Source organism: Lactuca sativa, chromosome 7 (assembly GCF_002870075.4).
Source record: "Lactuca sativa cultivar Salinas chromosome 7, Lsat_Salinas_v11, whole genome shotgun sequence".
NCBI classification, from domain to species: Eukaryota; Viridiplantae; Streptophyta; class Magnoliopsida; order Asterales; family Asteraceae; genus Lactuca; species Lactuca sativa.
Window position 1 is genome coordinate 36,415,919 of NC_056629.2, and position 72,089 is coordinate 36,488,007.

Genomic DNA, 72,089 nt, shown 5'->3' on the forward strand with positions numbered 1-72,089 from the left:
TGATTGGTTGCGCTCTTATAGAGTTTTAGTCATGCACCCATGCTAAATTTGACCGGTTCGGTTATATTTTGTGGTGGACCTCTATCTTATAAATTTAATTGTTTAAGGATCGACCATTACAAAAAGAAAACTTAACAAGGTTTAGTTTATATATCATTAAGCAAGATTAAGGATGAAAAACGTAAATATCAATCCAATCAAGAAAACGTTGTCTTGCAATCTTGCATGCCATGTTAAAATTGGGTCCCAAAGGCCTTAAAAAATTGATTTTTTAATGATGCCATGTTATTGTTATTAATAATAATAAGACCAAGTGGATTACATTTTACATGCATATTGCATAAAAGTCTTGGTCAAACATACACCAATAAATACCGTACAATCTTTTTCCATTTCAAACCTACAAATCTAACGACTCCCTTTAGATACCAGTTGAACTAAACGGACCTTGAAGAATAACAATTCTCGAATATATTCGATATTTATATAATATCTTTTAAGTTAATTATTGAATTAGATATTAAACATATTACTATATACTATATTAGTAATATACACTTGGTGTCATCTCTTCAGAAATAAATACTAATTGACTTCAAAAGTGGTTGTTAGTTAAATGTTGCTTTAAACATACGCTCTTAATTTTTTTAGAAATTTTAAACATATTGAATTATTGATTGGGTTTTACTATAATTCTATCTAGTTTAAAAGTATTATATTAGTTTAATATGTTGATTAATAAAGATCGTTTGCTTGAAACTAACCCGATATCTTCAAATTTGAAAAATATTATAAATTTTATGAATGTTAATTACTTGCTACCAACTATTTTTGTAAAATACGTTTTTGGTATCATTCATTGGTTATGGGATCGGCTTAAAACTTAATCTAGACTATTTAATTATTACCTAACATAAACAATATTTTATAATTACTTTCAAACGTACGAAACATTATTCCTAGAAAACAAACTAAAAATACCTGTCAATCAAACATAAGATAAGATAATTATTATAAATATTAACAAAATGACAAATAAAAGATGACAAACAAAACATATTATATACTTATTTGGTGTAACAATATATACCCAATTTTCTTATTTTCTCCCCCTTTTTCCATCTAGTCAAGAAACACCCACACGTATCATGTATCTATCACCATTTAGTAGCTTTCATGTATGATGCTGTTCAAAAGATATTAAAAAAAGAATTTCATGTATGACTATTTGATATAGACTAGCACAACTTGCCATACACAATTGACTTATTTACTCATTTTCTCGATGGATCTTCAAAATTTGCAGCCGATTGCTCTCAAATAGTTTCACACCCATTCATCTCTATCTTCTCATCTCCCTCACCAAACTCTTCACCTCTGCAACAATGGCGGAAAGAATACTTGGATTCATGCTGTTCTTAACTCTCAACTTTCTCATCTCCCTTCGATGTTCTGAATCCACTGTGCCTCCACAAGAAGGTAAGCTAATTTTTCTCGAATATTATATCAAAAACCCCGTTTTTCTAATCTCACGTACATGGGTTTCCAAAATCTTGATTTATTTCGCCTTCAAATTTTATATTATTGTTTCTTCAAGAATCTTGATTTGCATGCCAAGAAGCAGTTAAGAAGATGGGAGTTGAAAATTTTCTTGGATTTGGGATAATTTCGACCTTTTCTACAAATCCAAATCAAATCAAAAAAGTTATCTTTTGTTGCATCTTTTTAAGAGTTCATACGGATCTTTATAAGCCAAATAGTACATCTTTTCATGATTGAAGGTTTGTTGTTATTCGGTATGATCTAGAGAGTAAAGTACTGAATCCAATGATTATTAAACTAAATCATTCAAATCCCACTTATGAGTAATTTGTCTTTTGTGTTTTTACTAATATATACCTCCAAAATCTTTCTTGTACACTTTGGGTTATAAAAGATATGATTTATTTATTTATATATTTATTTTTTCTTCTAATATGATTCAGTGGTAACTGTCTCAAACATTCTTGCTGACATGAATGCAACAAGTTGGAGATTTAATGGTGAAAGTTGCAATCTTGAAATGATTTTTCAAGTCCCAAGATTATCAAGTGAAGCTAATGCAAGCATTGGATGTGATTGCAACATTGGAAACGATACAGATTGTCATGTCGTAAGGATGTATAAACTACAAAGTCCCTTCTTTTTTTTTCCTATTCACTTTTTATAAAAAAAAATATATATCATTATTTGGTTATAATCTTTAGTATAAAATCATAAATTTAATATTTTTTTCATGTATGTAGCACACACAAGTGGTATAGTCTTGACGGGATACTTTCGCCTGAAATGGCAAAACTTCCTTACCTTCGATCATTGTAAGTCTTCTTTTAGACCTTGTGAAATCTCTTTTTTACCCTTTAGTTAGTTAAGTTGGATTTTAACAAAATTGAAAGTATTTTAATTTATTCGTTCTATATGCATTATGCAGTGATGTTGCTTACAATTACTTACAAGGCACAATACCACCTGAGTGGGGTGTAACACGGTTGCAAGACATGTAAAATCTCTTTTTTACCCTTTAGTTTCAAATATAATCTTTTGTTTATGAGAACTAGAAATTGAGAAATCTTTATGTGTATCCTTCCATTTGCAAGTTCGATTCTTGGAAACCGTATCTCCGGGGCAATCCCACCGGAACTAGGCAATATCACGACTCTCACAAGGCTGTATGTGAAATTCCTTTTTTACCCTTTAACTTTTGTTTTCGGGGCAATTCTGACATTTTACTATAAGGGTCGAATTCTTTTTGCTTTTCTGGTTTTATCTACTCATATAGTTCAAATTCTTTTCAGGGACTTTGAAGCAAACTATCTTTCAGGAACAATTCCACCCGAATTAGGGAAATTATATAATTTGAAACATTTGTAAGGCTTGCTGTATAATTTATTTATTTTATTTTTAAAGAAAAAATTATATATTTACACCAAATTATTAATTTTCAGGATGTTGTCCTCGAACCGGTTTACAGGGAGGCTGCCGCCGGCACTTGGTCAACTAGGAAACCTAACAAATTTGTAAAATGTTTGACTTTGTTTGGTTTTGCAATTATTTTTCTGGACAAAATTGAAATTTTTATTTATATTTTCTATTATTTTTTGTATAATACAGTAGGATAAACGAATGCAACTTCAGTGGGCCCATACCTGATTTTATACAGAATTGGAAACAGCTTAACAGATTGTAAGATGTTCTTTTTTGTAATTTGTTACTAGTCGTACGTCTAATTTTATTATACACCTTCAAATAGTTTTAAAAATATTAAAATTAATTTTACTCTATTTTAAATCTGTGTGAAAACAATGCTACAACAACTTGAACAACTTGTTTATTGTCCTTATTATCGGTTGTCTTTTTGTGCTTAAATTTATATTACAAAGTCATAAATAAATATTCTAATATTCGGATGTTTTTGAAGAGAGATGGTGGCGAGTGGACTCACTGGACCGATTCCTTCAAACATAAATCTTCTCGAGAGCCTAACCGATCTGTGAGTTGACTCACCGGACTCACTTGTTATTTCGTGAATTTGTTTATTTTTATTTTTATTTTTTAGTTATTAGCTCATGGTGACTCTTATTTTGCAGGAGACTTGGTGACATAACTGGGCCCTCTCAGCAATTTCCTCCCCTTAGAAATGCGACAGCATTAATAAGATTGTATGCATGCAGATAGTTCTCAAATTTTGTACTAAATCGTGTATATATAATATATTCTAAAATTTTGTTTATAAATTTAGGATCTTGAGAAATTGCAACCTTTCTGGAGAATTACCGGATTATATTTGGCAAGTGAGAGAACTCGAATTGTTGTAAGTATATGCTAAATGGGCTTCGATTCTTTTGATTCTCCATGTTATGTATAAATACTTTTTAATGACTTATTTTCGTTAATGACTTTGATATATAGGGATGTAAGTTTTAACAATTTAGTAGGGAGAATATCTAACCGCGTCCTTGGGAGGAGCCTACGATACGTGTAAGTCATAAATATACCGTCACAGTAGCAGTAGCAGTAGCAGTCACAGTAATTGTCGCATGCAGTAGCAGTAGCAGTAACAGTCACAGTAATATTCAAGAACTTAACCAAGTATCTTGATGCCATCTTGAACAGGTTTTTAACCCGTAACATGCTAAGCGGAGACATACCGGATGAGTTGTTGGTAAACGGGGCTGCTATGTAAGTTTATTTCGTGAATATTTATGTTAAAAGTTTGTCTTGCATTCTTATCTATTAATTAAGAAATTATAACCTTTTATTTGACTAATGTACATGGTTCAGTGATCTTTCCTACAACAATTTTACATGGCAACAACCTAATCAACCTTCATGCGAACAAAACACGTAAAGACTTCTCATTCTGGCTTTCTCAAATATACAAGTCCATCTTTTGCTTGTTTTATGTATAATTTTATATGTTTATTTATTTTTTATATAAAGAGTTCTTCCTTTGTTGTTATATTAGGAATACATACGTAAACTTGTTTAGAAGCTCTTCAACCGGAAACCCAATGTAAGAATAAGATAGTGTCCGGCTTTTCGTTGGTTTTAATATCATTTATATATCTTTTCCATATGCATTGATGTTTATACGATTTTTTCAACAGACAAGATGTGCTTCCATGCAAGGAGGATACCACATGTCGTAGATGTAAGTTTTAACGAAACACCCATATATAGCTTACCTGATTAAGTCAATTCCCATTGAGTATGACTTTATATCATATTAATATGTGGATTCTCATATTGTTTTATGGCAGATGCGTGTTCGGTGCATGTTAATTGTGGTGGGAATGATGTGATGGTTACAGAAAGTAACGGACAATCGGTTCTTTACAAAGGAGATGCTGACGTGGATGGTGGTGCAGCAAAATTATATGAAAGTGACAAGAATTGGGGATTTAGTAGTACTGGAGACTTCATGGATGACAATATTTATCAGAACACGCGATACGTAGAATCTTTGCAAGGAAACACGAGCTTACCACAATTGTACACAACCGCACGTCTATCACCAATCACGCTTACTTACTTCAGCTATTGTTTGGAAAACGGGGAGTATTTGGTTAATTTGCACTTTGCAGAGATCGTGTTCATTAACGATACTACGTTTAGAAGTCTTGGTCGCCGGATATTTGATATTTATATCCAGGTAATACAATTTGTTATCTGCTATCTGTCTATCTGTTATCGCTATCTCTATCTCTCTCTAACTATCTTTTATCTGTTATCTGTTAGCGCTATTTGTTATCGCTATCTCTATCTCTCTCTAACTATCTTTTATCTGTTAGCGCTATTTGTTACTGGCTATCTGTTACCTGCTAATTAAGTTGTATGTGATATAGGGACAATTAGTTAAAAGGAATTTCAATATACAAGAAGCGGCTGGTGGGTTTGGGAGGCCGGTGGTTGTACCCTTCAATGCTAGTGTGACAAATAACATTTTAGAGATACGGTTTTATTGGGCGGGTAAAGGAACGACCCGTTTTCCAAGAAGAGGAGTCTATGGACCTCTTGTATCGGCTATTGATGTTGACCCATGTAAGCTATCCAAATACATAATTCATGATTCATCACAAAATTCTCGTCATTTGGTTATTGAATGGTTTGCATTTGTTTTTTTAATGTTGTGTAGACTTTAAAACTTGTTCGGAAGGTGGAAAAAAGAAAAACAAAGCTGCGGTTTTTATCGGTGTCGGGGTTGCGGTTCCATGTCTTGTATTGTTGTTGGTTTTGATCATTTTGTGGAGGAGAAAAAGTTTCAAAGGGCGAAATAGAGCGAATGACAAAGGTATGGATTTGTCTTTAATCTTTGATCAATTTGATTAAATATTTGATAATGAATCTGTTTAAATAACTTTTTTCTTGAACAGATTTTGAAGGAATGTCGATGAAAACAATTTCGTTTTCGTATAAACAACTTAAATCAGCTACTAACAACTTTAGCCCTTCTAACAAAATCGGGGAAGGAGGCTTTGGGCCAGTCTACAAGGTTATAATCGTAAAACAACATGTTAATTTGTGTGATTATGGTTTTTGTGTTTGTTGACATAACATTTTCTATGATGATTTCAGGGTACGTTGGGTGATGGCACTGTGATTGCAGTGAAGCAGCTTTCAGCTCAATCAAGGCAAGGAAACCGTGAGTTCTTGAATGAGATTGGTGTGATTTCATGCTTACAACATCCGAATCTTGTTAAACTCCATGGATGTTGCATTGAAGAAGATCAATTGTTGCTTGTTTATGAGTATATGGAAAATAATAGTCTTGCAAACGCTTTGTTTGGTGAGTGTCTTCTTCAGGATTCTTGTTAAATGATAGCAAAATTTCCATATTTTGTATCGATAATTTGTTTGTTATTAATACAGAGTCGAAAAAAAGTCTTTTGATGCTGGATTGGGCAACGAGGTTCAAGATATGTATTGGGATTGCTAAAGGTTTAGCTTTTCTTCATGAGGAATCAAGGATCAAAATTGTGCATCGGGACATCAAAGCCACAAACGTTTTGCTTGATAAAGATCTGAACCCTAAAATATCAGATTTTGGATTGGCAAGGTTAAATGAGGAGGAGAAGACTCACGTTAGCACCAGAGTTGCAGGAACAATGTAATCCTTCAAATCCTTGCAAAATAGTCTGACAAATTTGGTTATTTAAACAGTTATTTAATGAGATCTTGATCATTATTTGCAGAGGATACATGGCACCTGAGTATGCACTTTGGGGTTACTTGAGCGATAAAGCAGATGTTTATAGCTTTGGAGTCCTGGCGTTGGAGATTGTCAGTGGAAAGAAGAACAACAGTTACGTTCCAATAAACGATTGCATTTGTCTTCTAGATTGGGTATGTTTCGGATTTTGATAGTCAGATCCAAAACTAAATTGAGTTTACTGAAATTTATCTGTAGATCTGATTACTCTTTGAATTGATTATGCAGGCTTGTCGATTGGAAACGAGTAAACAATACGAAGAACTTTTTGACGAGAGATTAGAGTCGAGAATCAACAAAGAAGAAGCGGAAACCGTGGTGAAAGTAGCGCTTCTGTGCACAAACGGTTCTGCGTCGGTGAGGCCGACGATGACGGAGGTTGTAAGCATGCTCGACGGGAAAACTTGTGTGCCGGAGATAATTCCGGAATCGAATGAATACTCCGAAGATTTGAGATTCAAAGCGATGAGAGACTTTCGACGTGAGATGAAAGGTCAAAACAGTTACAGCGGCGGTCAAACTCAGACCACGATTCCGACAGGTACGAATTATTCTTTGACGTCTTCTGATGATCAGTTTGAGATCCAATCCGTCGATACCAGATCCTACTGAAGAAGATTGAGGTTCGAATTTTTCGTTTTTGGTTGAACACAGATTTTTTAGCAATTAGGGTTTAGATTGTTGGCGCAATACAAAAAAAACGATCGATTTGAATTTGTGTGTTGTTTCTTGTCTTACGAGTAGCAAATGGTTTGAAAACATGTCATTGATGATCCGGGGAGAATGGATCACGGCGTCACAGGGGCGGCCGGCGGAGACTCTTGTTCCCTCCGGCTTCACATTTTTTTTTTGTATATTTTATATAATTTGTATAAATCTTAACGAAATAGGCAGTTGTATACTTGTATAATCTTATACAAAAAAATAATGTTTTTTAGTTTCTCCGAGTAACTTATGAGTGTTAAACTATGAATCATCGAATCAATAGAGTAAAAGAATAATGATTTCAAAAGATAGTATAGTTTAGATTCTATATATATTAAGTTAATTATGTTTATTTTTGTATGTATTTAGTGCTTTTATATATATATATATATATATATATATATATATATATATATATATATATATATATATATATATATATATATATATATATATATATATATATATATATATATATGGAAATGTTATTTGGAAAACAAAAAAACCCTTAAAATCATAAAAATACATAAAAAAACCTAGAGATCACAAAAAAAATTTTGACATTTTTTATGAAAAAATCGCAGGTTTTTAAAGAAAATCGCTGAAAAAAATTTTGAAAAAAAAAATTATAAAAAAAAATGATTTTTTATTTTTTTTCAATGAATTTTTATAAAAAGCTGCGATTTTTTATAAAAAAAATTCAAAAAAAAGTTTTGTGATCTCTAAAATATTGTCAAAACAATTTTTCATTTTTAAAACATACACATACTCATAAAATATTGTCAAAACATATTATATCAATTGTTATCATCACAAAACATCTCTCTAGAATCTCAAACATAAACTTCATAAGTGTGTACGAATCATGCCGGCGCATTCCCGCGCTCATCACTAGTACCTGAAACACATAACACACAACTGTAAGCATAAATGCTTAGTGAGTTCTCTAAAATACCACATACAACATATACGCCACTCGAGGCTATAATATGACCTTTCGGTTGATGTGTCTCAGCAGGACCCTCCAGTCCCGTTGATTCGTTGGGCCCTCCGACCCGGTCTAAATCGTTGGACCCTCTGGTCCGGTCTGTATCATTGGATCTTCTGGTCCGGTCTACACAATCATATAGCATACAAATATCACATAGCACATAGATTCACATAATCTTATACATAACACTTAAGACCCTCCGGTCCACATAAATACCACATTAGGTAACGTATAGTGAGAAGACTCACCTCGTATAGCTCGGTAACTCGCAATCTCGGAAATCTCGGACTCCGTGGGATAAGGCCTAGCCTCCGCCTAATCATATGAAATAAGTACTCGATATCAACACATTTCCCAAGGCTAGACCATCCCTTCTCTTAATACTCTTATGAGGGTAAAAAACCATTTTACCCTTCACATGGCTCAAATACCCTAAAGTTGACCAAACCCTAAAAGTCAACAAAAGTCAACCCTTCGGGTTACGCTGCGCGTACCAAACATGTACGCTGGGCGTAACCGATAACATCAGAGGATCGGGGTGCGCCACCCCCTACGCTGCGCGTACTAGAATTACTCCCGGCGTAATACCCAGTTTCAGTCCTTCAGCTCTTGGGGTCTTAAACAGTTACGACCCACGTCCAACTTTTAGATTTGACCATATCTAACCCTCCAAAACCATAAAGTCAATGACTTTAAGCCCTTGCATGGCTGAATAAGTCACTAGCACCCAAAACATCTCATTCTCTAACCCTTGAAGGCATAGAACTCAAGCATGACCTCATATCATCGACCAAAATGGGGACTTTATGGATCTAGACCACAAATACTACAGAAAAGGGACAGATCTTGGACCATGGAGCACCTTACACTCATAAAGTCTCCACCTTTGGGGTTTTTAACCCTAGAAATGGCACATGCAACCACAACCAAAAAGAAGAGGAAAGTTTTGAACTTTATACCTCTAAATGCAGCTCCTTTCTCTGTAGATCTCAGATCCAAGCTTACACTTCAAGCTTTTAGTATCCACAAGCTCCTTTCTTCCTTCTTCAATAACACACCAAGGCATTATTAGCTCCAAGAACACACACACTCACTAAGGATGATGGAAGGCTCTCTCTTAGGGTTTTACTCACTGATATGGAGGCTGAGGAATGAGCCTTAGCATCCTTTAAATAGTGCACAAGTCTTAATAGGGTTTTGCATCTGGGCCGGGACCGCCCAGCGTACCTAGTGACTCCGCGTCCAAAATAAGCGCATGAGTACGCGCAGCGTACCCCTCTGGTACGCCCAGCGTACTCACTTGCAAGGTTTCCTCCACTCAAGGACCAATCATGATCAATTGACAAAGAATAAGGGCGAAATAAATGCACTTGAATCTCGGGGTGTTACACACGGTCTCACAAAATTACAATGATTTCAAATGAACCTGAACCTATATATATATATATATATATATATATATATATATATATATATATATATATTCACTTGTGTTTTTTTACATTGTATATACATGACTATTAAAAATAATATTCATATACAAGTAAAAAACATAAATGACTAAATATGTATAAAAAAACATTGATAATTAAATGTAAGCAAAATTAAACATAAGTGACTAAATATGTATTCAACCTAAATTATAGTACATTTTTAAGTCGTTATCTGTAGATTAAAAGATTATTTCTTACTAGAATGTAGGTAAAATGGATGACGAATTATGATTTATTCATATTCTGCAAATGTTAGAACTTTTAAAAATATTCTACGAAATGTAAAATGTTCGGTGTCAATACATTTTTCCAATAAATTCCTTATTAATGTATAATTGTCGGTCGTATTACTGAATCCTCGACAATTGTAATGACTCAAAATTCTAAATAAAAAATTTATTTTTAAACCGGAAAAATCAATCATTCATTCATTCAATACTCAAATCAAGTTCCTAATAGCTCCATAATGGATAAAGTTTCCAACTTTATCAATTAGGATAATCAAAACAACCAATATCTAGTTTTTAAGCCTTAAATGGACCGAAAATGCATCTTTCTCAACTTAATTCATTAAGTCTAAGTCTCGAACCTTCAAATCTGAGTAAATATGATGTTTAAGTGGATAAAGTTTCCAACTTTATCCATAATAATGTCACAAACTTTCAAGATCTAAACTTTATGCACTAAAATGACCAAAAAGTGACAAATTTGACAAACAGCTAGATCTATGAAACCAATGAGCAAGTATGAAGCTTTTACCTTCAATGGTCCAAATATGAGGCAAACTTGTTGGATCTATACTTGAACCCTTCTTTGATACACTTTGCCACCACATTGTTCTTCAAGATTTCTTCTTCTAATGGAGAAATAAGCTCATAAATGATGTCAGGGCTCAAAATAAGAGATATGAGGCTATGGTTTCAAGTTAGAGGCTCAAGAGAGTGGAGATTAATGATAAGAAGGACCTCAAGGGGTTAGACACCTTAAATAAGGCTCAAAACCCAGAAGTTAGGGTTTTTACATTGCAGAACTACGTCATGCATAATCTTAGGGATGTTATGCATACTCCATAAATAACGTGCCCCATCTTCAACATGTATGCCATGCGTACACCCTTGTGTACTACCAAACTCCCTTTGTATAACTTCAAACAATCATAACTTCTTCGTTTAACTCCGTTTTTTTATGATCTTTATATCCACGGAAAGGTATCGACGATCCTCACAACTCTATCTAGTTAAATGAGTAAAAACATCTCAAACTAAAATCTTTAATTTATGCAAGAAGTCCAAAACATTACCTTTTCCATTTTTCCCCTCAGCTTCCATCGAACAATCTCAAGTTTAAATCACTTATCCAACATCATACACATCCAATAGAGTCTAAACTCCCTTCCATTGAAGCCCAATGCCTCCATTTGATCCATTAATTATCCATAATCCTAAAATAAGAACTTCTTGAACTAGGATGTTACAATTCTCCCCCACTTAAACTGAATTTCGTCATTGAAATCTGTCATGGTTGGAATTTCTGAAAACAATGTCTTCTATCCCATGAGCTCCCACTAACCACTTTGAAATCAAGGCATCCATACAGAAAACTTGAGAGATCACTCGGAACCCATAGCTGTCGACAACAACCCAATAACTTGAAAGTACTCGACTGCAACAACTATCTTTCGCTCCCTAACTATAAAACCTAACTTCCAGATAAACCACTCAGACTGAAAAACTTCTCAAAAACTGGAGCTACAACTAATTCCATCAGTAATCCTGAAATAAGAACTTCTCCATTCCATTGAAGCCCCAGACCCCATTTGATCCATTAATTATCCTTAATCTTAAAATAAGAACTTCTCAAAACAGGATATTACATGAATAATGTTTCGTATCAATATGACAAAGATGTCAAAGGTGTAATATATGTATTAAGAGATTTTGTAATATATGATCTAAAGTACATATAAAATTATCAATTATGAAAAAAATATTAACATAAGTAAATGTTAAATATTATTATGGAAATTATGAATTTTTTCACATTTAATTATGTTAATATTTCTTATAATTAATGCATTTCAGCTAATATTTATCATTAATTAAAGACAAAATTGCAAAAATGGTCCATGTTGTTTGTCAATTTCTTTGGGTAAGGTCCAAAAAAAGAGTTTATTGGCAAAAAGGTCCGTATTTGTTGGTTTTGTTGTGGTTTTGGTCCCTACTTCGTTTAAGTTTAACAGCTTGACTATTAAGTTTTGACAAATGACGGATTTACCCCCAATGACCATTTCTGCAGTTTTATCTTTTTACCTGTAACATCCAGAAATCAGGTATACCTCATTGGCCCTTCTTCTTTCCCTAAGTTGTTAGTTTTAGCCCTTGTGTAGTTTGTGTGATGATCGAGTACGTTGGGCGTAATATAGGGTACGATGCACGTACTCGTGAGCGTATTCATGACGCGAAGGTTGCCTAGTACGCGAGGCGTACCAAGGTGTACGCGGGGCGTACCAGGCCCAGAATGAAACCCTAATTCTAAGTGAGCCACCTATTTAAAGAACGTTATGGCCTCATTGTTGGCCACCATTTCCAGAGACTTGCCCATCCAAAACCCTAATCCTCGTTCTTGAAGCTTGAGAGTGCCCTTGAGAGCTTGTTGGTGTGTTCTTGAGCCATAAGAGTATAAAGAAAGCTTTGGAGAAGAAGGAGTAAGAGCCCAAGCACTTGGATTTGAGCTTAACAGTGTGAGAAGCTTCATTTGGAGGTATAAAGCTTCAAAATTTCTTCCTTTTTCTGTTGTGTGTTCTTATATGGGATGTTTTAGGGTTTTTATCCCAAAAGTTAATGGCTTTGTGAGTTGATGAGCTCTAAGAACCTAGATTTGTCCCTTGCTAGTGTATTTCGTGTTATAAAGTCATAAAAATCCAATCTTGGTCATTAAGAGCTAGCCATGCATGGGTTATGGGCTTGAGAAAGAAAATGGGTGAAGGTTTTGAGTGCTTAAGGCCAAACCAGCAATGCTAAGGCGTAAAGTCTTCGACTTTATGGATTAGGAGGTTGTAGGGGGTCCAGATCTGCATTTTGAGCCAAGTTCTTAACTGATATATACCATAAGGAGGAAATAGTGAAACTGGGACGTACGGTGAGCGTAAATCCCCGTACGCGGGGTGTAGGGTTCAATCAGCCCGATATCAGCGTAGTGGACGAGTACGCCCAACGTAGGAATCTGCTACGTGTAGCGTACTCGCAGACGTTGACTTTTGTTGACTTTTAGGGTTCGGTCAACAAATGGACTTTTGGATTCAAGTAGGGGTAAAATGGTCTTTTACCCTTTTTGTGAGAGCCTAGGGGGTGGTCTAGCTTAATGAGTGTTGTTATTCAATAAAAATTTATGTTTATGTGTATTAGACGGAGGCTAGACCGGAGATTAGAGTCCGAGATTATTCTGAGATAGTTCGAGGTGAGTCTTCTCACTATACCTTACCTTGAGTGGTAATTATATGTGACCGGAATGTCGTATGTGCTTATACGTGATATGTAATATATGTTTTATTTGACATGTTATGTTATGAGTTGCCTGGTTCGGACTGGAAGGTCGACAGGGCTTGGACCGGAAGGTCAACAGAGTTGGGTCGGAAGGTCAATAGTGTTGGGCCGAAAGGTTAACATAGTAGGACCGGAAGGCCATCAGGGTAGGGCTGGAAGGTCTACCAGAGTTGTGGAGCCGGAAGGTCCACTGAGACACATTGGACGGAAGGCATCATAGAGCTATAGCCTCAAGTGGCTAATTTATATGCATGTGGTATTTTGGGGAACTCACTAAGCATTTGTGTTTACCGTGTTATGTGTTATGTGTTATGTGTTTCAGGTACCTCAAAGGATCGCGGGAAGGCACCGTCGTGATTGTACACACACTTTTGATTTTGAGTTGTATTTGTGGATCCTGGAATTGAACAATTGTTATGAAAACTTGTTGATTGATTTTTGGAGATGTAACGTTGAGACATATGTTTTATGAATATTAAAAATGAAAAATTTTATTTGAAAAATCATGTCGTTACAAGTTGGTACCAGAGCCTTGGTTTGAGGGATTCGAATGCACCTTCGGGCATATCTGGACTCAAATTGAGGATTTGAGAAAAGTTTTCAAAAATAAACAATTTTTCTAAAAAGAGAAGAGGATTTCCAGAAAAGAGCAGTGTGTACAATCAACCAGCGGTCAAACGGTGATTTCCCAAAATACCCTTACGTTATGTGTTATGTTATTATGAGATGTGTTATGCATGGTAGAATAGGCTAGGTAATTCATATCTTAGGACTAGAGTGGCCTGATATGTGATGCCTTAGCCTAGGAGTTTCTGCTGTTGTGAGTTGCTTTGAGTGCATGTAGGTAGCAGAGAGTAGCATGTGAGAAGTCTGCTAGAGAGTAGGTTGTATTCAAGGTGGTATAGAGTACTTGCAAGTTGGGATCCTAGGAGGAGGACTTGGTGTGGATACGGATATGGTGTGGAAGGTAGTATTGGGCCCGTACTACTGAAAGCATCGGATCGGTAAGCATTCCAAGTAAGAATCCTTAGGGTGCTAAGGAACAAGTAGGAACGGTTGATCGAGTGTGAGTAATATTGGTCGAGTCTCTGATTATTTTATGTCGTATTTCAGAGGCATCATGGTGGGTACGCGCCACACTCCAGTGAGCAGCAGTGTTAGCGATGATGAGATTCGCAGGATGATTCATGATGAGGTGGTTACAGCCATTCGATCTGAGATACCGTAGATGATTGGGTCTATCAAGACCACGCTAATTGAGACATTTGACAAGTGATACGCTACTCTTACCGATGTTGTTGTTGCTGCGGCCACCGTAGCCGTTGCTGGTGCTAGGCCACAGGGGGGTGACTCGTTGTTGTACCGGGAGTTCAGCAACACGAAGCCACCAGAGTTTGATGGAATTCAGGATCCGATAGCAGCGATGAGATGGATTTCTGACATTGAGGGATGCTTCTATACATGTTCTTGTCCAGAGCATCTGAGGGTACGGTTCGCGCTGAACCAGCTTCGCTTGGGAGCGAAGGATTGGTGGAAATTTGTGACAGTCGATTTCTCTGCTACAGAGCTTACCGCGATGACTTTGGAGAGGTTCACCGCTATGTTTCGAGACGAGTACGTTCCCCCGGTGGAGAGGGAACGGTTGGCCCATGAGTTCTTGTCCCTCAAGCAGGGGATTGAGTCTATGACTGTGATCACGTGGATGTTTCATGAGAGGGCGTTGTTTTGCCCTGAGCACGTGTCTACTGAGCAGGCACGTATGAGCCGACATCTGAACATACTGAGGAGAGACATTCATGAGTTCATGACGAACTCGCCGTATTGAACATTTTTCGAGCTCCAGGAAAATGCTCGGAAGAGGGAGATCGAGCTAGAGACTTAGGCCAGAAAGGAGGCGGAGTCTCAGAGGAGGGATAGGCGGCCGACACAGTCTCAGCCAGCGGCCAAGCGGGCAAAGCCCGCTGATTCGAGACCGGGAGGCAAGAAGGGTCACACTTATGGAAAGTGCGGCACGAGTCACGAGGGAGTCTGTCGATCAGGTGTTTGCTACAAGTGTGGCAAGGAGGGGTACATAGCCAAGGATTTCCCCAAGGGGTTCACAGTCTGTTTTCACTATAACCAGACCGGCCATCGGAAGGCCAAATGCTCGCAGCTGTTGTGTAACAGCCCGGATTTCCAGGTATTTTATTGTTTTGTATTTTTGGTGTTTTGAGAGGGGACTCGGCGAGTTGGAGCTCAGACTCGCCGAGTAAGGTCGCGATTCTGGACGCGGGATTCGTCTGGACTCGGCGAGTCCACGCTGTTTAATGAAACCCTAATTTCTCGGGTTTGGGACCTATTTAAAGGGCCTTATGGCCGTCATTTGCACCCAACAATCCATAGAGAGAAACCCTAGAGTGCTTTAGCGATTTGAGAGAGAAAGGAAGCATTTCTTGACATTTGTGTGTTGTTTAGCAAAGAAGAGGGAGGCTCTAGCCAAGAGGAGGCAAAGGGGACTGCTATTCGGTGGATTTGAAGCTTAGCCCTTCAATCTAAAGGTATGATTTCGGCTCATCTCCTGTTTTGTGAAGTATATTTGATTTTAGGGTTTCTTGTGATCTTGTTGAGTTGATTGGACGGCCAAATAGCCCCTTGTTAGTGATGAGACTTCGGATCTGGATCCATAGAGGTCCAGAGAGCCTCATTCATCAAGCTTTATATAGATCAATGGAGGTTATGACCTTGAGTAGTGAGATTTGTTGATGATTCTTCATATATGGTCATATAGAGGTTGTTTATGCACAAAGTTTGGAGCTTTACGTGGTGAATCATTCTAGGAAGGCCAGATCTATGAATTGTTGGAATAGATCTGACCTTAGAAGCAAGTTTGAGTGATTGCATGGCATGGACTCGCCGAGTCCGATGAGCAGACTCGGCGAGTAGCTTGAAGATTGCCTTGGACCGACCAGTGAGTGGTCCAGTCGAGTCATGGATTGACCCAGTGAGTCAGGGCGAGTTAGAGAGGGTTGTCAAGTGGTCTGAGTCGAGCTGGGACTCGCCGAGTCGTTCTTGAGACTCGGCGAGTTGAGTCGGGGTGGCCCTGCGATTCTTCCAGGTGGAACTCGTCGAGTCAGGAGGAGTACTCGACGTGTGAGAAGGGAATCCTAGAGAGTTGGTGAAAACGTCTAGACTCGCCGAGTTGCCCTCGTGCACTCGCCGAGTCCGGTCAAAGTTGACCGTTGACCAGAGTTGACCTGTGTTGACTTCTTGGGGATAGTCAACCTTAGAGATAAAAAGTGTTAATTAGAGACATATGATGTTATAGGAGGATTATAGCTCGGAGGATCGGGCACGAGGGATTCAGGATTTGTGAGTCATCGAGATCCGCGAGGTGAGTCTTCTCACTATACTTTACCTTGAGTAGGTAATCAGAGTTATGTGTTAGTGTATGTATGTTATGTGTATGTTATGTGTTGTACTGCATTATTCTATGTGATTTATGCTGTGCATGATTATAGAGTTGGAACCGGAAGGTTTCTAGAGTTAGAACCTGAGGGTTCACAGAGTTGGGTGCACGGACCCATAGAGTGATAGCCTCGAGTGGCTAATATGTGTTTATGTGGTATTTTGGGGAACTCACTAAGCTTCGTGCTTACAGTGTTAGTGTTGTTGTTTCAGGTACTAGCGATGACCGTGGGAAGGCGCCGGCTTGATCTGTACACACGCAGGGGACTTTGATATATTTACATTGATCTTGGGATTTTGTGTAATGTGAATTGAGATTTAAATCTGATGTTTTACTGAAAAATTAATGAGAAATGTTTTTATAAATTGTGAAAAAAAATTATTTTAAAATTTTCGGTGTTACAAGTTGGTATCAGAGCCTTGGTTTGAGGGATTCGAGTACACCTTCGGGCGTATTTGAACTCAAACTGAGGATTTAAAATGTATTTTCAAAAAAAAAAAAGTAAAAGATTTTTGAAAAACGCAGAGCAAGAGATGTGTGTACGATCAGTCAGCGCCCGGACGGTGATTTCCCAAAATACATTTATATATTATGTGATATTGATATGATGTATCCGCATGCTAGAGTAGGCTAGGTATTGCTATTAGGACTAGGGTGGCTTGATTTGTGATGCCTTAGCCTAGGGAGATGTGAGCTGCTATGAGATGCTTGAGAGTGAGTAGGTAGCAGCGAGGGGCTTATGAGAGATCTATTAGAGAGTGGTCTATGCATGATAGAGTACTTGAGACCTGGGATCCAAAGAGAAGGACTTGGAGTGTATTCCGGTGCAGTGCGGACAGTAGTATTGGGCCCGTACTACTGGAAGCACCGGGGCGGTGTGCAGCCCAAGTCAGAATCTTTGGAATGCCAAGAATCGAGGAGGAAAGAGTTGACGAGTGTGAGCATACTCGTGTGGATTCTAATTTATCGTATGTTGTATTTCAGAGGTAGATCATGGTGAGGACACGTTTGATGCCCGAGAGCAGTGGTACCAGTGAGGAGGAGATCCGCCGGATCATTCAGGAGGAGGTGGCTGAGGCCATCAGGGCAGAGATACCGGAGATGTTTGGGTCTATAAAGACCACATTGATTGAGACGTTTGATGAGCGTTATGCCGCTCTTTCTGAGGCTGCTGCTGCAGCGGCTACCGCAGCGATTGCTGCTGCAAGGCCGCAGGGTGGGGATGCGTTGCTGTTCCGTGAGTTCAGCAACACAAAACCACCAGAGTTTGATGGTACTCAGGATCCGGTGGCAGCTATGAGGTGGATATTTGATATTGAGGGGTGTTTCTTCACTTGATCGTCTCCTGAGCATCTGAAGGTCCGGTTCGCGCTGAACCAGCTTCGCTTGGGAGCGAAGGACTGGTGGAAGTTCGTGACGGCGCATTATACGCCTGCTGAGCTTTCTGCGGTGACCTGGGAGAGGTTCACCACCATGTTTCGGGATGAGTACGTTCCCCAGGTGGAGAGGGAGCGTTTAGCACAGGAGTTTCTGACCCTCAAGCAGGGTACTGAGTCTGTTACAGCGATCACGAGGATGTTCCACGAGAGGGCGATGTTCTGCCCTGAGCACGTGTCCACTAAGCAGGCACGTATGAGCCGCTACTTGAGCATCTTGAGGCGGGATATTCGGGAGTTCGCTGCGAACTCCTCGTACCGGACATTTGCCGAGCTTCAGGCAAATGCCCGGAAGAGGGAGATTGAGCTTGAGACTCAGGCCAGGGAGGAGGCGGAGTCTCAGGGGAGGGATCGGCGACCGGCACTATCGCAGCCGGCCGCCAAGCGGGCCAAGCCTGCTGATCCCAGACCAGGGAGCCAGAAGGGCCGCACTTGCGGAAAGTGCGGCGAGGGTCATGACGGAGTTTGCCGAGCGGGGTCTTGCTACAAATGTGGCAAGGAGGGGCACATGGCCAAGGACTGCCCCAAAGGGTTTGTAGTGTGCTTTCACTGCAACCAGACCGAACACCGGAAGGCCGAGTGTCTGCAGTTGCGCGGAGCATCTCAGGGGTCTGCTCCTGCCGCCATCAGAGCTACAGAGAGTCGGCCTGTGAAGACCGAGGTGCCGAGAGCTCGAGGGAGAGCCTTCCAGTTGACTGCGGAGGAGGTCCGCGCTGCGCCCGATGTTGTGGCTGGTATGTTTCCTTTCGTGTATTTATTTTTGATATATGATGTTATGCTTATATTATGTTATGCGTAGGTACCTTTCTTGTGAACTCAGTACCTGCTTTAGTGTTATTTGACTCGGGTGCGAGTCGGTCTTTTGTATCTTTGGCCTTTGGTCAGCATATCAGTGTTAGTCGTGAGGCATTGAGTCGGCCTCTGAGAGTTTACATAGCCGACGATAGAGTAATTTGTGCCACAGAGGTTTTCCGGGGATGTGTGTTAGAGATTTTCGGGGTTGAGTTTCCGATTGATCTGATTCCTATTGCGATGGGTGATGTTTGTGTCATTGTGGGCATGGACTGGTTGAGCCGATTCGGCGCGGTTATCGACTGTGAGCGTCAGCTGGTGACTATACGAGACCCTAGTGGGGGAGTTCTTTCGGTGTACGGCGAGGGTACACGTTCGGGATCAGCCTTTTGTTCGGCCGCTAGGGCGAGGCAATGTCTACAGCAGGGCTGTAAGGGTTTTGTGGCGTATGTGATGGATACGCGAGCGACTTCCGAGAGACCGAGTTCAGGTGGGGAGGTACCGGTGGTGCGTGAGTTTCCAGATGTCTTTCCTGAGGAGCTGCCGGGAGTACCTCCTGTGAGGCAAGTGGAGTTTGGTATTGATTTGGTTCCGGGGGCTGCGCCTATAGCTAAGGTGCCTTACCGTCTTGCACCTCCAGAGATGCAAGAGTTATCCTCGCAGCTTCAGGAGTTGCTGGGGAAGGGATTCATTCGGCCGAGCAGCTCGCCGTGGGGGAGCACCTATTCTGTTCGTCAAGAAGAAGGATGGTTCACACCGGATGTGTATTGATTACCGGGAGTTGAACAAGCTGACGGTCAAGAACCGTTACCCGTTGCCGAGGATCGACGATTTATTTGATCAGTTGCAGGGAGCCTCTTGGTTTTCCAAGATCGACTTGAGGTCGGGATATCATCAGGTGAGAGTGCGGGATGAGGACGTCCAGAAGACAGCATTCAGGACGCGATATGGGCATTATGAGTTTGTGGTGATGCCTTTTGGGCTCACCAATGCCCCGGCGGTGTTCATGGATCTCATGAACAGGGTATGCAAGCCGATGTTGGATCGGTCGGTGATTGTATTTATCGATGATATTCTGGTGTATTCGAGATCTAGAGAGCAGCATGAGGAGCATTTGAGGGAGGTCCTTGGGGTATTGAGATCGGAGAAGCTTTATGCAAAGTTCTCCAAGTGTGATTTCTGGTTACGGGAGGTCCAGTTTCTAGGACATCTCGTTAACCAGGAAGGGATTCTGGTCGATCCGGCCAAGGTTGAGGCGGTGATGAGCTGGGAGGTGCCAAAGTCACCCTCTGAGATCAGGAGCTTCCTTGGACTAGCAGGGTATTATCGGAGATTTATCAAGGATTTCTCCAAGATCGCAGTGCCGCTCACCAGATTGACCCGGAAGGGTGTTGCATTCTCATGGGGTCCCGAGCAGCAGACCTCCTTTGAGACACTTCGCCAGAGGTTGTGCGAAGCCCCGATATTAGCTCTCCCGGAAGGGATGGAGGATTTTGTGGTATATTGTGATGCATCGATTTTGGGGTTAGGTGCGGTGTTGATGCAGAGGGGTTATGTGATAGCATATGCATCGAGGCAGCTGAAGCCTCATGAGACGAGATATCCCACGCATGATCTAGAGTTGGGGGCAGTAGTGTTCGCCCTCAAGATTTGGCGCCACTACTTATATGGGGTTCGATGTACGATATACACGGACCATAAGAGCTTGAAGTACTTGATGGATCAGCCCAATCTAAATATGCGTCAGAGGAGGTGGTTAGATGTGGTCAAGGATTATGATTGTGAGATCCTGTACCACCCGGGCAAGGCCAACGTAGTGGCCGATGCGTTGAGCCGCAGGACGGAGAGCACTCCATTGCGAGATGTATGTTTGAGATTGACCATGATAGCTCCGGTATTGGATGCCATTCGTGGGGCACAGGCCGAGGCTGTGCAGCCGGAGATGCAGAAGAGGGAACGGGTCGTTGTTTTGGTTTCAGAATTCGTTACGGATGGGCGAGGGCTTATGACTTTTCAGGGTCGGATTTGGGTACCGTTTGTGGGTGGTACGTGCACTTCTTTGATGGAGGAGGCTCATCGGTCGAAATTTTCGATCCATCCGAGGGCCACGAAGATGTATTTGGATTTGAGGAAAGAGTATTGGTGGCCCTGTATGAAGAGAGACGTCGCATGGTTCGTTGAGAGGTGCTTGACCTGCCGTAGGGTTAAGGCCGAGCACCAGAGGCCGCATGGCAAGTTACAGCCATTGGAGGTTCCCGAATGGAAGTGAGAACAGATCACTATGGATTTCATCACCAAATTGCCGAGGACGGCCAGAGGAGTTGATGCAATTTGGGTGATTGTGGATAGGTTGACGAAGAGCGCTCACTTTCTTGCCATCAGTGAGAGTTCTTCAGCGGAGAAGTTGGCGGAGTTATATGTGAGAGAAGTGGTATCTCGGCATGGGGTGCCGATCTCGATTGTTTCAGACCGTGATGTGCGCTTCACTTCCAGATTCTGGAAGAAATTTCATGAGGAGTTGGGTACTAGATTGCATTTTAGTACCGCATATCATCCCCAGACAGACGGTCAGAGTGAGCGGACGATTCAGACGCTTGAGGACATGCTTCGAGCATGTGTGTTGGATTTCGGGGATAGCTGGGATGCGTATTTACCCTTGGCAGAGTTTTCCTACAACAACAGCCATCATTCGAGCATTGGTATGCCACCCTTTGAGCTGTTGTATGGTAGGAGGTGTCGGACCCCCATTTGCTGGGGAGAGGTTGGGCAGAGAGTGATGGGCAATACAGAGATCGTGCTTCAGACGACAGAGCAGATTCAGCAGGTCAGACAGAGGTTATTGACCGCCCAGAGCCGACAGAAGAGTTACGCAGACAGACGCCGATCCGAGCTTGAGTTTCAGGTCGGCGACTTCGTTCTCCTGAAGGTCTCTCCTTGGAAAGGAGTGATTCGATTCAGGAAGAGGGGCAAGTTGGGGCCCCGGTATATTGGGCCATTTCGCGTGATTGCAAGGGTAGGCCGGGTAGCCTATCGTTTGGAATTGCCAGCAGAGTTGGGGCAAATCCACGACACTTTTCATGTGTCGCAATTGAGGAAATGTATTACCGATGAGTCGGCAGTAGTTCCATTAGAGGATATTCAGGTGGATGCGAGCCTGAATTATGCCGAGAGACCAGTAGCCATCACAGATCGGAAGATCAAGGTACTGAGGAACAAGGAGGTACCTCTGGTGTTGGTTCAGTGGCAACACCGGAAGGGATCAGAGATGACCTGGGAGCCGGAGCGCGAGATGCGGGAATAGCATCCGGAGCTATTTTCAGAACGAGACTTCGAGGGCGAAGTCTAGTTCTAGTGGGGGAGAGTTGTAACAGCCCAGATTTCCAGGTATTTTATTGTTTTGTATTTTTGGTGTTTTGAGAGGGGACTCGGCGAGTTGGAGCTCAGACTCGCCGAGTAGGGTCGCGATTCTGGACGCGGGATTCGTCTGGACTCGGCGAGTCCAGGATATGGACTCGGCGAGTCCACGCTGTTTAATGAAACCCTAATTTCTCGGGTTTGGGACCTATTTAAAGGGCCTTATGGCCGTCATTTGCACCCAACAGTCCATAGAGAGAAACCCTAGAGTGCTTTAGCGATTTGAGAGAGAAAGGAAGCATTTCTTGACATTTGTGTGTTGTTTAGCAAAGAAGAGGGAGGCTCTAGCCAAGAGGAGGCAAAGGGGACTGCTATTCGGTGGATTTGAAGCTTAGCCCTTCAATCTAAAGGTATGATTTCGGCTCATCTCCTGTTTTGTGAAGTATATTTGATTTTAGGGTTTCTTGTGACCTTGTTGAGTTGATTGGAAGGCCAAATAGCCCCTTGTTAGTGATGAGACTTCGGATCTGGATCCATAGAGGTCCAGAGAGCCTCATTCATCAAGCTTTATATAGATCAATGGAGGTTATGACCTTGAGTAGTGAGATTTGTTGATGATTCTTCATATATGGTCATATAGAGGTTGTTTATGCACAAAGTCTGGAGCTTTACGTGGTGAATCATTCTAGGAAGGCCAGATCTATGAATTGTTGGAATAGATCTGACCTTAGAAGCAAGTTTGAGTGATTGCATGGCATGGACTCGCCGAGTCCGATGAGCAGACTCGGCGAGTAGCTTGAAGATTGCCTTGGACCGACCAGTGAGTGGTCCAGTCGAGTCATGGATTGACCCAGTGAGTCAGGGCGAGTTAGAGAGGGTTGTCAAGTGGTCTGAGTCGAGCTGGGACTCGCCGAGTCGTTCTTGAGACTCGGCGAGTTGAGTCGGGGTGGCCCCGCGATTCTTCCAGGTGGAACTCGTCGAGTCAGGAGGAGTACTCGACGTGTGAGAAGGGAATCCTAGAGAGTTGGTGAAAACGTCTAGACTCGCCGAGTTGCCCTCGTGCACTCGCCGAGTCCGGTCAAAGTTGACCGTTGACCAGAGTTGACCTGTGTTGACTTCTTGGGGATAGTCAACCTTAGAGATAAAAAGTGTTAATTAGAGACATATGATGTTATAGGAGGATTATAGCTCGGAGGATCGGGCACGAGGGATTCAGGATTTGTGAGTCATCGAGATCCGCGAGGTGAGTCTTCTCACTATACTTTACCTTGAGTAGGTAATCAGAGTTATGTGTTAGTGTATGTATGTTATGTGTATGTTATGTGTTGTACTGCATTATTCTATGTGATTTATGCTGTGCATGATTATAGAGTTGGAACCGGAAGGTTTCTAGAGTTAGAACCTGAGGGTTCACAGAGTTGGGTGCACGGACCCATAGAGTGATAGCCTCGAGTGGCTAATATGTGTTTATGTGGTATTTTGGGGAACTCACTAAGCTTCGTGCTTACAGTGTTAGTGTTGTTGTTTCAGGTACTAGCGATGACCGTGGGAAGGCGCCGGCTTGATCTGTACACACGCAGGGGACTTTGATATATTTACATTGATCTTGGGATTTTGTGTAATGTGAATTGAGATTTAAATATGATGTTTTACTGAAAAATTAATGAGAAATGTTTTTATAAATTGTGAAAAAAATTATTTTAAAATTTTTGGTGTTACATGTTGCAGGGGTCAGCGCAGGGATTTGCACCTGTTGCTATCTGAGCTACAGAGAGTCGGCCAGTGAAGGCCAAGGCACTAAAGGCTCGCGGGAGAGCCTTTCAGTTCACCGCAGAGGAGGTCCGCGCAGCACCCGACGTTGTGGCTGGTATGTGATCTTTTGTTCATTCTTTTGCTTATATATGGTGCTTATTTGTGATAATGTTTAGGTACTTTTCTTGTGAGTTTTGTACCTGCTTTGGTGTTGTTTGACTCAGGTGCGAGTCGATCTTTCGTATTTTTAGAATTTAGTCGCCACATTAGTATGCGACGAGAGGTGTTGAGTCGGCCTCTGAGAGTCTCTATAGCCGATGAGCATGCGGTGTTTGCGACTGATGTGATCCGGGGATGTGTGATCGAGATTTTTGGAGTTGAGTTTCTGATAGATCTGGTACCGATCGCGATGGGTGATGTCTGTGTTATTGTGGGTATGGATTGGCTGAGTCGATTCGGAGCTATGATTGACTGCGAGCGTCAGATGGTGACGATACGAGACCCTAGTGGGGGAGTGCTTACTATATATGGAGAGGGTACCAGATTAGGGTTAGGATTTTGTTCGGCTGCCAGAGCGAGACAGAGCTTGTAGCAGGGTTGCATGGGTTTTCTGGCGTATGTGTCGAATACGCCGGATACTACGGAGATACCGAGTATTATCGTTGAGGTTCCGGTGGTTAGCGAGTTTTCAGACGTTTTTCCCGAGGAGTTACTGGGTGTGCCTCCCGAGAGGCAAGTGGAATTTCACATTGATTTGCTTCCAGGGGCGGCACCTATCGCCTTGCGCCACCAGAGATGCATGAATTATTCTCGTAGCTTCAGGAGCTGTTGGGAAAGGGTTTTATCCGGTCGAGTAGCTCACCGTGGGGAGCGCCGATCCTTTTTGTTAAGAAGAAGGATGGTTCACACTGGATGTGCATTGATTATTGGGAGTTGAACAAGTTGACAGTCAAGAACCGTTATCCACTCCCGATGATCGACAATCTGTTCGATCAGTTGCAGGGTGCATCTTGGTTCTCCAAGATCAATTTGAGGTCTGATTATCATCAGATGAGAGTTCGTGAGGAGGATATTCCGAAGACAACATTTAGAACTCGTTATGGGCATTACGAGTTCGTGGTGATTCCTTTTGGGCTCACCAATGCACCAACAGCGTTCATGGATCTCATGAACCGGGTATGCAGACCTATGTTGGATCGTTCGGTGATCATTTTCATTGATGATATTTTGGTGTATTCGAGGTCTCGAGAGCAGCATGAGGAGCATTTGAAAGAGGTTCTCGGAGTATTGAGACCGGAGAGGCTTTATACAAAATTCTCCAAGTGTGATTTCTAATTACGAGAGGTCCAGTTTTTGGGAAACCTTGTTAATCAGAATGAGATTTTGGTCGACCCAGCCAAAATTGAGGCGGTTATGAGTTGGGTCACAGGAGATGGTTAGACGTGGTAAAAGATTACGATTGTGAGATGGTTAGACGTGGTAAAAGATTACGAATGTTAGATTCTGTATCATCCGGGCAAAGCTAACGTGGTGACCGATGCCTTGAGTCGCAAGGCAGATAGTGCCCCGATTCGGGATATATGCATGAGGATAATAGTGATCACTCAAGTATTGGATACCACTCGAGAGGCCCAGGAGGAGGCCATGAGACCAGAGAACCGCAAGAAGGAGCGGGTGATCGACCAGATATCCGAGTTTGTGATGGATAGCCATGGGCTTTTGACCTTTCAAAGTCGGATTTGGGTACCTTATGCGGGCAGGGATCGTAGCACTCTGATGGAGGAGGCGCATAGGTCGAGGTTTTCGATCCATCTTAGGGCCATTAAGATGTATTTGGATCTGAAGAGAAACTATTGGTGGCTCAGTATGATGAGGGATGTAGCATGGGTAGTAGAGAGGTTCCTGACCTACAGTCGAGTCAAGGTAGAGCACCAGCGTCCACACGGTCCTTTGCAGCCTTTGGAGATTCCCCAGTGGAAGTGGGAGCAGATCTCGATGGACTTTATCACCAAATTGTCGAGGACGGCGCATCGAGTGGAGGCGATCTGGGTGATTATGGATCGGTTAACGAATAGTGCTCACTTCCTTGATATTAGTGAGAGCTCTTCTGCTGAGAGGCTAGCAGAGATTTATGTGCGAGAAGTGGTGGCTCGGCATGGAGTGCCGACGTCTATAGTATCGGATCAGGATGTGTGCTTTACTTCCAATTTCTGGAAGAAGTTCCATGAGGAGTTGGGAACACGATTGCATTTTAGTACCACCTATTACCCACAGACAGACGGGCAGAGTGAGCGGAAGATTCAGACACTCGAGGACATGCTTCGGGCATGCGTTATGGATTTCGGTGGGAGTTGGGACTCATATCTACCTTTGGCTGAGCTTTCCTATAACAACAGCCATCACTCGAGCATCGGTATACTTCCCTTTGAACTTCTTTATGGGAGGAGGTGTCGTACTCCCATCTGCTGGGGAGAGTTGGGGCAGAGAGTTATGGGCGGCACTGAGATAATGTTGAAGACGACCGAGCAGATTTAGTAGGTCCGACAAAGGTTGCAAACGAATCAAAGCTGTCAGAAGAGTTACGCAGACAGACGGCGATCCGAATTGGAGTTTCAGGTCGGAGATTATGTTTCCCTATGGAAATGAGTAATTCGGTTTAAGAAGCGGAGCAAGTTGGTATATTGAGGGCCGTCACATAAGTAGCACTTGACTTCCCTTCGAGGTCCCCCTTCAATCGCCTTCCCCTTGAAAGTTGATGGTCATGCAACGGGTTTATCGTCCTTCTGTTGCAGCCTAGTTGTCGGTCTCTCTCCCCCACTAGGTTTCCTAATCGGGGTAAATGCATAACACATAACACGGTACCTGAAACACATAGCTATGAAAGTCTAGAGGCATGTCATGGCATACGAAATTTATAATAATAGAAATTAAATATTTTTTTTACTTTTCTTTCAAATTATCTACTTATCTATTTATGGCTTCAAATATTATTAATTTTTTAAAAAATATGTCACTTATACCGTTTAGAAAGAAAAGTAGAAAGTACATGGGGTTATTGTGGGGCAAAATGGAGAGATACATAAAAGCTCAATTTCTTATATTATATATTTTTATTTAAAAATAAAATTTATAATAATACAGAACTTCTTTTTGTTCGTTTAGAGCTTTTAAGATATTTAATTCCCGATTATATAAAATGACCATTTTATTATTAAAAAATAGATAAATTTATTAGTTGCGTTTTGTAATATATTATTAAATTAATTTCCTTCTAAAACGTAATAGTTAATAGTCATTTTTTTTTCTTTTTTATAATACGATGTATGCCTAGGAATTTATATATAAAAATGATTTTATGACTAGGATTTTATATATAAAAATGATTCTTTTATGTGAATCCATTTAAAATGTAAAGAGTTTAATGGAACACGAATATGCTATTAGAACTATTAGCTGATTTTTCTCTAGAACGTTTTATACCTAAATTAAAAAACAAATTTGCTGTATATGAAGGAATGTCAAATTTTATATAAGAATAAACATGGTTAATTAGGACGTGCGTCGCAACCGGTGGAAATGGTAGTTGTTAGATTTTCCGTTAGTATAAAACATTTTGCAGTTCACCATAGTAAATAGTGCATGTTCAATATATTGAAAATGTTAGGAGACGGAGTGTTTTTCAAAACACACATTTATATATATATATATATATATATATATATATATATATATATATATATATATATATATATATATATATATATATATATATATATATATTAGGCAACATTAGCACGTGATACAGAGGGAATCCAAAACTTCATCATAAAAAAACTACTAAAAAAAGGCCAAAATATACACTGCCTAGCTAGATTAAAACGGGATAGAAGCATACATAAGTTACTCTACGCAAAAGAGATACCCATCCACACACTACCATGTTTCAGTCGTCGGCCATGTTTTCGATAATGTCTTGGCATCGAGTGATCGATTTGTCAATCCCTTCCATTAGGTTGAGTAGAGTCGTCATCATGTCCACAAACAACATCCTTGGCTTCATTATAAGAGCTTTGGAAAGCGAAGGGGTAGATGCTGCCTCCTTCATCAATTTTTCCACCAACTCGACGACTAGCTGAAGCTGTTTGTAGAGGAGCATTAGAGCGCTCTTAATCTGTCGATCTTGGTGGATGAGGGTTTCCATGACTTTTTGCATTACTTCGTTGGTCATGTTGTGTGATGACAGAAGAGATTGTTGATGGAATCGTGTGAGTGGGAGTGTTGGCGATAGCTATCTTATATAAGGATATTGCATGTGTAATATATATATATATATATATATATATATATATATATATATATATATATATATATATATATATATATATATATATATTGACATTTAATTTATGAAGTGTTGGGTATGGTGAGGAGACTAGTTGTGGTGATTATATATGACGTCAGGCGGCGATATTAATTCCAGTGCTATTTACGATGTCAATTAAAAAAAAAAATTTATCTCTTTTCCATCTATATAATCAAATTAAACCAATTTTTCATATCCAATAGGAATCCAATCTAAACCAAACTTTATGTTATTTATAATTATTTTTATTATATTATAAAATCTAACTATTATAATTTTTTATATTATACATTTTTTATATTATAATTCAAATTTTTCTACTGTTTTTAAGATTATATAGACAACATAAAAAAAATCAAAATTTTTTTTAATGTATATCAATATTAGTCTTTATTTGTAGACAAAATTATTTTACGTATTTTAGTGTGTTTTATTTATTTTCTTAATAAAAATAAAATTAAACTAATTACAATATAAAGCTTAAAGTGCAAAAAGAGTTATAACAAATAAATAAATAAATAAGAAATGAAATTGACAACTAAAGTTTGGTGGAACAACCAAATCGTTGTTTTTAAAGGATTTTTTTTTTATTTTTTTAAATTGAAATATGGCAACCAACCAAGCAGTAGGGTGTTCGGGTTTGGTTTATGAAATAAACCAAACCTAAAACTGATTTTCTACAATCTCATATCCTAATAGCTTGATAAAATTGAAGAGGATGTATGTTCTGCTTATCTACACAAGCATATGTAGCTAAGTTTCAATCATGTGCCAATGTGGGATGAGTTTATCTAGCTACGAAAATAAAAGAAGTGAAATATTGGATACAGGTTTTGAACTTGAGACCTCTTAAAAATCACGCAAGCGCCTTACCCACCTAAACCAACTCATCATTTTGACATTACTTCGCTAAACATATTTATATTTGAATATAAATTATATATTTTTATGAACAATATATATAATCGGTTCGGTTTGGTTTCTATCGGTTTTACCAAACCCAAAAACCGAACCCAAACCGAAATTTTCGGTTTTCAAAAAATCTAAACTCAAACCGTCGGTTTATGCTTTGGTTTCGGTTTTTTGGATTCTGTTTTGTCGGTTTTTATCGATTTTCGGGTTCGATTTTGCTCACCCCTACCTTATATTCACGCGTTTTTTGCATCTGTTTTTTATGCAAATACACTTCTCTAATTTATATTAGGGACCCTTTACTTTTAAAATTTGTCAAAATTAAAACTTTCCACTTTTTTTTTCTTTTTATATTGTTTATTTTTATTTTATTTTCTCTTATATTAACATTTTTCACATGTAATATTTTATTTTTAAACCTTACATCTACATAAAAATCTTATATTATAGTTGAAATTTATTAATTTTTTTAATATTTTTGTTATCGTGTTTTTTCAAATTTATATCATTTTGTTATAAATCAAGTTAAATTTTATTCATGCTTTGCAATGTTTATATCATTTTACTATATAAGTCAAGTTTATTTTTGCATAAGTGCCATAATCATTTTATTTACTAGTATTTTTTGTTAATAAAAACATAAGATTTAAGTTCATTAAAAATTAATATTATATATTTTCTAATAAAATAAGTTAAAAAAATAAAAAAAAACTTCAATATATATATATATATATATATATATATATATATATATATATATATATATATATATATATATATGGGAAAAGTGAATATATCCCTAAAGGTATATAACATTAGGTACCCATTCATTTAAAATACGTAGTTTTGATAAGTGATTTAATAAAAAAAACAAAAAAGCGATTTCCATATGCGTTTCTTTATTCACTGGCAATTTCCAATAAATATCTGACGTCGTTTAAAGCTAACGATGCTTTACTTTCTTCCGCATATGTTTTCGCATATCAACTCCTCAAACCTTATCAGATATCAACTGAGAGAACTCAGAAGACAGAATCGATCATGATTAAACTCTCTTTCACTCCTATTACGAAGATGGGCGTTTGCCGCAACTCATTGGATTCTTGTGAGTCCTTCGATTCTTCCTAACAGTTGGATTTTCCCCAAAGCTGGCACACATGGCTTACACCCTAACGACAGAGGTAGAGAACAAGTTTCAAATCAAACGAATTCGTTTTCTCAAGACTCCTAATGGTTGGTCGATTTCTTCTTTCAATTTGTTCTCCCAATCTGTTTTTGATTTAATCTGAAACTCGAATTAAGAATTGATTCATGATTGAGATAGAGTATGTGAAATAGATTTTTTTATGTTAAGTTGTGATTTGTGAATCTCACATGATTTTTCATTTACAACTATATTAAAAGAAGCCCACCAAGTGTTCGACAAAATGTCATCTCCTATCATACACTTTTTTTTTCATTTTTATATGAATCAAATTGTATGTTTTCCTCTATATTTGAAAGATGTTGATATTGCTGTCAAAACCAGCTCGTAGTGGTCTTAAACACAATGGAGGAAAAGACTGGGCAAAAGTTTCTGGAGCACATCGTGTGTGTTCAGTTTTGTTGAAATTTCATCGGTCAACATAACGCCAGAAAGGTTGCAACTTTAACCCTTTTTCATCTTTCTAATACTTCATTCCTGCAAGACATTAACCGTTTTTTCATTTTTTATTCAGGTGCTTTCTGTGGCTATATATGTTGAATGAAAATTATCAGTTTATATGTTGAATTCTAGGTCAGGAGTATAAAAAGAAAGAGGTAAGAAGGAAGATGAGGATGCTATAGGTGCAGCAATCTCACCAAGGTCATCTTAGAAGGCTAAACAATTTGATATCGGCATTATGATATGAAAGGTAGTTAATGCCAACATGGTTTGACTTATATTACTTATATATGATCTTAAAGAAATTGTATTCTACTAGTTTTATTTCTGCTTATAGCACCTACTGATCTTTGCTAATATTAAATTGTAAGATTCTCTTACTTTTCCTACCGGAAGTGGTCTCCCATGTGTTGACATAAGTGATTAAATTAATCTACCTGTTTACTAAAACTCTAAAAGCATTTCCAACATAGTGCACCTGTTTTTAACTTTTTTTTTCTTTGTAGATTTTTAAAATCTGTTATCTTTTTATAACGTTAATTACATCTTTTTTTAATCAAAATATCTTTATAAATATATTGTTTCACAATTAAAGAAAAACCAAATTAAAGTTATGTACTTTTAATGGGCCCCATTGGCTCGGGTTAGGCTACAAGGTTGTCTTTCTTATTATTTGTTTCCATTGGTTTCTTAAGCAAAGGTCAGTTTGAAGTATTCATAACAAAGCCATGCATACTTGTTTGAGTTCTCGTTACAAAAGGTAATATTTCATTTTTTTCTTTAAATACCTTCGTGTAATAAATCTTATCCTTATAAGTTATACACAACCTTACTAACTAATGACTGAAATACCCTTGTTGCAGGTTCCATGATCTGAAAATCATTTTTTCATAATAATGGACATGTTAAGAGCCCAAAATATTTGGGATCAAAGGATCTTAACAAAAACAAACTTTGTCCAAAGTCAAATTTGCAAAGCCTTGTTGGAATCTTTGCCTTCTCTTCATGATAAATTGTTTGTCGCTGCAATAGAGTCTGTGGTTAGAATTTCTTAAAAACAAAGTATTTTTGAAACTTGAAGAATTGAAAGAATCGTAGAAACTCTAGAATTATAGATGTGGTTGTTGTATAGCATGTACTTATCCTTTTTTTTTTCAAAATGACAAATGTAATTATAGTTATCATTTTTAATAAAAATTAGCAATTGAGATTCTTCGCTTTTGGTTGTATTGTTTGTGATTTGAACTTCCCTTTCCTTATGTTCTTAAGGATTGCCATCTTTGGGACAAGGGCAAAATCGTCCAACAACTTTAAAAACCATCAAACTTATGCCTAGATTAACACAACACTAACCAAAATATCCTCATACTTTTTTTTTTTCACAAAATACCATTATACTTCCGTTTTTTTCACAAAATACCCTCATAGTTTTGTTTTTTCACAAAATACCATTATACTTCAGCTTTTTTCACAAAATACCATTATACTTCTGTTTTTTTTCACAAAATACCCTCATAATTTTGTTTTTTCACAAAATACCATTATACTTCCGTTTATTTCACAAAATACCATTATACTTCCATTTTTTTCACAAAATACCCTCATAATTTTGTTTTTTCACAAAATACCATTATACTTCAGTTTTTTTCACAAAATACCATTACACTTCTGTTTTTTTCACAAAATACCCTCATAATTTTGTTTTTTCACAAAATGCCATTATACTTCCGTTTATTTCACAAAATACCATTATACTTCCGTTTTTTTCACAAAATACCCTCATAATTTTGTTTTTTCACAAAATACCATTATACTTCAGTTTTTTTCACAAAATACCATTATACTTCTGTTTTTTTCACAAAATACCCTCATAATTTTGTTTTTTCACAAAATACCATTATACTTCAGTTTTTTTCACAAAATACCCTCATAATTTCGTTTTTCACAAAATACCCTCATAATTTCATTCGAAAACATTAAAAATTGTTAAGGAGCATCAATAAAATCTGGATTATTCATACATCGTATGAGTCTAAAACATCAAAAAGGTGCAGTTAACCAAGAAAAAATGTCATGAAACATCTAATTTTTCTTTTGCTCTCAGAAACAACACATCTCATCATTATGTCTCTTGCAATGCATCCGCCTAATACATGAAAAAAAATAAAAAAATTGTTAATATAATTATTATAGTTCTCAACCATGATAATTAAATTATTATTGTAATTACCTTTCTTTTTGAACAACTAGTGGCATAATGACCCAATCCTTGACAGTAAGAGCATGTTCGTTTTTTGGGAGCTTCTAAAGAAGACTTCATTCTACTAGCAAGTTTAGGACGTCCTTTTGTAGTAGTTGGACCAAGAGGATCACGGACAGATAACTGTGGCATCATATCTACTTGCGAGACTCCCATACAAGAACTTTGAGACGCATTTTCCAAAGACATAGATTTCTTTTGATTTGCTTGATCATCTAAAAGTCTTATCAATATCGTATTAAGTTTTTGTATCTCCAAAGGGGAGTCCCTTGCTTGTTCAATAAGTTTAGTAAAATTTGAACGGACACAAAATAATGTGTAGGCACTAACTCCATTTTCAGTATTTATTTCTCCGAGTCCGATACTAGCACTACCAAGTTTGTACCTAGCATCAAGGGTCCATCGCGGTAAAATATAGTGACTCGGCAGTTCTTGAACATGCTTCTTCTTCATCACATATAAGCTATGCTTGCATAAAATCCCGTTTGTCTCATACATTGAACACGAACATGTGACGATGACTTGATTTAAAGAACGAAATGTAACAATACGCCAATATTTTTTATTAACATCTAATCGCCCAACTCTATATATGCTTTCTTCTGTAGTTTTTGTTATAGTCTCGTGAGTCAAATTGATAATAGCTTCGGTCCATTCTTTTTTGAAAGTATCGAACATCTTTCTAGTATAAAATTGACCTGCTTTTGCTTCGATTGGATGCACTGAAGAAAGAACCGGCCTCGAGTTCATAGTCTTGAAGTCTTCATCTTCTTCGGCGGCCCTTCGTGACTCAACTGCTTTGTCGTATTGTAGAACGAATTCATTCAACATGGTCCTCGAGTTAACAAATCCATCAAAAAATGAATTGATACTCTCACTTCGTCCGGTTGTAGTCATACCAGCAAAGAAAATATCCTTCAAGAAAGGTTTAGCCCAATGTATACGTTGGTTATACATGTCACTAAGCCAACAATTGTTTTCCAATTCATACTTAATACACATATCTTCCCATGTTGCTTCAAATTGTTCAATGGTGTCACTATTTACCCATTGTCTGTGCGTCTCTTGAAAATCACTATAACGTGAAACATACGATCGAAGGTGCTCAGTTTCATGCTTCCTGATATGCCATGAACAAAAGCGATGTCGGGTCTCTGGAAACACTTTTTTTATTGCATTTCCCATAGCTTTGTCTTGATCGGTAATAATCGCATTCAGATACTTGTCAAACATACATTTTAGGAAATGTTCAAATAACCATTCAAATGTCTCTTCCTTTTCATTTTCAAGCAATGCTCCACCAAAAAGTATAGACTGTCCATGATGATTCACCCCAGTAAAGGGAGCAAAAGGCATCTTGAATTTGTTAGTCATATAAGTGACATCAAACACAACAACATCTCTAAACTTTGTATAGGCATCTCTTGATCTACCATCAGCCCAAAAGATATTTCTAGGATACCCATCATCAGACAAATCTACGACAAAATACTGGTCACTGTCAATTAATGTTTTATCTTGAAAATGTTTTATAAGTCCATAGAACTCCTTTCCTCTATGTTGTTTTCGATGCTCAGATAAGACATCAGCACATTGCTTTGAAGTTACATCAGCTACATTTGAGGTTTTCATAGTATTAACAGCCTTTTTAATCTGAGAAGGTTTCAACCCTGCTTGACCAAATTGCACCATAAGAGATTTACCTTCTATTGAACGGTGAAAATTGCTATGAGACCGATGCTTCATCACTTTCGTAGGTGTCATGGTCAAGTCGTGATTGTGTGTGTCATTAAACGAGTCCACCAACCATTTTCCATCCTCCTGTCTTGTTATTCGAAGCTTTGCTTGACATCCGGTTCTAACATCTCTACGACGTTTTATCTCATTTTCACTTGACGCATTTTTGTCCATCCGTTTGAAACCTTCTTTGTTGCATACATATATCTTCCGAAAAGGCTCATTTGTTTTAGGATTTTTAATTGTGTCATCTCTACGTATACCAAAGCCATGCAAAAATGAATAATCATTATAAAATGTATAGGCATCATCGGGTGTATCAAAAACCTTTCCCAGTATCCTTTCATCATTAACATCATCCTCATCAAATTCGATGTTCACACCGAAATCATTAAGTTCTTCAGATTCATATGTTGCTTCCACAAAATCATTTGTGTCAACATTTTCATTTATATACAGTTCTATAGCTTGATCACCTGCTTCGGTTTCTAACATCATGGTCTGCACAAAACCACAAGTAAAAGACAATAAGGACTTGACCCTATTAATGCCATGACAGTAACTTTTTAGAGATGACTTAACTTTTTCATTATTATAAAAGCAATAAATTCAAATAAATTTCAAACAAACCCAACATGAATAATAATAGAACATATAAAATAAAAATGATGTTGATAAACAATCGGAACAGTTAACATATGCAAAATTAATATACTTATCATAATAATCACTTTTCCCAATTCAAGAATTGTTCCATCAAATACCACTGAAATTTCTAATAAAGGTCCATAGTAGTTGAAAGTGAAATCATTGGTGAATTGTGAAAAATGTAATAGCAAAACCAAACAAAAGTAACATGGAGATTAACCTGTGAATTGAAACTTCTTGGATGTTGCAGCCACACTTTATCGTGTTTTCTGGGAATCACGATTTCTGTGATTTTTTTCCTTTGCAATCGTTTTTTAACTCTTCTGTGAACATAAACTTTTTTTGTTATGAATTACAATAGCTTGTAATTCCGAATTCTTTAAAATCTTTTTTGTAATTTCGATTTCTTTGAAATCCTTTTTGTGATCGTATGACAATTGAATTGAAAACGTTTTATCTTGTAATTCCGATTTCTAAGGTATTATGGAAGGCGTCGATCAAAAAGAATAGTGCAATTAAATCACGTATGGAAATTGCCACTGAATAAAGAAACGCATATGGAAATCGCTTTTTTGTTTTTTTTATTAAATCATTTATCAAAACTACGTAGTTTAAATAAATGGGTACCTAATGTTATATACCCTTAGGGGTATATTCACTTTTCCCTATATATATATATATATATATATATATATATATATATATATATATATATATATATATATATATATATATATATATATATATAAAAGTACGCCCTATGCTTTAAAAATTAAGCAAAATGGGAAAGGTGGATTAACGTGGAATAAGTGTGGAATTTTTTTTGGAATTTTGTTGAATTTTTGACTATTTTTTTTTTAATTTTAAACAGGCTTTTTAATAGGGTTCTGCTTTTTTGTCGGGTCGGGTCCGAGTCCTAATAGATGGGTATATGGGCCTCGTTTCGGTCGCTTGGAACATTACTCATGATTCCACTAAATCGGCCAATGTGCCACCGTTTGAAAAGTCATAAAGTCTTCACTTCCACGCTTCCATGCTTTCCCAATACACTACTACCTCCATCACCTCTATCTACCCAACAACCCAATATACCGACGGAAACACACCCTACCCATTGATTTTGCCTATTTCGCCACCACTCCTCTGTAATTGATTTCTTTGCAGATAAGAAGCATACCTATTGTTTCACATTGATGCCCTAACCTCTGTTTGAAGACGACACATGTAAACTTAGCTTTTCCAGTTGTTTCATCATGTGTACACCCACCGTTTCCTTATATTCTAATACACACCTCGTTTCTCCATTCCATTGCTTTCATGTTTTCCCATTTCACTCTCCCTCACTATCGATGCGTTGGATGTGCCTCTCTGCGTCTCTTTCTCTTTCGACGGATTAGCACCAGAAAGATCACAACATCACGACGGTTAATTTTGACGGTGATTCAAGTTTCCACAAGAAACTCCATGTCACGACATCCTGCCCACCCGGTATTTTCTTCTTCCCTAACGTCTTTTCTTCTTCCCTGACGCATTTTCTTCTTCCATGACTCTTTGCAATGCTCCAAACCTATAAGTTGTATGATCCGCATCTATTCAACTCCCGGTTCATGTTTACATTAAGGTTTTTTTTTGGGTTCTAACTTTGAGATTTCTCCACCTTAAGTTTTCTTGAAGGAAGGTATGTTACATCTGTTCTTGCATGTTTTCTAAATTTTGGGTTTTCATTCTTCTATTTTTTGTTATGTTAATGTTGGGCATTATTGATCTGTGATGTGCAGCAAATGTCTGGCGAATAAATTATAGATTGGTCATGATCCTAACATGGAACTAGAAGATGTCAGAGGGTAGAGGAGGTTTCATATGCGCCTTTCCTGGTAATGAGAATCCAAAACTTTAATAGAAATCAACTAGATAACAAAATCAAGAAGAGAATAGCAAGCAACTTATTTGAAAGTGATGGCAAAACAATCAATTGAAAAGCTATTGTGCAAGACCTTGTGCTATATAAAAAAATCACATGACAAGGCAATTTCATCTGCAGCTCATTCACTTATTTCATTGTTCTGTATGTGTTTGCAATTATTTGTTTGTTAGGTTAGATGGGCAAATTGGTCTTATTTTCACACTTTCCGCCACTCTTAGTAATCAAAGCAAGGGAATTATTGTGCATGTTGAGCTTAATTTTCATGACAAGTTGTTTTGTGGTACTGTAATGTAATTACTCATTCCCACTAATTGTCATTCAATTCAGGTGGTAGTATATGACAAGGCAAAGCAGAAAGTGGAATTCTTTGATCCCTCTCCACCTTAAGATTTCCTCTTCATCTCAGGTACCAACATATGCATAATCTTGTAACTTGTTTTTTTTATGGTTATAAGGTTATTCTCTTGTTGCCTAATGTACTTTTTCTCCCCTTGTGTTACATCCTACAGATGTGAACTATTTATTCCTTTAATATTTACATATTGGAGTTAGTCAACATTCTCATGACTAACTGATATGCAGGTAAACATCTTTCTGTTTTGAAATTTAAATTTGAAATGAGTAACAAACATTACAACAATACTTGAATATGGGATTATTTAAAAAAATAGAATTACGAATATGCTTAAAACTAGCCGCTATAGAGTTGTGGGGATGGACATCTAGGTCATTTTGCATGTTGAAATTAGTCTAAAATGAGCAGGGTCAAGTAATTTTGCCTTTGACTTTGATTTTCACCTCAACTTTGACCTTTAAGTTATTTGTTACCTGAGAATGATTACATGTTTTCATACAGATTTACATACATGATATATGATTGATGACCTGAAGTCATGGATGAGCCGAAGTTGATTCTTGAGAGTTTTGACATTTGCTCTGACTTGATTTTATAAAAAGAAAAGTTAGCCATATGAGGTTAATTATGTTGCCTTTTCTACCCTTTAACCCCATCGTGATATGTAGATCAAACAAAGTACATTATCCATACACATTGTACAATCCTATTTTGTTTTTGGGTTAAATGGAAAAAGGCCAAAAAAATAGCAACTACATTTTTTTTGTGATTAAATAAGCCACATGGCTTAAGAATTAACATGAGTGGATATAGTGGAAGATTGAGAATTTAGCAACTATTTTTGTTGATTTTTGGTTGATTTTCTTTGAACTTTAGCTGATTTCCCTTCTTTGATCGATGGCGTGGAGAGAAATCCTTTCTTCTTTATTCCATCATAGCTTCGGACACTTGTCTGCTTCTTATTCTCTCCATTGCCGACTGTCCTCCACCGTCTCCGCCACTGCCTCTTCACCAATTCTTTATAGACAAGTTTTAGACACCCGTAAACAATAACATACCACCTCTTGCCATCCCTTATCCCTAATGGTCGATACCACCACTTCTCATTTTGATACATTGACTTCTCATTTTACCTCTCTCTCTCACTCACTCTCTCTCTCTCTCTCTCTCTCTCCCAGTGACATCCCTACTGTCATTCGGCAAGGATATCCATTAATGAACCTTGCATCTAATAAGACCCACTATACCGATATCTGAGAATGTTGATGTCTTGAAGTTCAGTACATGCTAGGAACGATAAAGATGCAATTGAAAGTGTTAATGATGTGAGTAACAGTGGCCGGCGATTGTCTGACTTCCAAATATAGGGTTTAACAAACAGAAGGAACCACCATTTCCAAGGTTGGTTTTTCTATTTTTCTGAAATCTTCAAAACAAAAACAATGGAACAAGGGTTTTGGTAAAAGGTCATGACTGATGAATTTCCTTTTCTCATCGCTTAATCCAACATACTTCCTATGTAAACCTGGTTTTGATGATTTTCGTTTTTTTTTTCAGTAAAGAAATTTGTGGTACCAGATTAGTCTCTCGTCATGGCTTGGTTACTTCACGTATTTTCATTTCCATTTTCTTTTTTCATAGATTTTTTTACTCGTTCAACTTCCTCTGCATGGCCAACGAGTGGAAGTTCGTACCCCTATCTTCTTATCCCTACACACAAGTAATATAGATACAGAGACATCTCTTTGATTTCATGTGTTGTTCGAATCATCTGTGTTTCCCTCTTCCTTTCTCCCCTGTTACTCTATCATCATCACCGGTTACACATAATTTGTAGAACCACTGCCCTAAAATTGTTTTCAAGAACTTGAAGGTTAGTAAGGTCCCAATGTCTATTCATGCCCTCCAGTTATCGTCTATATTTTATTGATTTTCTTTTTATTCAACAGATTTGATAATTGGGGTTTGAAATTGTTTGTGATTTGGGTTTTGGAGATGTAACACCGTAATTTTTCAAAACTAGAATTTTCATTTAAAATCGCATAATTCTTAAACACTTTTCGTAAAAATCTCATTTCGTTTATGTTACAAAGAAAAACTCCATATTCAATTAAATAATAACCCAGGATCCTCAAAACATAACTCTTCCTCTGGTGTGTACAATCGAGTCGGTGTCGTTCCGTGATCCTGAGAGAAACCTGAAACATATAACACATAACACGGTAAGCACGAAGCTTAGTGAGTTCCCCAAAATACCACATATAACACATATTAGCCACTCGAGGCTATAACTCTGTGGACCCTCTGGTCCTAACTCTGTGAACCTTCCGGTTCTAACTCTGAAAATTCTTGAACATACACAACATAAATCACATAGAAATAATGCAGTGCATCACAATCACATAAATAGCATACAAGATACTCTGTCATATAACTCTATCTACCACTCTAGGTAAAGTATAGTGAGAAGACTCACCTCGGATACTCGGTAAACCTCGTACTCTGAAATACTACGCTAGCCTCCGCCTAATCACATAAATAATTTCTCTAATTAATACAACTTCTAAAGGCTAGGCTAATCCTCCTCTATAAGTCCTCTAAGAAGGGTAAAAGACCATTCTACCCCTCTAATGGCTCATAAAACCAATCATTGACCGAACCCTAAAAGTCAACGAAGTCAACTCTAGTCAATGGTCAAACTTTGACCAGACTCGTCGAGTGCACACGAGTGACTCGGCGAGTCCACGCTGGTTCTCTGAATCCCTTTTGAACCTCTCAGGCACGACGAGTTCCCTATCTACTCGTTGAGTTACTCAGCAACGAATCGTGGGGCGACCTCGACTCGACTCGTCGAGTCTACCTATGGACTCGGCGAGTTGCTCCCATGAAAACACTCATCTGACCTTTTGAGGTCAGATCCATTCCTCTAATCCATAGATCTGACTTCCCTATGACCAATAACCACGTAAAGGTCGAATCTTGGTACACCTGCAAGGCTCTCTATGCTTATTTTGGTGAAATCCTTCATATCATGACAACCCTAGCTCATAACTCCAAGGAAAAGGCATAAACCAGAATGGAAGGGACTCTTTGGACCTCTTAAGGTCCAGATCTAGGAATCATTTCACCATCGGACCTCTCATACTCTAGATTCAAGCTAAATAAAGCATGAAGAAACCCTAGATTCATGAAATCTACTAAACAAACGAAGATGGACATGAATCCTTACCTCTCACAGCAGCTCTGAACGAAATGATGGAAGATTTGAGTCCCACAAGACAGCCCAACTCGAAATCCTTCCTTCCCTTTGCTAAGATACTCCAAAGGATGATGAATTAGCCCTCCTCTTGCACTACAAGCTTCCTCACTGCTCTCTATGTTTTCTCAGGGTGTAGTAGCCGAAAATGAAGGCCATAAGGACCTTTAAATAGGTCCCAAACCCGAGAAATTAGGGTTTCTCTGCCCAACACCTACTTAGTGAGTCCCTCCTCTGACTCGTTGAGTCCACTCATTAAATCCGCATGAGAAACCCCACTCGACTCGTCGAGTCTCTTTTAATCAAAAGATTAACCTACACAATAATAACCCTGAAAATCCAGATGTTACAACTCTCCCCCACTTGAATTAGATTTCGCCCTCGAAATCATTCCTTAACCACACATAGATTAAATCATTAACCCGTAAGGCACTACCAAAATGATCTTCATACCACACTGATATCTTTCTCTATGGACACCTGAACCCACATAGAACCTCCAAAACCAGAGTTTAAACCAACTCTTTCACCGCTAAAATACTCCTTCCCAATAACCAGAAACTCTAGTGGCCAGACCCGCCGCCAGACCGCCTACTTGAGCGATCACCATGATATTTGCTCCTCGAATATCAACCCAGTTTCCTCACTGGCTCTTTGATTCTCATAAGACCACATCCAATAACCGACTATCTCTCCTCCAATCCGATCATGCTAAATCATACGAATCACGCCCCACGAAATAAAGGGTTCACAATCCACCGGGGCACATCTACTAGACTGCTATCAGAAACCATCCGAACAAAGAATACCCAACACTCTGCCCTTATACACAAAAGCATAACCATGCTTGCTCAGAAGTGTCCTCAAACATCACATTCATAAGCCTCAGCTCCAAATTCCATATCTCTTTTAACACCACACGAGGTCTGACCTCAACCCCATAGTTGAACCTCCATGGTTACCCATAACATGATCCAAAATGTCTCACTGACTTCCTATTCGCATAAACTATCTCGGCCCTGTGACACACAAGTCAAAAAATTCTCAAACGAAAACTAAAATCCAACTGAAGATCGACTTAGCCCCGACCTCTGATGTCTACTGCACATATCTCCGCGCATCTCGTGGTATCTCCCGCACCCGAGCACTGACCTATACAGGCCTAAGACATCAGATGACGAACAATACCCCTCATCTTGGAACCCACCTCAGAATCCAGAATCTCATCTCGCCTACTCAATGCACCACTAGAGCCAAACTCAACTCGAGAGTCTGGTCCTACCTAGAGTTGGAACCACTCGTTCCAACGAACCACTCAACTCATGATTCATGACCCACAACCCATGCGTACATCACTTCCCAAATTCCTTCTGATTGCGATAACCATACCTTAACTCAGGATATAACGACTCCTGATCGTTAAGGAGACCCCTGTCACGCCCCTGATCCGACCACCAGTCTCCCAAAACTCATAAATTAGGGCTACCCAAGCCTAAAACTCTTCTGCGTCATGCTCTGATCAAAGAGTACTTCATCATAAGAATCTCGTGTTAACTAGCGAGTACTACGTCTCCCCGTAGCATCACCACACCCTCTCTCTGACTAGTGAGTACTACGGCTCCCCGTAGCATCACAACACCCTTTCTCTGCCTAGTGAGTACTATGGCTCTCCGTAACATCACATCACCCTCTCTCTGACTAATGAGTAATACGGCTCCCCGTAGCATCACAACACCCTCTCGTTGACTAGTGAGTACTACGACTCCCCCGTAGCATCACAACACCCTCTCTCTGACTATTGAGTACTATGGCTCCCCGTAGCATCACAACACCCTCTCTCTGACTAGTGAGTACTACGGCTCCCCGTAGCATCACAACACCCTCTCTCTGACTAGTGAGTACTACGGCTCCCCATAGCATCACAACACCCTATCTTTGACTAGAGAGTACTACGGCTCCCCCGTAGCATCATAGATTCTGACGGCAATTGCCATAACATAACATCCTTCCCTGCTGAAATCCATATTCTTGAATAATCCCTCTTGATGTCAATACCCGAAGGGCTCCCACTGGAACCGTAAATACTTAATTCACCACTTGACGCCTCACACTCACGACTCTAATATAATTCGGAATTCAGGACATCATACTCGGATACCAAGGAACACCATCACAGAACATCACAATGTCCTGCTTCAACCACCAATCCCATACTTACGACATCATACACGGATACCTCCATGCATTCCCTTAGGATATCATAACTATCCTTCATTTCACACAACGCGCAACTTCGGAGTATCCCAACTCTCAATCGAAACACTGATGAATTGACAATGACTTGGAATATGATGACAACCATCCGAAACTCCCTCCTTTATTGCTCAAAACACATGCAAGAATACACTGACCGACCCTGAGGTTGGTCGCCCAATCAACTTCTTTCCTTCCCATACTGCATATAATAGCCCATACTCTGAACCAGAAATTCTCAACCGCTGAACTAACCTCACAATCCAACCACCTCGATTTCACCATTTTAACCTTGAAGGATTCCTAACCACCACAAGGTCTCCGACCAACGGCCACTTGCCGTGGAGACACTCATCCTTTCTCAAACACGTAGCACATGCACTATCTCGCTCTGCACCTCTCCTTGACCACCAATAACTATGGTCTCAGGAATTCACACTGCGGGCCTCTCTATCCAGTTCTCTAATCGCTCTTGAACAATTCTTTGATCTCCTCAAAAGTACTCGGTTCTCCCCCACTCAGGGTTTGATCCATCACTAATTGGTTCGCCAACAATCTAATCCACAGATTGTTTTTACCAATAACATCACACCTACTCTTGGAAGGTGATACGCAATGCTCAATGATCTTCCTGATGGAGGTCAAGCAATTCCAAATTCTCCGAATCTCCGATGAAATCCTCAAAAACTTCTCATCATGACTACCTCTAGTCATTCAGAATCTCGTACCATCCCACTACCGGACATCTCAACTGTCCATTCGTAACCCTGACTCTCAGTATGAAAATAACGAACTACATATTCCTCATCCTCGACTCTTCAAGCAATGTTCCGTCACGTGGGTTGTAATAAGAATGGATTCATTGTTACCACACTCGATACTCATCATAGACAATAAGAGCCACCGCCCCAATATCCTCTTCTTGATCATCTGCCGCTGCAGCTAATACATGCCCTACTATGCTCAGATAGGGTGTATCCTTGTCCTTAACCATCTCAGTCTCCGCTGATAACCTGCTCAGGCTCTAACATTACCTCTTGGCAGACATACTGCCCAAATACTCTGATGAAAGATTGTAACCAAAGCCACCCCACAGGGCTCACCCCCATCCTTGTTAACCGAAAATCTTAATACCTCTCCTGTTTCCCACAGGAACAGAAATAACACCACTCAGGTCACAGAAAATGACATCTCCACCATCGGCTGATTGCTCAACTCATGCCACAATCCTCCATAACCGCCATCTCTACTCATTCCTGAGTCTTGCAACTCTAATTGGCATCTCACCAACAATTCCTCGGAGCTAACTCGATTTCCCTTTTAATGGATGCTCCACTAAAACTTGTTCATCATGGCCCTCTGGCCCCATACTTTTTCACATCTGATCTCGGTCTACCTAGTCACCACAGAATAACTGGTAGAATCAATAACACTAACTGCCACGGGTCATGGTACTCGAACCATGTGGCCACCTCTCGATCTGCTATGAATCATGGTACCCGAACCATGTTATCTCTTATTAACCCGCTACAAATCATGGTACTCGAACCATGATGTCACCTCTCGATCTGCTACAAATCATGGTACTCGAACCATAACATCACTCCTCAATCTGCTACGACGCATGGTACTCGAACCATGACATCATTCCTCCATCTGCTACGATGTATGGTACTCGAACCATAACATCACTCCTCAATCTGCTACGATGCATGGTACTCGAACCATGACATCACTCCTCCATCTGCTATGATGTATGGTACTCGAACAATAACATCACTCCTTAACCTGATACGATGCATGGTACTCGAACCATGACATCACTCCTCCATCTGCTACGATGTATGGTACTCGAACCATAACATCACTCCTCAACCTGCTACTTAGAACCTTCAGAATACTCCCTGTATTAAGTATGGGTCCTCTGCTTTCAGTAGTACGAGCCCATACTACCTGCCAGATCTACCTATACTTTCCACACAGACCATCCCAAAGCTCCTAAGTAGTTGCTCAACCTTTTCGTTCACCAATTCTGTCACGCGTGCTCGCTCCTCAGCGAAATGCTCTACTCTGCCAGCGTACTCATCTGGCTAAGGTTACTCCCTAGGCTCTTCCTTGGTTCTCCCACTTCTCCGCCATTAGCTGTTGAAGAACTCCTAATGATGTCAACCATCTACCTCCTGAATATTGTCATATTCACTTAGTAGCTGACTCCCATCCTCGAGAGTTCCACAAAGCACGAATCAAACAACATTCGGGCATCAAAGCATCTCCTTCAGCACGTAAAACCTCCTTAGGTCATTATCCACTCGCCTTCCTCATACTCGAAGGATATCACCGAACTCTAACAACTTTGCCCCACATGGCATCTGGCTACCCTCTCGGCATGCTCCTCCAATGATCATGTAGATACCTCTTCTAGATTACTCCTCTACTCGAATCCCCTAAAAGGATTCCTGCTGAATACTCTCATTCAGCCCATACTCGAAAGCACACCACATATATAACGATAACTCCTAGGCTAAGGCATCACAAATCAGGCCACTCTAGTCCTAAAATATGATATACCTAGCCTGTCTCTAACATGCATAATATCTCATAACATATCTCATAAATATCTCATAATACAAAGTAAGGGTATTTTGGGAAATCACCGTTCGGGCTCTGGCTGATTGTGCACACTGCTCTTTCTCGTTTTCTCTTTGAAACTCTTATTCTTCTTTAGAAAAATCGTTTCTTTGAAATTTTTTCCTCAATCCTCAGTTTGAGTCTAGATTTACCCGAAGGTGCATTCGAATCCCTCAAACCAAGGCTCTGATACCAACTTGTAACACCGTAATTTTTTTTTCAAAACTAGAATTTTCATTTAAAATCGCTTAATTCTTAAACACTTTTCATAAAAATCTCATTTCGTTTATGTTACAAAGCAAAACTCCATATTCAATTAAATAATAACCTAGGATCCTCAAAACATAACTCTTCCTCTGGTGTGTACAATCGAGCCGGTGTCGTTCCGTGATCCTGAGAGAAACCTGAAACATATAACATATAACACATAACACGGTAGGCACGAAACTTAGTGAGTTCCCCAAAATACCACATATAACACATATTAGCCACTCGAGGCTATAACTCTATGGACCCTCTGGTCCTAACTCTGTGGACCCTCTGGTCCTAACTCTGTGAACCTTCTGGTTCTAACTCTGTAAACTCTGGAACATACACAGCATAAATCACATAGAAATAATGCAGTGCATCACAATCACATAAATAACATACAATATACTCTGTCATATAACTCTATTTACCACTCTAGGTAAAGAATATTGAGAAGACTCACCTCGGATACTCCGTAAACCTCGTACTCTGAAATACCGTGCTAGCCTCCGCCTAATCACATAAATAATTTCTATAATTAATACAACTTCTAAAGGCTAGGCTAATCCTCCTGTATAAGTCCTCTAAGAAGGGTAAAAGACCATTCTACCCCTCTAATGGCTCATAAGACCAATCGTTGACCGAACCCTAAAAGTCAACGAAGTCAACTCTAGTCAATGGTCAAACTTTGACCAGACTCGTCGAGTGCACACGAGTGACTCGGCGAGTCCATGCTGGTTCTCTGAATCCCTTTTGAACCTCTCAGGAACGACGAGTTCCCTATCTACTCGTCGAGTTACTCAGCAACGAATCGCGGGGCAACCCCGACTCAACTCGTCGAGTCTACCTATGGACTCGGCGAGTTGCTCCCATGACAACACTCATCTGACCTTTTGAGGTCAGATCCGTTCCTCTAATCCATAGATTTGACTTCCCTATGACCAATAACCACCTAAAGGTCGAATTTTGGTACACCTGCAAGGCTCTCTATGCTTATTTTGGTGAAATCCTTCATATCATGACAACCCTAGCTCATAACTCCAAGGAAAAGGCATAAAGCAGAATGGAAGGGACTCTCTGGACCTCTTAAGGTCCAGATCTAGGAATAATTTCACCATGGGACCTCTCATACTCTAGATTCAAGCTAAATAAAGCATGAAGAAACCCTAGATTCATGAAATCTACTAAACAAACGAAGATGGGCATGAATCCTTACCTCTCACAGCAGCTCTGAATGAAATGATGGAAGATTTGAGTCCCACAAGACAGCCCAACTCAAAATCCTTCCTTCCCTTTGCTAAGACACTCCAAAGGATGATGAATTAGCCCTCCTCTTGCACTACAAGCTTCCTCTCTGCTCTCTATGTTTTCTCAGGGTGTAGTAGCCGCAAATGAAGGCCATAAGGACCTTTAAATAGGTCCCAAACCCGAGAAATTAGGGTTTCTCTGCCCAGCACCTACTCGGCGAGTCCCTCCTTTGACTCGTCGAGTCCACTCATTAAATCCGCATGAGAAACCCGACTCGACTCGGCGAGTTGGATCCTCAACTCGTCGAGTCTCTCTTTTAATCAAAAGATTAACCTACACAATAATAACCCTGAAAATCCGGATGTTACAGGAGATTGCGTACTTCTACCATTCATGCACTTGAAATGACAATATACGAAATTAACAAAAAGAGTTGGTCATAACATTTCTTTTATGTTTGTGATATGTTTCTCCAGACTCTTGATGATGGTCATTGTTAAAGGATAGAAAAAACTCAAAGCAATGCAAGTGAAGAAATAAGGTTGTTTCGATCAGCGGTAAATAAGAGAAATAGCAATGTACTTTTATTTAATTGTCTATTATAACACTAAACTTCCGTTTTTTTTTTCTAATTTCCTACAAAGACCTTTGTGGGCCGTGATTAGCACGGCCTAAAAACTTCACTAGTATATATATATATATATATATATATATATATATATATATATATATATATATATATATATATATATATATATATATATATATATATATATATATAAACATCAAATCAAATAGTGGGAGGGGATATTAAATGGATTGAAAGGGGGCCGAATACCTTCACCTGTTTGCAATTCATGGTTCTATTTAATGGATGGATAAGTCCCTTTTATCTTTTAAAAACATAATGTATATGGATTTTATTATGTGTTTTTTTGGCTTGAGTTACAGTCTTTTTTTAGAGATGTATATCCGTTTTATGTAATGTTTTTTAGAGAAGTTGAAGAAATTTGTTGTTGTATTTATCTAAAAGTTCAATAGGCTGTCGGAGATTTGTAGGTTGAGACTATTAAGCATTGTCATTGTGTTTATATTGACATAGGGCGTGTTCGGCACGGAGCGTTTTAGAGCGTTTGGGAGCTTTCTAGCTTCTAGCGTTTGACAAAACGCTCCGTTTAAAACAAAAGACCTCGTTTGACACTACAAGCTTCTAGCGTTTAGTTTAATCAAAACGCTTCAAATCCAAAAGCTACTTCATGTAGCATTTAACAAAACGCTACAAGCTACAAACTATCCGCTACCTGATACAACCTACCCGCTACCAACTAGTTTTGCTGAATACGCCCATAGACCATCCGTTATACCTGCTATTACATATGTGGTGGTGCCACATCCCACTAACTAAGGGATACCTACCACTAAACACATCACTTCATCTCATTTTTTTATTTAAATTTAATTCAAAAATACATTAAAATCATTTTTTAATACTAGTTTTCCATTAAAAATACCAAATTATATTAAATTTAAACTACATTAATTGAAATAAAAAAAATAAAAATAACAATAAAAATAAAAATTACATTACTTAAAATAAAATAAAAAAACATTAAAAAAACTAAAAATTTCAACCATAAATAAAATAAAGTACCCCATACACCTACGTCGGGCTCGAACCGACTCTTTCATCGCGATGAAAAGTTCCAAGTCTTCGCCCTTGAGGTTGTCCACTTTCATTTTCAAGATTTCCATATCAATTTTTTTGGATTGTCGCTTGTGCCTCTTGAAATGATGTTTGTGCTTCAATCATTTTTTGCTCCATCCGAGTCATCACCTCAATCTTCGTTTCTTGAAGTTGCACATATCGATCAAATTTATTGCCAAACATATCCATAACACTAGAATTTGAAGCCGCTTTTTTTGCTTTATTTGTTCCAATGGGCCAATGAAGAGGTTGGTCGTTTTCAAGATCTAGCGGATCGCCGTTGATGTTGATGTGTGTTCGGCCGCCCGATTGTTGGGAGGTTCCATCGGGGTTTCTCAAACGCTTTGAACCGGAAGATTGCGAAGTTCCTTCTGTTTGCTTTTTCCATTTTGGAGTGTCTTTCAATTCTACCCACGGTTTCATATACGGAAAAACTTTGCGTGTTGGCATTGCCTTTTCAAATTGCTCCATGGCCGCCTTGAAAACATCAAAATCGTTCGAGCCGCTTTTGCGTATGTTTGGGAGGTTGTTGTAGATTCCTCCAAACTCGGTGCATTTTAGTCAAATATCTCGCCATTTCGACGTAATTTGATCGATATATCGAGTTTCACTTTCCATTAACCCGTAGAAAATGGCTCGGACTTTCTCCCAAAAACTTCCGTAAGCCTAACTATCTCCTACAATTAGATATTCGGAAGCCGCTACCCATGCCTCCGCTAACTATTCTTCTTCTTCTTTTGTCCATGGGACCCTTTCTTGGGTGGTACCCGGTTACATTTCAGTACAGCATACCATCCGCAGACAGACGGACAGAGCCAGCGGACAACTCAGACGCTTGAGGACATGCTGCGTGTATGTGTTATGGACTTTGGAGGAAGTTGGGACACTTATTTGCCCTTGGCCGAGTTTTCTTACAACAACAACCATCATTCGAGTATTGGTATGCCTCCCTTTGAGCTTATTTATGGGAGGAGGTGTCAGACTTCCATTTGTTGGGGAGAGGTAGGGCAGCGAGTGATGGGTGGCACTGAGATAATGATGAACACGACTGAGCAGATTCAACAGGTTAGACAGAGGTTACTGACGGCCTAGAGTCGCCAGAAGAGTTATGTAGACATGCGGCGATCCGAACTGGAGTTCCAGGTCAGAGATTTTGTACTCCTGAAGGTATCCCCTTGGAAAGGGGTGATTCGATTCGGGAAATGAGGCAAGATAGGGCCCCAATACATTGGTCCTTTCAGAGTGACCGCCAGAGTGGGTAAGGTAGCATACCGGTTAGAGCTACCTGCAGAGTTGAGTCAGATCCATAACACCTTCCAGATGTCCCAGTTGAGGAAGTGCCCTTAAAGGACATTTAGGTGGATACGAGCCTGAATTACATTGAGAGTCCGATCGCAATTTTGGAGCGAAAGGTGAAGGTTCTGAGGAACAAAGAGGTGCCCCTGGTTCGTGTCCCGTGGTAACATCGAAAAGGGTCTGAGTCGACTTAGGAGCCAGAGTCAGAGATGCAAGAGCAATATCCCAAGTTATTTTTGGAGCATGACTTCGAGGGCGAAGTCTGATTCTAGTGGGGGAGAATTTTAACATCCCGAGTCCAGGTATACCTCATAACCCTTGGTCGTTTTAGTACTTATCCATTTTAGTCCCTTTACGAGAAAAGGTGGTGAACGATTGCGCGGGACGTACGCAAGTGTATGCTCAGCGTACTCATATGCATGCATATGACGCGGAAGCCACCTAGTACACTGGGCGTACTAGGCCCAGAGTGAAAACCATAATTTAGGGTGAGTCCCCTGTATAAAGGATATGATGGCCTCATTTCTAAACACCACTTGTTGGATTAGTGTCTAAGTCCAAAACTATTTTGGTATGCACTTGACCCGATTGTGAGCATGGTCCTTTTGTGTTGCCTTCACACTGGTGACTAGACAGGATGATTGTTGAGGAGAGAGACTGGTTTATTGTTAAGAATAATAAATTAGGGTATAAATATGATTTGTTAATATATTATATGAATAATATATTAATTCGGAATCATATTATTAATTAGTATTTAATCAGAATTTAATTTAGAATTACTTTTGGGATTAAAGGAACTGACTGAAAGTGCAGAGGCTATTTTGTAATTATTCAATAGTTGAGGCTTTGGGCCATTGGATCACCTTTATTAAGACTTGAACGAAAATCCTAGAAGGATCTAGGAGTTTTCATACAAGGGCTTAAGGAAAGGAGTCCATGGACTTGCTTAGGCCCCTAAGCTAAGGGATTAGGGTTTACACCTTGAAACCCTAGTTAGCCTTAAGTATAAATAGCACCCTAAGGCACTAAGATTTTGTCCAAGCTTTGGGAAACCCTAAAAGGGACGAATTCTAGGGCAAGATACCCTTCTCTCCCCTCTCCCATATTCATCCTTTCACCTAGTGTGTTTGACTGTTTGTGAGCCATTAGAGGTACTACACTTGTAGTACTTGCTTTCAAAGCTAAAGAGATTCAAGGAACTAGTTGATATTACTATATAACAACAAAAGGTATGTATTCTATTCTTCTATGTGGATTTCAAAAATAGTACTAGCATGCCAGGTTTCCTTTTGTGTTCATAAAGTTGTATAACTAATAGTGAAAACATAGATCCAACTCTAGGGTTGCATGCACACATATGATTGTTTGTATAAAACCCATCAGTGGTATCAGAGCCATTGGTTTTTGTTTTCAATTAGCTTTATTCAAATTTATGAACTTGACATATTAGGTTTTATGGCCAATAAACCCTAGGAGGCATGAATTTTCAAAAAAAAAATTAGGGTTCTTGAACCCTGATTTTCGAAATTTGATTAGGGTTTCCCAAACCTTTTCCTTAGCCTCCAAGATTTCAAAATCTAGGGTTATCCAACCCTTGGATTTCGAAATTGCCTCCTTCCCCAAGATTAGATCCTAAATTTTAGGGATTTGGATAATGCCATATCTTGTAATTATCCTTTAAATGTTTAAATTTGGTAATTAAAGATTTTGATTTATCCCATCCCATAATTTCTAATTCTAGGGGATTTAAGGGATTAGATTAAATTAATTGTTTAATTTAAAAGATATCCTTACCAAAATAAAAGATAATTGTCAAATTAATTAGATAATCATTTCTTCATGTGATAAACTTGATTTATTTTAATTATTTGATAGATTATCTTGCAAGAAATTGAATTAGGTCATATTTAGATAATTATTAATTAATTGGTTAATTATTATTATTTGTAATTTGATCTAGATTGTTCTTGCTTATGTTTTGAAAAGTTTCAAAACTTGCCCTCAAGTTTTGGAATTTAAATTGTTTGATTAAAAGGTTTAATTTTGAAAGTCTAAATTCTAAAACCCGTAGTTTTGAAAAGTTCAAATTACACCCTTATGGTTTTGTTAAGTTAATTTAAAGTATAATTAAAAGAGAGTTAATAAAATCATAATCATATGGTTTATATTTAATCAAATTAAAAGTGTAATTTATTAAATTAAACCACCTAGTATTTTAAAAGTGTAAAATTCATCTTATACTATATATAACATTAAAAGTCTAATATCATATATGTATAACTTAAACTGCTAGTCTTACCGTTAGTAGGCCTCATTCACGAAGCCGATCTATAAGGGGGGTATAAGGTTATGGCCTATAACATGGCCGTTTAATGGGTGTCCACTCTCACCCTCCGCTTCCTTGATTAGTGGAGGGTCGTTAGCCGAACGGGTAGGATAGGGCAAACCCTCTCCTCATTAAAAGTATAATGAATTATAAAGTAACTAAATGTTTACAAAATTCCCAATCTTAGTTACTTTAGGCAAAAGTGAATTGATGCAATTCCATGAAATTACACTTTGTGCCCTTGCGAAGACGTTAGTGGAGCGTGTGTGGTTAACCGACACACTAAATGGTTCTAAGCAAAGGTAGCAAAGGGCGACTCAATGTTTTTTATAGTTCGGTGGAGCGTGTGTGGTTAACTGGCACATCAAATAGGTGACTGTAGCATTGGGGGCACCATGTAAGTTTGCATGGTTATTCACACCCTGTTTTGTGATCCTCGGCATCCCAGTCACAAATCGAGGGGCATATAGAGATTTAAACATGCCATTGAAAAGTTCAATGAATCTCAATAGATCTAGGAGTTTTCAATAGATTTGAAACTTAAATTTCCTTTTCGTTTTTCATGGTGGAAACTGGTAAATCGTCATTTACCTACCTTCAAATATTCTGCAACTAGATTACGGCATCCCTCTTCTAGGTTGTAGAGTATTGTGTTGGTTCCTAGCCTCGATGTTTCCTTTGGGTGTCACATCAAGGATTCTAATCAACTTAACTTGAATTTTCTCCCGTTTTGTAGATGTCTAGTTATGACAATCATGGTCTTCCCAAATCCCATGGAACAAGCTTTCCAAATGAAGATGATATTCCACGATATGATCGAGGAACAAGAGATCATGCTTCACTTCCTCCACCTCCTCCAATTGTTCTCCCTAACCCACAAGTTCGAAGGATTGCAAAGTTCAAGCTCACTCAAGCCCTTTTGACAAGTAAACACGAAGATGGGAAACCTGTGTGTGTACACGTCTTAGAGATGAAGTCACACATTGATAGGTTAAGGATGTTGGTTTTCAAGATTTCAAGTGAGTTGGCTGATGATTGGGTTCTTCAGTCACTTCCTGAATCATATAGTGAGTTCGTTAGAGAGTACTATATGATGGATCACGACGTGACCCTCATTAATCTCACCTATTTGCTTATAGCTGCTGAATCAGCAATGATTTGGCGTGCTGGTCAGGCAAATTTGTCTGGTGAGTCAAACTCCCAAACTGCAATGGACACGGGCACCATCGGAAGTCTAGAAATAACTAAGTCTATAATTGTCCAATGTGTTGTGCCAAAGGAGTCCATTTGCTTTTATTCCCAAGAGAAGGGGCATTGGAGACGAAGTTGCCCTAACTACCTGAGAGATCTAAGAGATGAGAGAGTCAAGACGTATGGCTCTACTTCAGGTAAAATCCATTAACTAACTCTTTTAAGTTCCTATTCTAGATTCTTAATACATGATGTGATAAGATTACATTTTGATGTTTTGAAGGATCGAAGAAAAGAGAGGAAGCTTAAGGGAAGAAGTGAGCTGAATCTAATCGTGAAGAAATGGATTTTAATCGCATTCCTTGAAGATGAGATTCTTAAGCTACTTCGAGGAGTTAGAATAGATTGCTAAGAAATATGTATTAACATAGTTTTCAGTTGAATTGCATTGTAAGGACAAATTTTTCCACAATAAAATAAATTTTGATTTTATATTATTTATTTATCCTTGCAATGGCGTGTATGAGAAATTGATGTTTGAAGGTTTCTATTATTAGCAATGATGGATTTGATTCTTAATTAGGTTATTTGTGGAAATCTCGAGAATTTACCAAATAGGGAGAGTTTCTCATCGCCCAAGTTTCAATTGGACAGAAACTTGGAATCATACAACTTGGTTGTGTGATGAATGAAAGACTCCATATTTTGGAAGTTAGACTAATTCTTTGACAAAGTGTCAAGTGAAGGACTAGGAGATCGATCACACTAGGTTGTGTGTTGATCAATTCCACCACAAGAGTGACAAAGATATTCGTCATGATTTACTAAAGTTTAGTAAGTATGATTATACTTATAAGATTAAGTGTAATTCTGAGTTGATTGAAAGAGTTTCAATGAATAGCAGAACGAATAAGAAGAATCAAGAAGGCAGAAATATAAAAGTTTCTCCATTCTAAGAAGAAGGGAGAGTATCTTTTATTGTGTTTTATGATAAGTCTTAATGATTAAGAACCATATCTCAATTGATCCTCTAAGTGAGTCTTAGTGCATCTGTATGTCTAAGAAGAGGAATCGAGAATTGTGGAAATGGTTAAAATCAAGAAGTCAATCATACTTTGTCCCAATATCAAGTCTTAGGGTTATACTCCAAGATTGTGAATTGAGTGACAAATCTTAAGAAGGTTTATAACACTCAACAAATGTGGAATTTGGAAAAGTTTTCTTATTCTTGCACATTTGAAATTAGTAAGTTGTGTTGTCTTGGATAAGACAAAGACCAACTAGGACCAATTATGTGAAGTGTTTTGTCTTGATAAGAACTACACTAACTCTTGAATATTTTTTTATCAAGAAAAAGTTTCTTGACAAGAGAACCTTATATGTCAAGGAGTCAGTGGGAGTCTTATGATGGTCTTGAAAAGTTTCGAGAACAAATCAAGAATAAACCTAATTAATCATCACTAGCACATAATTTGAGGTTTATAACCTATCGTGTTGACATTATTTTGTTTCTGTGCCATTCCAATTGAGTTAATTATGCATGTGAGTTCTATGAGTTCTCATTTGAATGCATAAAGACAAAGCACCTTGATCGATGGAAAGTACATTCATATGTAAGGATAAGTTGCAAAACTACTTGGAAGACATGGTGGGCACTTGTGTTACCATAAGGCAAGAAATCAAGATTGAGAAAGTTCAGTCCATATGAGTTTGGATTTGTCGCAAACTTTGTTTTTGGAAAATTCACATGGATAGGAACACATACACCATAAAATATAAGTGTCATAAGATTTCCCTCCTTCATGAAAATGATTGTGAGGAAATGCTTTCACTAAGAGAGATTTTAAGTAGATAGCAGTTGTGTAAATTGTATTCTCAAATTCAATTATGATTACAGCATCCCTCTTCATAGTTCGAATTGTGAGATTTGGCAATTAGTCTGAACATTTGGGACTTAGTAACATAAGTTCTGAATTTTTCTAGACACACATGTGAGCTTTCTAAGGCAAAGGTGTATAAGGTTAAGAAGCTTAGATAAAGGCTTATCGAAGCATCTGGTACAAGAAATATGAACTTCAGAAATTCAATAAGTATTGTTTTTTGGAAGTTCAGTTGTTTTCTAAATACATGTCAAAGCTAGTGGGAGCATAAGTGTTATGCTTATATGATAATAATCACCAGGATAGTGGGAGCATAAGTGTTATGCTTGTATGATTATTATGGCAAGTATTGCAAGTTAACAATATTAATTATAGAAAACAAGAGGTATACTTTGCAAACTCGTAAGGGTTGAAAAGTTGTTTTGCTATCATTAAGGGAGAGAATATTATGCTTCATTTCAAATCTAAAGGCTTAGATTGTGGAAAGTTAATAAATTTAGTCAAGGATACACAGTGTGTTCCCAAATTTCGATTATGATTACGACATCCCTCTTCATAGTTCGAATTATGAGAACGTGACACGTAAAATATTATGGCAGAAGATTGATAAAGTATCATATCTTTATGTAAGACATTATGCATCGTGTCCCATATGCTTCGGGTATAGGATCGATTGCAAATGCTATAATATTTGAGCATTCTAAAATTTTCCAAATGTCTAGCACATTAAGAGGGAAAAAGGACTAGAATCGGTTTTGACTAAAATAATTAAACAACTATAAAAGGACGATCCAAAGTTCGCTGAAGATTGGCTGCTTGTGAATAGTTGGAAGTATGGTATTGGATGGACCATATTGACATTATTATGAATAGATAAGATTCTATTAAGAATGAGTTGTCATATGGCAAATATGGAAATGTTTCCATATTGGGAGTTGGATATTGAGAATCTATGTCTAGAATAGAAACTTTTATGCAAGAAGGATGTTCAAAGGAATGTACTTTGAGTGAGAGACATCATATCTATAGAATTGTTTATGATAGATACATGCCAAGTCTTGATGATTTTGAGCTATGACTTTACGAAAGGATCATCGTATAAAATGTTAGCATATTCTATAAGTGACAAGAATTTGATATTCTTATACTTATGATAAGGATTGGGAGTTGTGAAATGAGTATGATTTGAAATGTGTTCATTTGATCTATTTCACAAAGTAAGGACCATAAGCAAACATTGTGTGCATGCTAAGAGCATGGGACAATTGTAGTAATAATTCAAGTAATAAATTAATTAACCGAAACAACAAATAATGAGTAATCGATATGGTGATAAATAAAAGGTGTTTTATTTATACTCAAAGGTTTGGGACCATATAGGATTAGTATTATTCTTGTGTTTCACTTTGCATGTTTTGACTTCCTGAATAATTAATTATTTCAGAATAATCAAATTATTCGAATGGTACACAGTCGTTCATATGTTGGAAGTAGGTATGAATGAAGACTGTCATGAATTGGTTTGTAGATTGTCTAAAGTGTATTAGACGTAGCAAAGGTGTGCTGCAACGTTCGTGAGTGCTTATGAATATGATTTTGAGCATTGGATTAAACCCACGCTCATAAGAATCACTTCATGGATTTTATCACGAGTGATTGTGAGTCGATAATATTGTATATTCTTGAAAGCGAGACGTGTGAGTTGTTATTTGCTGGTCGGGTGCACATTGATGATAAGTAAACGCACGAGTAACTTGGTGTTATAAAACTTATTGTTGTGTGTGATTCGATGAGTGAATACAAGCAAGAATTGAGTCGAAGTTTATCCGTTCCTTTTTCCCAAAGTGGGATAAAAGTGATATATGTGGGCCCCTCGATGATTTAGTGATGACACCCTAAGCGCTTGGCTAAACCAGGACTAATTTGATGTGTTCAATTGTAGTCTGTTGTCGGTCATCATAAATCGGAAATCGGGAAACAACACATAGACTGAGAGAATGATTTCAATCCATGTATCATGTCTATACGATATCTAGAATGGAGGAATATATGATCCCTTATCTAAAGGACACGCTTCTGATACGATTAGAGTTGACAGCGGCTTTTGAAAGCTATGATTGCTGATCAGGTTCTGAAGTCATATGCATAATAGTTATTAGACTTATCCAAGTGGGAGACTGTTGGATTAGTGTCTAAGTCCATAACTATTTTGGTATGTACTTGAACCGATTGTGAGTATGGTCCTTTTGGGTTGCCTTCACACTGGTGACTAGACAGGATGATTGTTGAGGAGAGAGACTGGTTTATTGTTAAGAATAATAAATTAGGGTATAAATATGATTTGTTAATATATTATATGAATAATATATTAATTCGGAATCATATTATTAATTAGTATTTAATCAGAATTTAATTTAGAATTACTTTTGGGATTAAAGGAACTGACTGAAAGTGCAGAGGCTATTTTGTAATTATTCAATAGTTGAGGCTTTGGGCCATTGGATCACCTTTATTAAGACTTGAACGAAAATCCTAGAAGGATCTAGGAGTTTTCGTACAAGGGCTTAAGGAAAGGAGTCCATGGACTTGCTTAGGCCCTAAGCTAAGGGATTAGGGTTTACACCTTGAAACCCTAGTTAGCCTTAAGTATAAATAGCACCTTAAGGCACTAAGATTTCGTCCAAGCTTTGGGAAACCCTAAAAGGGACGAATTCTAGGGCAAGATACCCTTCTCTCCTCTCTCCCATATTCATCCTTTCACCTAGTGTGTTTGTGAGCCATTAGAGGTACTACACTTGTGGTACTTGCTTTCAAAGCTAAGGAGATTCAAGGAACTAGTTGTTATTACTATATAACAACAAAAGGTATGTATTCTATTCTTCTATGTGGATTTCAAAAATAGTACTAGCATGCCTGGTTTCTTTTTGTGTTCATAAAGTTGTATAACTAATAGTGAAAACATAGATCCAACTCTAGGGTTGCATGCACACATAGGATTGTTTGTATAAAACCCATCATCACTCTCATACAACAAACCCTAAGTGTGTCCTAACCCTCGTTTTAGAGCTTATGAGTGCATATGTGAGCCTTTGAGAGTTCTTGTCTATTCTTGAAGAGAAGAGAAAGCTTTGGAGAAGAAGGAGTGGGAGTCCAAGCTCTTGGATCTGAGCATATCTGAGTTGGGATCTCCATATAGAGGTATAAAAGCTTCAAAATTTACCACTCTTTTGTTATGAGCCTCATAGTAGAGTATTTTAGGGTTTTGTTCCAAAAAGATGGAGACTTTATGAGATCTTGAGCTCCAGAGACTAGGACCAACCCCTTTTGAGTGAAATAGTGGTGTAATGTCATAAAAATCCAATCTTGGTTGTTGGAATCAAGCCATTCATGAGTTATGAACTTCTTGAGATAAAAGAGTGAATATTTTGTGTGTTTGTGACCATATCAGCCATGCAAAGGCTTAAAGTCACTGACTTTATGGGTTAAGAGTTATTAGGGAGTCTAGATCTGTAATATGAGCCAAGGTCTTAATTGGTTAAGACCAAATGAGTGAGAAGGGTGAAACTGGAGCGTACATCGGGCATAATTCCAATACGCGCAACATAGGGGTCGTGCATCCCTGATGCCTGCATGGCAGCCGAGTACGCCCAGCGTAGAGAGTTGGTACGCGCAACGTACTCCCTGTCGTTGACTTTTAGTTGACTTTTAGGGTTTGGTCAAGTTGTGGACATTTATGGCCATTGAGGGGTAAAATGGTCTTTTGCCCTCCTGTGAGTTAGTGTAGCCTCTTGAGAGTTGTGATTAATTAGGCATAATTGTCGTGTATGTTAGGCAGAGGCTAGACCGGTGATTTGAGATCGAGATTTGCCAATTTCTTGCAAGGTAAGTCTTCTCACTATACTTACCATGAGTGGTACCTTTGTGTGATTGAGATGTTTATTGTACTTATCTGTGCATCTGATATTCTGCACTATGTCTTTGTGATTTATGATGGGTATTGTTATTATGAGCTTTCTGAGTTAGGACCGGAGGGTCCCACTGAAACACATAGACCGGATGGTCTTATTGAGTTATAGCTGTATTATGTGTTATGTGTTTCAGGTACTTCCGATGATCGCGGGAAGACCCCGGCTTGATTGTACACACACTCGCATTGGAGACATGTTTTTGGAGGATCCTGGATTTTGTGATAAACAACTTTTGATATAAAATGTGTTAATGTTGATACTTGAGATTTTTGGGAAATGAGACATGTGTTTATTGTGTTTGAAAATGAAAAACGAAAAATCTTGGTTTGAAATTTACGTTGTTATAATTCTTGCAAAAAAAATTGGTCGGCCACTATTCTTTTGCAAAGCTTTCAAAATTTCACAATAGGTAATAATTAATTATTGAGAAATGTGGGCCGTAATTTTTTGCACGACTTTCAAAAGTTAAAAGTGGTATGTAGATGACAATTAAAGTCGGTACAAGTGGCATTACAAAACATTTGAAAGAAGCAATGCAAATGGTCTAAGGTCATCTCCAATGAGAGTTTAATAGAGAGTTTAATCTAATTAAACTCAAAAACTCTCTTGTGGAAAAATGACTAGGATTCAATAGAATGGGGAGTTCAGTCCCCATTGAACTCTATACTCTCTCTCCTCATACACACACATATATACACACACACACACACACACATATATATATATATATATATATATATATATATATATAATTTTTTATTTCAAATTTGTAATTTTTAATTAATATTATCCCTTTTTACGTCCCTATGCCCCCTGTTTAGCGACATGGGGTGAAAAAAGGAAAGAGAGAGATAGGGTTTCTCCCACTTTTGGCATAGTGGGCCCCTAGGGGGCTCGTACGACGGGCTATTAGCTTAGTGGGCAGAACGCGCCCCTGATAATTGCGTCGTTGTGCCTGGGTTGTGAGGGTTATCAACCATATGGATTGTTCAATGTGCTCATCGGCGTCTGACCTTGAGATGTGGATCATATCCAAGGCACATTAGCAAGGCATACTCCTCCTGTTCGAATCGGGGTTTGAAACCAAACTTATCCTTAGGATGATAGATGGGGCAATTTAGGTGAGAGTGATTCAAATACACACACACACACACACACACACACACACATATATATATATATATATATATATATATATATATATATATATATATATATATATATATATATATATATATAGAATTTCTTTTTTTAATACTTCGTACTGTTAGATAGTGTCCATAAATCTCATAATAGGTCCCCACAGATTCATAGTGAATTTCTATGAGAACTTCTCTTGTAGCAATAACGCGTTGATCCAGTCGCCACTTCAGCCACAAAGGACTACCTAAATTGATTCGTTTTTGCCGATAAGCTCGACGAAGACTTTTTGTTGCTGTCGGAAAAACAAGAAGTCCCAACCCTATTAACATAGGAACTGGAAGTGGAAGGAAAAATATTATCCATACATATTGATATGTCTGTTCCATAAAAAAAATTATTCTTAATTAATTGTTTCCGATTCACCGGATCTTACCACTTTTGAAAAAAGTCAATAAAAAATCAAGATATGCACTAACTTATTTTAATTGTAGTTTTTAATTTTTAATTTCATGCTAGTCAGTTATTTAAAAAAGTAACAACGAGTAAAAAGAAAATGATAAATGATGTGACAATCTATTAAATTGTATAGAGTTTAATGGAATGTAAAATTTAATAGATAAAGTTATATAATTAGTGGAATATACATGTGTTAGTCTATTAAACTCACGAAAATTCAATGCATTGGAGATGACCTAGGAATAAAACAAATTCCAAATTAATAAAGAGATTAAATCATCTGATGTATCATTGGATGTAGTAAACTATCTTATATTCAACATGGTACTGTTTTTGCGTCTTTAAACAAATGAAACATAACATGAAAGCAACTGCCATGCTCGCTTTCATGCAACGTCACTTAAATAACAGGCCTTAATTTGAATCAAGAAGAAGAATATAATAATCTGGGTTAGTTTAAACCTTAATGTTTATCACTACTCCAAAGGGAAGCACCCTAAAATACAAACAAATGATGACGAATGTGAACAAGATTAAGGACGCTGTTGAAATCCTGTAAATGTTCTTGCCTCCTTGTTTGGAACCTCTCAGTTGCTTTCTGCAAGTCGGCCGAACTGCTTTTTTTCAATATTTAAATGCCTGAATGATTAAGGGAAAAACTGGGTCGATGTGACGTCAACACATATGATCATGGAATCATTCTTGAAAGTGTAATTCGTTGGCTGTTAGTTTTGGGTTTTATATAGTAACTAATAAGTAATGTGGAATGAACATTAACCGATATGTGCGTTTTAGTAGATCATAAAAGCTATACATTTTCACGGAATTAATTAATTAATGAATATATTGTTGAATCTATATGTATACATGTCTTTTGGTAAAATGGAAACCCCTCGAAAATCAAAATCATTATTAAAAAACAGAATTTTCCTAACTAAGATGACATGAGATTATATAAAGAAAATCTTGATTTAATTTTCAAATACTGTGCACTGAAAACAAAATAAAAATGGTAAAAATCTTGTACACTTGGATCGGAGACCTAAATTAAAAGTTAACCTTTTGAAGTTTGTATGTTTTCTCACGCGTCATATCATGAATAGGTCAATTGTTTTACTCTATTTGTATTTTCATAACAAATTAATTAGTGTCTTTCAAACATTATAACATTGTTTACTGAAAAAAAACATGAAATAAGTTAGTTAATTACCTCGATGCCCTTGCCACTCAGATTTTAATAGAAGGAAGCAGCACAACATACATATTCTATATATATAGGGTCCAAAACTGTTCTTCCACCATTCTCATAACTTCTGATTCTTTCTTGTAAAAGTCTGATCAGGAACCCAAGAACCCTAGTTGTCATGGACACTGTAATTCTCAGATATACTTTCTTGTTTATTTTCATATTTTCAACGCATTCTAATCCGTTTGTGTTCATTTATTTTAAAATTTTCAGGAAAAAGATGTGCTCATTGAAGGTAAAGTGGATTGGAAAGGAAGAACTGCTACAAAGAACAACCATGGAGGAATGCGAGCTGCGTTTGCCATATTAGGTAAATCAAATTCTTGTCTTTATAAACGTGTATGTATATATATAAATTAATAAAGTTGTTACTAATGCATGAAGTTGTGTTGCAGCAACATTTGCGTTTGAAAACATGGCAACTTTCGCATTGGCAGTGAACTTGGTGACATATTTCAATTCGGTGATGCATTATGACATAGCCGACGCAGCAAACCATCTTACCAACTACATGGGAACTGGTTATATTCTTTCCATCCTTATGGCTGTTTTTGCTGATGCCTATATTGGCCGATTCAGAACTGTTCTTATCGCAGCATTTGTAGAATTTCTGGTAATTAAGCATGCATATAATATACAATCATAGAAAATCAAAGACATACAAGAAACATTTCATGTACTGATGAATTAGTTTTCTTGATCGATGATTAGGGACTTGCACTCCTAACTTTACAAGCTCACTATCCAAAATTTCAACCACCCCTTTGCAACATCTTTCTGCCAACGTCAAACTGTGCGAAACTTAGCGGAGGAAACGCTGTGATGCTGTTCTCTGCGATCTACCTGATGGCTGTTGGTGCTGCGGGTGTAAAAGCTGCATTGCCATCGCATGGCGCAGACCAGTTTGAAGAAAAAGATCCTAAAGAAGCTACAACGATGTCAACCTTCTTTAACTGGTTGCTTCTAGCTATTGTATTGGGGGGTTCAGTTAGCTTAACTTGCTTTGTTTGGGTTCAAGACAACAAAGGTTTTGACTATGGATTCGGGCTTTCTATGATTGCCATGTTCGTGGGTGGGATCATCTTGATTTGTGGATTACCGTGGTATCGTATATATGTTGTGCAAGGAAGCAGTGCCATTACTGAAATCATACAGGTTTCTTCGGAACTTTAGGAGGATTAATTCATTGTAACTCTTATATATATTCGTTTATTAATCCTAATCTTGTTTTACTTTTCAGGTTTATGTTGCAGCGATTAGAAATAGTAACCTTCAACTTCCTGAGGATCCTTCTGAACTATATGAAATCCCAATGGACAAAGAAGCTGGCCTTCATGAAGAATTCTTACCTCACAGAGATGTTTACAGGTTAATTAAGTTTAATTTGCATCTAATTTCTTTAATTGTTTTGATCTTACTTCAGTTTTCAGCTAAATGATTAGTGGTTTTCATTACGTAGGTGGCTAGATAAAGCAGCGATCCGATCTGACAACACAGGTTCAAGTCCATGGAAGCTTTGCAGAGTTACACAAGTTGAAAATGCGAAAATCTTACTAGCAATGATTCCAGTATTCTTGTGTAGCATTATTATGACACTTTGCTTAGCGCAACTCCAAACGTTCTCAGTTCAACAAGGAGTCACCATGGACATCAAGCTCACAAAATCGTTTAATATGCCACCAGCATCCCTCCCAATTATTCCTGTAGCTTTCCTAGTTGTTTTAATTCCAATTTATGACAAAATCATTGTACCATTACTACGCAAATTTACTGGAATCCCTACAGGGATAACTTACTTGCAAAGAGTAGGAGTAGGTCTTATCCTCTCTTCAGTATCCATGGCAATCGCAGGGATCATGGAAGTGAAACGAAAAGACGTAGCTAAAGACCACAACATGCTGGACGCAATTCCTGTGCTTCAACCACTCCCCATTAGTGTTTTCTGGTTATCATTCCAATATTTTGTTTTTGGTATAGCTGATATGTTCACGTATGTGGGACTACTTGAGTTTTTCTACTCTCAAGCACCAAAGTCTATCAAATCAATTTCTTCTTGCTTTCTTTGGAGCTCAATGGCAATCGGGTATTTCATGAGTAGTATCATGGTGAAGATTGTTAACCACGCAACTAAAGCGGGGACAAAAAGTGGAGGCTGGTTGGCTGGGAACAACATAAATAGGAATCATTTGGAACTGTTCTACTGGCTGCTTTCTATATTGAGTTTGATTAATTTCATAGTGTATCTATTTGTTGCAATGAGGTACAAGTATAGACCACAGAGTCTTGATACTGAGGATGAGCATGATCATGAGGTACAGCAGTTGAGGACACTAAAGCCTTCAATGTAGGCTTTATAATTAGTTTGTGAATTCAAAGACCTCTAAACTATAGGTTTCTAATTAAGTTTGAGCTTCTTCGTTTTTTTTTATTTGTTTTCTGATATTAAGTTGTATAATTTTCTTTTACCTGTAAGTTTAAGGTCATTGGGATGGTGTGTATTTATATTTAGAGTAACCTGCAAAATATATAGTACTTATGGTTTGTTATTTTCTTTGATTTTCATCCTTAAAGGTATCTTTTTCTATTGAAGGTTTTATTTCATAGTTTCATTCTGATCTGTCCCTCCCTTGAAAACTGCATTTAGATCTATTAACTTATTAAGTTAATTCATTCACATACCTTGCATACAAGGACGTTTTGGTCTTTTTGTTCTTCCTTCTATTTAAAGATCTTACATGCATGGAACTAAATAACTTTTTTCCATCTTTTCATTAATTTCTTCCTTCCCTCATCTTCTTGTTTTGCTAATGTTCTTTAATCAGCTTTTACTGTATAACAAGGGTCACATGTGTGTAAGAGTTGCCCTAATTTGAACTTCATGGACATCTCAAAACCTATTCTAGCTAGAGAAAACAATTATAACTTGCCTCAAAAATACGCTGTGGTTTTCATGCTCATTTATATAGATACCATGTACAGGATGATGATTACACTAGATCCTAAGTATTAGGATCTTTTCTATACAATAAACTATTATTTGACTTAAGCTATGTTATCTCTAATTAAGTACCATGCTTACATTCCAACTGAATCTTAACCGTGACAAGGTTTAGATTGTATCTTAGCCGATATAGCATGTTGCGAGTTGTTGGCTTTGTAAACCAGTTAGCAACCTGGTCATTAGAGGATATTAACTGAACATTAAGAGTACCCATTACATATTCTCTCTAACAAAATGAAAGTCCACTTCTATATACTCCGTTTAGCATGGAACATTGGATTAGCGATTAAATAGGTAGCTCCTAGATTATCACACCATATATAAGATTGGCGATTGCACGAACATACTCTTAATTCATTGAGCAAATAATTCACCCACGTTGCTTTTGTTGTACCATTAGCCAAAGCTTTACATTCTGCCTTTGTGCTTGACCGGGACATAGTGAGCTACTTGTGTGAACTCCATGAAATCATATTTGGACCTAGAAACACTATAAGTCCTCCTGTAGAACTACAACTATCCATACATCCTGGCCAATCAACATTTGTAAACACACTAAAAATGTAGAGTTGTATTTTCGAGTGTGAAGCCATGTAGTTATCGTGCCCTTTATTTATCTTAAGATGCGCTTAACCAACCATAATGAATATGAGTGGGTTTTGAAATACATTAACATTCCTTCTTAACAACAAAGTAAAAATATGCCATGTTAATATAAGATATCACAGATCGCGGACCATGCTTCTATTATGAAAGTGTCATCATCATTAAAAGCTTTCCCATAATCTTGAGCGAGCTTGTCTATAATAAACATGGGGTTGAAATGCTCTTACATTTCTCCATATGAGCACGACAAAGGAGATCATATGCATACTTAGAGCATCCACAATGCATTGAACTTCATAGAGTTCAATGGATTGTCACATCATCTTTCTACAATTCATACAACTCTATCATTTTTTCCTACAATGCATTGAACTCTACAAAGTTCAATAGAATGTTACAAAATGTAATTTATAGTAAATATTCAAGAATTAAAAACTTTCATTTTTCCCATTGAAGACTTCAATGACCATTGAACTCCAAATCCATTGAATGTCAAGGTGGCATCTCACAAAGGTGGAGTTTCATCCATTGAATGATACATAGACTTGCCACCTCATTCAACTCTTCCATTGAACTCCCCATTATGGATGCTCTTATCTTGCAGCAAGGTGATTCTCCATGAACTGTAGATGACTTCAATCCCCAAGAAGTAACTTAGCCGTCCAAGATCCTTGATCAGAAAGGAGGAAGACAACTTACATACCAACTGATCAACATTGTCTGTATAAATAAGCATGTTGATAGTAATGTCCCTATGATGAAATAAAAAGAGAGATGTGTTAGCATTGTAAGAATGAAATTCAAACCAAGTTGATGTAGGAAAACTAGGTACGAGGGGACTATTTAAGATCATAGATCACCGTTTGGAGTTTGCATACATAATGAGGTCTATGAGAATCCTTAGATCCCGGAGATTGTTGCATGTAAACCTCTTTGTTTAAGAACCAACGAAGAAAGGTTTGCTTTAAAAAAAATGTAACTTTATAAATTAAAAAAAAGCTATTAATATTGTGAAAATAACTCTCGTAAAGAGTATAAAACTTGTAAAAAGGATATAAAAGAAGTTGTAAAAAGATATAGAAATAATTTTTTGAGAAAAGACCAAATTTTAATAAAGGAAATTTCAATTAAATGATCATCGAAGTTACAAAAACATTATCATTTAGACATCTAAGTTCATATCATGACAATTAAGCTGTTGACATCTCATTTTTGTTACCATTTCCCCCTTATAGCCTTCTATTTACATTTTTCCCGCTTCTAGCATTGCAAAATCCATATCATGTGCTTATGTGGACTATCCATGTTACAGAAACCCACAACCACCACTTTAATTATTTATCTTTTCTTTTCGGTTTGCCTAACTCTATATCCTCCCATATCATCATCAAATAACAATAAATGGATTAATAAACAAGCAAAACTACTTCCATTGAATATCAAAGCCAATAAAACACAATTTGAAGGTAAGCAAAAGATAACCAAAAGAAAACATATTGGAAACAATTTGAAGATACATCAAATATAAACCCAAAAAATCATGAATCGTGATGATGAATATTGCTTGAACTGAATCACAAAAACTTCAACTGTTATGCTGATAAATCGTCGTAGAGAGGTGATCAGGTTGATCAATCAGACTCCAATGAGGAGATAGATGGTGTTTAGAGGTAGTGATGGAGAAAGAAAGGAAGCATTTTCAAGGCATATGAGCTACCAACAATGGAGGGAAAGTAAGAATTTCAAGGTGGAGGGGTTGTGACGAGGGCGTATGGATGGCATACTAGATGACGTGGCAGGTCGGTTTTCAAAAGGCATCACCGAGAATAAGAGTACAAGCATCATCTCCGATGAAGAGGTGCAACTTTGAGCATCATCATTGGAGGTGAACGACAAAGGGGTTCAGAGTATTGACGCCAACGAGACATAATGTTGGATGAAACGAAGTTGGCGACAAGATAAAGGCTAAGAAGAGCGTATAAGGTTGTGTGAATAATGGGCCACCTAGGTTTAATGATTTATTTCAATTTACTAGAAATTTTAGAAATCGTAACTAGAATTTCTAGGTTTTATTAATGTTGGTCTAAGTGGATGCGACAACAGCGCCATATGGATGAGGTATGTGGTCCAGAATTTTCCTACATGACATAGAATTTCGTCAACATGTTGTAACATGTCCCAATGACCATATGGTTAATGTAGTTTATTTTGATATTTAACGACCAAACGATGGAAAACCGAAACTTTAATAGTCAATTTTATCAATAGTCATTTAAGAACATATAAAAGTGAGTTCTTTAAAAAGAGTTAGGAAATCTTGAATGAAAATCATAACAAAAATCAAAATTCAAAAAGGATTTCAAAAATATTTGCATCAAACTGAAAAATAAATAAAGAAAACTTGGACCAAAATTGTGAAAATGAAAATTTAGATAAGACGGACTTGGGTCCCATGGTTGGATAACTAGACGTGGATTTTTGTGATGCAAATAAGATTTCCACCGAAAAAAAGGGATTAAACATGGACCTCATATAGACAAACACATACACCTGCCATTGTGGTGACCAAGGGCAGACGGACAGTGGTCCACCATAACGGTAGGCGTGTGTGTTTGTTTAAGGAGTTCCGTGTTTGATCCTTTTTTTCTTTGGTTTATTTGCACGTCACAAAAATCTAATAGATTACTAATGAGTTACGTTGTGATTGACACTAAATTTGAAAAATTTAAAGGGTAGCATACCATGAACTCTATATAAAATTCGTCCATGTGGTGTACACACTTTTTAACTCTAATAGGCCACATAAATTTTATATACATTAACTAACCTGGCCATTAAAAAATTTTAGTCCTATAATTATCATATGGAATTATAACACTTCTACCATTTCAATTTTGCTAGTGATCTATTCCAACAAAAAAAATATGCTAGTGATTATGATTATCAAACAATTTACATGAGTCACAAATAATGTTCACTCAAAATTGTTCTATGTCTATCTTTTTCTAAGGAAACTTTATATTAATTATTTTTACCAAAATTAAATGAGTATGGTATTTTAGGGAATACGTGTAACGCCCTGTTCCGAATCGCTACCCATTTGGGTGTGGGTGATGGTATGTGGATGATTCGGATATTCGAAGTTAGTTTTGGAGCCAAGGGTATTTTGATAAATTGTCAGCTCGGGCTTTTATGGAAGTTGGATGTTTTTTCGGGATATTTTAATGCATGTATGAGTTGTTTAAAGCATAGAGCTTCTTGTTACATTTTCATGGATATAAGGATGGTCAGAATCGGAGTTATATCGAAGAAGTTATGGCCTTCAGAATGAATTAGGGTTTGAGGGTAGACCTTAGTATGTGGGGCATACCAAGAGAGTACACAGGGCGTTTTGGTGCGAAGGGCTCTACGCCATGTGTAACAAGTAGTATGCTTAGCATACTGCGAAGCTGGGATCAGGGTGCGAGACCTCGTACGTTGGGCGTACGAGGAGTACGTGTTAGAATAGTGTCTAAGGCTGCAACTATATTAGGCAAGTATTTGACCCGATTGTGCATGGTCCTTTTAGGTTGCCTTCACCATAGCAACTTGATAGGATGATTTATTAAGAGAGAATAAATATTATTAATATATTATGAGAATAATATAAAGAATAATAATATTGTTATTTGATTAATATAAGTCATAAATTAATTGGTATTAATTTGGTGACTTAAAGAGATTAATTAAATAAGAGGGTATAAACTGTCCATTGTTTGATACTTAAACTTTAGACTGTAAATCCTTATTGGATAAAGGATGGACGAATTCTAGAAGCTAGGGATAGCTTAAAATCGTCCAAGGTTATCTAAGGAATGGATTTGGATTGCTTTAAGAGAAGATTATCCAACTAGGGTTTAAGTTGTAACCATTAAGGAGTCTACAAGTATAAATAGACCCTATGGCAAAGGGAAATTGGCATCTCATCTCAAGTAAAGAATCCCTGGCCGAATTTCCTCCCCTCTCCTCTCTCTCAAATCATCCTCCTTGATATTTAGTGTTTGTAAGCCATTAGAGGAGTGACAATTGTGACTCTAGAGCTCCAAGACAACAAGATCAAACAAGAGATTCAAAGGTATAATTCTAGATCTGATTTTGTATTGTTCTTATACCTAACTAGTCATTAGAAGTCTTGGATTCAAAGCATGTTTAATTAGAAAGCCTAGATCCAAGCATTAGGGTTTTGCATGCGCACATAGGAAAGTTCTTATGGCTAAAACCCATCAGTGGTATCAGAGCCTAGTTTGGTTTCTATTAAATTGTTGCTTGTTTGTTTGAAACTTAACTGCAAAATTCGTTTTTTGTGTTTCTGAGTCATGGACTCGGCGAGTTCCATAATGGACTCGGCGAGTTGGCCTGACTCGACGAGTCCCTTGGTGCACTCGGCGAGTCCAAGCGTCAGGAAAGGTCAGATTCGGGATTTCTTCATGATTATCTTAATCATATTAGATCAACCCTAATCCGATTTTTTGATATATATGACCATAATATTGGTCTAATTAAAGATATTTATCAACTAATAAAATATTTAATTTCCTTATGTGATAATTAATTAATTATTTTGATTAAATTGATAATTATCTTGCAAGAAATCTTGAATAAATCAAATATAGATAATTAGGAAATTAATTGTTAATTGGAATTATTTGTTATTTGATCCTCCATGTTTTAAATGTTTAAAACTTGTCCTCAAGTTTTGAAATTTATGTTTTGTGATTAAAAGTTTTAATTTAGACAATCTAAATTTCAAACCCTAGATTTTTAAAAGTTTAAAATACAACCCTATACTAATATAATATTACAAGATTAATATATATATATATATATATATATATATATATATATGTATGTATGTATGTATGTATGTATGTATAACTAAAATGCTAGTCTTACCGTTAGTAGGCCTCATTCACGAAGCCGATCTATAAGGTGGGTATAAGGTTGCGACCTATAAAATGGCGCTTAATGGGTGTACACTCACACCCACCGCTTGCTTGATCGGTGGAAGGTCGTTAGCCGAACGGGTAGGATAGGGCAACCTCATCCTCTCATTAAAAGTATAATATGAAATACAAAGTAACTACATATTTTTTCCCAATCTTAGTTACTTTAGGAAAAGTGAATTGATGCAATCCCATGAAATTACACTTTACACCCTTGCTAAGAAGTTAGTGGAGCGTGTGTGGTTTACCGGCACACTAATTGGTTCTAAGCAAAAGTGGCAAAGGGTGATTCATTGTTTATCATAGTTCGATGGAGCGTGTGTGGCTTACCGGCACATCGAATAGGTGATCGTTACAATTAAGGCACGATGTGAATTTGCATGGTAATTCACACCCGCTTTGTGATCCTCGGTATCCCAGTCACAAACAAGAGGGGCATATCGAGATTTAAACATGCCATTGAATAGTTTCAATGAATCTCATCCGAACCTAGGAATTCTCAATACATTTAGGACTTATAGTTAGGTTTTTATGGTGGAGAATTAGTGAA

General features: G+C 37.9%; 3 protein-coding genes and 2 long non-coding RNA genes across 9 annotated transcripts; 4 read left to right on the top strand and 1 right to left on the bottom strand.

Moving 5' to 3' along the window:
* The first annotated feature begins 1,264 nt into the window (after positions 1–1,264).
* LOC111880840 (probable LRR receptor-like serine/threonine-protein kinase RFK1) lies at positions 1,265–7,699 on the top strand. 3 transcript variants are annotated; one of them, XM_023877256.3, is made up of 25 exons: positions 1,265–1,479; positions 1,986–2,160; positions 2,286–2,357; positions 2,471–2,539; positions 2,637–2,708; positions 2,835–2,906; positions 2,985–3,056; positions 3,151–3,222; positions 3,458–3,529; positions 3,627–3,698; positions 3,779–3,850; positions 3,949–4,017; positions 4,153–4,218; positions 4,321–4,383; positions 4,505–4,552; positions 4,647–4,690; positions 4,800–5,191; positions 5,385–5,580; positions 5,675–5,830; positions 5,913–6,031; positions 6,115–6,325; positions 6,409–6,646; positions 6,732–6,882; positions 6,977–7,371; positions 7,493–7,699. In XM_023877256.3, exons 1-24 carry the CDS (start codon positions 1,386–1,388, stop codon positions 7,358–7,360), a joined length of 3,051 nt encoding a protein of 1,016 aa, XP_023733024.1. In that variant the 5' UTR covers positions 1,265–1,385; the 3' UTR covers positions 7,361–7,371; positions 7,493–7,699. The 3 variants fall into 3 exon arrangements, with proteins under 3 accessions (XP_023733024.1, XP_023733023.1, XP_023733025.1); XM_023877255.3 differs by having other exon boundaries at positions 6,977–7,699; XM_023877257.3 differs by having other exon boundaries at positions 1,321–1,479; positions 1,986–2,152; positions 6,977–7,699.
* A 22,759-nt stretch (positions 7,700–30,458) lies between these two features.
* On the top strand, positions 30,459–32,391 carry LOC111880818 (uncharacterized). 2 transcript variants are annotated; one of them, XR_002846571.3, is made up of 4 exons: positions 30,459–30,766; positions 31,062–31,172; positions 31,252–31,938; positions 32,042–32,391. It is a non-coding gene; the product is annotated as an uncharacterized LOC111880818 (long non-coding RNA). The 2 variants fall into 2 exon arrangements; XR_006184960.2 differs by having other exon boundaries at positions 30,465–30,766; positions 31,252–32,391.
* A 909-nt stretch (positions 32,392–33,300) lies between these two features.
* On the bottom strand, positions 33,301–35,673 carry LOC111880670 (protein FAR1-RELATED SEQUENCE 5-like). The gene is made up of 2 exons (XM_052765649.1): positions 33,409–35,673; positions 33,301–33,324 (listed from the first exon to the last, which is right to left on the bottom strand). The coding sequence occupies exons 1-2, from the start codon at positions 35,671–35,673 to the stop codon at positions 33,301–33,303; spliced, it is 2,289 nt and encodes a 762-aa protein (XP_052621609.1).
* A 1,137-nt stretch (positions 35,674–36,810) lies between these two features.
* LOC111880622 (uncharacterized) lies at positions 36,811–38,857 on the top strand. 2 transcript variants are annotated; one of them, XR_002846538.2, is made up of 5 exons: positions 36,811–37,501; positions 37,602–37,697; positions 38,075–38,153; positions 38,257–38,329; positions 38,604–38,857. It is a non-coding gene; the product is annotated as an uncharacterized LOC111880622 (long non-coding RNA). The 2 variants fall into 2 exon arrangements; XR_008225189.1 differs by having other exon boundaries at positions 36,811–37,697.
* A 23,361-nt stretch (positions 38,858–62,218) lies between these two features.
* LOC111880671 (protein NRT1/ PTR FAMILY 4.5) lies at positions 62,219–65,445 on the top strand. Its single transcript, XM_023877087.3, has 7 exons — positions 62,219–62,259; positions 62,357–62,414; positions 63,164–63,260; positions 63,346–63,563; positions 63,662–64,105; positions 64,191–64,318; positions 64,410–65,445. Exons 1-7 carry the CDS (start codon positions 62,219–62,221, stop codon positions 65,296–65,298), a joined length of 1,875 nt encoding a protein of 624 aa, XP_023732855.1. The 3' UTR covers positions 65,299–65,445.
* The last annotated feature ends 6,644 nt before the right edge of the window (positions 65,446–72,089 follow it).

Coding starts and splice junctions, on each gene's coding strand:
- LOC111880840 (XM_023877255.3), top strand. CDS start 1,386: ATGGCGGAAAGAATACTTGGATTCATGCTGTTCTTAACTCTCAACTTT. Junction 4,018..4,152: donor GGGAGGAGCCTACGATACGT/GTAAGTCATAAA, acceptor CATCTTGAACAG/GTTTTTAACCCGTAACATGC. Junction 6,326..6,408: donor TCTTGCAAACGCTTTGTTTG/GTGAGTGTCTTC, acceptor TTATTAATACAG/AGTCGAAAAAAAGTCTTTTG.
- LOC111880670 (XM_052765649.1), bottom strand. CDS start 35,673: ATGATGTTAGAAACCGAAGCAGGTGATCAAGCTATAGAACTGTATATA. Junction 33,325..33,408: donor CTAGTTGTTCAAAAAGAAAG/GTAATTACAATA, acceptor TTCATGTATTAG/GCGGATGCATTGCAAGAGAC.
- LOC111880671 (XM_023877087.3), top strand. CDS start 62,219: ATGACGAATGTGAACAAGATTAAGGACGCTGTTGAAATCCT. Junction 63,564..63,661: donor CAGCATTTGTAGAATTTCTG/GTAATTAAGCAT, acceptor ATCGATGATTAG/GGACTTGCACTCCTAACTTT. Junction 64,319..64,409: donor CCTCACAGAGATGTTTACAG/GTTAATTAAGTT, acceptor TTCATTACGTAG/GTGGCTAGATAAAGCAGCGA.